This window comes from Passer domesticus, chromosome 22, assembly GCF_036417665.1.
Source record: "Passer domesticus isolate bPasDom1 chromosome 22, bPasDom1.hap1, whole genome shotgun sequence".
NCBI lineage: Eukaryota > Metazoa > Chordata > Aves > Passeriformes > Passeridae > Passer > Passer domesticus.
In genome coordinates this window covers 4,492,856-4,547,221 of record NC_087495.1, presented here as the reverse complement: position 1 = coordinate 4,547,221, position 54,366 = coordinate 4,492,856, and the positions used below count along the sequence as shown (strand labels likewise).

At 54.6% G+C, this 54,366-nt stretch overlaps 1 protein-coding gene and 2 long non-coding RNA genes across 5 annotated transcripts; 2 read left to right on the top strand and 1 right to left on the bottom strand.

Annotated features, from left to right (window-relative positions):
• The first annotated feature begins 7,782 nt into the window (after positions 1-7,782).
• Positions 7,783-46,293, top strand: AJAP1 (adherens junctions associated protein 1). Of its 2 annotated transcripts, none has more exons than XM_064397492.1 (6): positions 7,783-8,100; positions 24,597-25,273; positions 32,762-32,849; positions 35,553-35,795; positions 36,949-37,079; positions 41,645-46,293. In XM_064397492.1, the coding sequence occupies exons 1-5, from the start codon at positions 8,072-8,074 to the stop codon at positions 37,019-37,021; spliced, it is 1,110 nt and encodes a 369-aa protein (XP_064253562.1). In that variant the 5' UTR covers positions 7,783-8,071; the 3' UTR covers positions 37,022-37,079; positions 41,645-46,293. The 2 variants fall into 2 exon arrangements, with proteins under 2 accessions (XP_064253562.1, XP_064253561.1); XM_064397491.1 differs by lacking the exon at positions 7,783-8,100 and adding an exon at positions 23,740-24,357.
• LOC135285308 (uncharacterized) lies at positions 37,656-43,634 on the bottom strand. 2 transcript variants are annotated; one of them, XR_010350236.1, is made up of 3 exons: positions 43,495-43,634; positions 41,458-41,660; positions 37,656-40,364 (listed from the first exon to the last, which is right to left on the bottom strand). It is a non-coding gene; the product is annotated as an uncharacterized LOC135285308 (long non-coding RNA). The 2 variants fall into 2 exon arrangements; XR_010350237.1 differs by having other exon boundaries at positions 37,656-40,169.
• Positions 46,294-48,148: 1,855 nt separating the features above from the next.
• Positions 48,149-49,052, top strand: LOC135285309 (uncharacterized). The gene is made up of 2 exons (XR_010350238.1): positions 48,149-48,524; positions 48,745-49,052. It is a non-coding gene; the product is annotated as an uncharacterized LOC135285309 (long non-coding RNA).
• Positions 49,053-54,366: the final 5,314 nt, after the last annotated feature.

The window sequence follows — 54,366 nt, the reverse complement described above, 5'->3', positions numbered from 1 at the left end:
CCACTGCAAGCTTAGAGCTGGAGAAGAGCTGAGTCCTGTGGCTCTGGGGTGTCCTGCAGTGTCCCACACAGAGGGCAGGACACAAAGCCACTCAGCTGGAGGGGAACACCGTGTTCATTGACACGCTGCTTTTATTTCATCAAACCATTGCTATTTATGAGGGAAGCTCATTGAGCTAAATCACTTCTCCTGCAGTAATATAAAAATGCTGTGGCTCGGGAATGCTGACAGGCAGGAGAGCCAGGCTCACTTTTCTTGCTGAGCAGACGAGGAACAGGAATGATTATTTTGTATCGCTTTACGAAAGAGACCTTCTTGTAATATACCTGCTGTGCATTGATAAATAGCACCAGCAGATAATAAGGGCCTTGGGCAAGGAGCAAGGAAGAAAAAAGGCTTTCCAGCATGTGAACACAAATGCTTTAAATGTGAACTAAATTGGCCTGATCATTCCTCAGATTTGCAGAATTAAACCGTGCCCAATTGTCAACATCAGTGAGATTGATGAGACAAATACAGCCAAAGCAAAGGGAATCTGTAACAGCCCTGCCAGGGATGCTCGCAGGGTTTGAGAGCCACACACTGCTCGTGAAACCCAGTGCTGTAATTTCATCCCCCTCCGAGCCACCTCCCAGCAATGGGGAGCTGGGAAAGTTCATCAAACAGGAATGCAGGATGAGGACACTGCTGCTGGAGCTGGACATAAGCCAAGCTCAGTGTCAGACCTCTGCTCTTACAAAAACCTCTCTGCATGGGAGTGCCAGGGCTCAGCCTGTGAGTACTGTGCACCCCATCGAGGTGAAACCCCAAAATTCAGCGCAGAAAAGGGTCCTAGGAAGCAGAATATGTTTCTTTATTTCACCCTCTGCAGCACACCAGGATGGGATTAGCTTTCCTTCCCCGTGAGGGCTCCTCTCCTTCACAGGGCAAGGAGACCTTTGCTTCAGCTTCACTTCCCCGGGCTGTTAATGCCTCCCAGCTGACAGGCACCGTGAAGGAGAGCACCTCGCTTCAGCCTGCAGCAGCTCAGTGCAAAACCCGGGGAAACCATGGCAATGCTGAGGCCAGTGTCACCCTTCTAATGCTGCCAAGGATTTCTCAGCAGAGCTAACAAAGGCAGGAACCTCTCCTGCTGGTGAAAGCACCGTTCCCAGGCTCCTGCAAGTGCTGTTCCTTAGGCATCTGCTTTTGACCCCAGCCAGTGCTCCTGGTCTCTCCATCCCCTGTCTCATCCTCCTGGGCTCTCCAGACTCTGCTTGGCCCTCCTGAGCTCTCAGCTCCCTGCCTGACAGCCCTGGCTCTGCAGCCATCGAGATGAATCCAGCACTGCCTGTTCTTCTATCAAACCAAAAGGTACCTGAGGACAACACTCAGGGTGGGCAGCTGGATTCCTGCTGCCTGTGCTGAAGGTGATTAAGATGCTCACTCATCTGTCCTCAGGGTCCTGCTTCAGTCAGGGCTTTGCAGCCTGGCCAGGGAAGCCAGTGAGTGACAGATGATTGATTTGAGCTCGTTCCTATCAGCCCTCACTCCTATCAGCCCTCACTCCTCTCATCCATGCTGGAAGAGTGGCAGAGCCAGAGCAGTTTCATCAACACAGTCCTGGACCTGCCTTCAGGACTCTTGTACCTGGGGATATCTCACATGAGGAGCGTGTCCTGGGCCTGCCTTCAGGACTCTTATATCTGGAGATATCTCACACAGGATTCTTGTACCTGGAGTTATCTCACATGAGGAGTGTGTCCCCATCCCACCCCACACGCAGCCATGCTGAGCATCATGCCATCCCACACTACCCTCAGCTCAACCAGGGGCTCATAAATTTCTTAAGCCAGAGCTGGAAATGAGAGGTGTAGGAGAACCTCAGGGCTGCTCCTGAATACCAAGAAGAAGAGGAAGTTCCCTGCTCGGCTCCAAGGACAAAGCAATCCCCAGTTCCATCCCCATCCAATCCTCAGTAACCTGTGGGTGGCTCCTAAGGGACCTGTGGGCACTTAAGGGTGACAACCAGAACCTGGGCAAGCTGTGGGGCTGTCAGGTGTGGAACCCAGGACATTCCTCTGGCTGCCCTGGATGATTTGAGACCCTGGCAAGGGGCTCAGAGACCTTGGCATGGAGTCAAAAACACCTGTGGCTTTGATTTTAACCCATGGAAAAAACTACCAACTTTGTGTGAAGATTTACAAGCCACAAGAATTTGAGTAGAATGGTAGTTAATTTGCCACAGGGTGAAAAAGTAGAATTTGGGGGTTTTGGTATGGGGCTTCAAGAGGCAAGATGGAGGAATTTGGGTGTGTCCTGTCCTTCTTCTTTTTCTTCTTGTTCTCCATCTTCTGCTGTGATGGTGACACTTCTGGATTGGTTTAGAGACGAGACAGACTGTCTAACATAGGTGATAGGTATTGGAAAATTATTGTAAATAAAGTACACGCAGTTTTTAGTGTAAAATGTTAACACCACCCCAAGGACGGGCAGTGTGCCACAGCCTGACCTGCTGGACAGATCTCAGCTGGTCAGGGAAAGAATGTTACAGATAAGGAAAAATAAACAACCTTGAAAAGCAGAACTGACAAATCTCGACTTCTTCTTTGGTTGCAGGGCTGGGAAAAAGAGATTTTCTAACACCTCGGGGTCATCTCAACCCCAGAACCCCAACAGTCAGGGGGTTTTGGGCTCACTCTGGGGCTTTTTTGGCTCACGCTGGGGCAGGAGGAGGGGTATGGAGGGGGCAGCATGTTCCCTGCCTTCATTCAGATCCGAGGCTTTGGCACAATTTTGCTGCCGGGCTGCTAAGTCAGGGCTTCACGCTTTCTAATTTTTTCTTTTGTCTTGCATACACACACGAGACAGATTTTGCTTCCACAAGGGATATTTATAGGACATATGTTGGAGCTTGAAGAAGCTGATTAGCGATGTTTAGCTTGAAAACGGAAGAAACTGCATGAGAGCAGCCTGGCCAGACAAATACTACAGAGGATGTGAGCTTTGGGGAGCAGCTCTGCGAGACTGAGATGTGGAAGGTTAAGGACTCAAACAATGCACCATTCCCAAAGCAGCAGGTGCCAGGTTTGCAGCCCACAGCCAAAGGGAAGAAGGGAAGGTTTTGGCAGCTAAACTGCTGATTTGCATCAGAGCAGCCCAGGGTCAGAGGGGGTGAGCACCCACCACTGGACAGTGACCACACCAAACCAATTTTGTTTGGGAACAAGCTGGGTTTGGAGCTAGATAAAGGAAAAGGCTGTTAAGCAGATGCTATGAGGTGGGATAATGCTTTTTTTTTATCAGGGCAGTGTCCTTCCTTGCACAACCAGCTCAGGTGTAGAACTCTGCCTCCCCAGGGAAGGAATCAGGATATTCACATATAGGCCTGAGGGGTTTCATCCCTGCTGAGGGGGCTTCAGAAGAAGCTCTCATGTCTTTAAAAGGGTAATAAATCATCAAAGACCCCCAAGCTCCCTGCAGAATTATTCCTGGGGCCTTGCACTGGAGGACTGCACAAGATCCAGTGTTGCAACACTCAGTGTAAAGCTTCCATCACGGGAGGCACCTGGGCATTCCCACCTGAACCTGAGCCTTTATTAACACACTGAACTCTGGAATTTGTGGGATTTCCCCAACCCCAACAGATCAAGACTGAGACCATCACTTTGAACAACAGGCATCTAAATTGCAACAATCCGCTCTTGTCACTGGATTCCAGGTGCTGAAATCTACCTGCTATCTCCTTTTATCCCTTCTTTATCTCTCTTTTTTTTCCTCATACATTTTCTTAAGTGATAACTTTACACTTTTATATTGCTATATTTTTATTAATAATAACCAAAACAGCTTCATATCCCCTTCCCATTGCAACAAAATTGTTTTAAAATATACCTCTCGTACATATATACACATAAAACCACGGGTCATTTAGTGTCATTTCACTCTGATTTTCCCCAAGGGACTGTTAACAAGAACCTCAGCTCATTTTCAGCTCCCTCCCTGGGAGTGTCTGAAACCACTGGGCTCCTGGGGCTGGGATGTGAGGTGGGCTCTGCCTCCCCTCCTTGGGGAAGGGCTCTGAGGACAGAGGCAGCACAGCTCCCTGGAAAAGTGAGCAAAGCTGGCTGACCCCTCCAGGCAGGCAGACCCCACGGCTGGGAGGCTCTGGGGCTTTGGATGACTCTTCTGGGCTTGCAGAATGGACCCACAAAATCCCATCCAGCTTTTCCCCATCTCAGCCCTCCCCTCCCACTCTCCTGCCTCGTGATTCTCTTCCTGTGGGTCCAGCCTGGAGCTGTGCCTTGCTAGACAATCTAGTTTAGACCATTAGAGGAGTTTGGGGGATGCTTTCTGAGGGGAATGCAGGTCTCAAGAGAGCTGCTCAGTGTATACAATCCCCGGGGTGCTTTCCAGAATCCTACTCCCTGTCAGCACTGGTCTGAAAAACGAAAGGACGACACTACAAGGAGGCAGAAATTGCATTATACTCCTCTGTGCTTCACAAGCTCCAAGTAACACTTCTGCTTCTCCCGTATGAAAAGGAAAATGGGTAATGACAACCTACTTCTACTGAAGAGACAATTTTCACTCCTCCTTGGCAAGTGTAGCTGGGACAGTGTCTTTCTCTCCACTCAGAGGCAAATTAGCAGATTTTGCCTCAGAACACGGAGGATGAAGTGCAGCTGGCAGCGTTCCCCTGCTGTGGCTCACAGCACCCTTGGGGTGCCCACACCTGGCCCAGCTCACAGTGGGTGAACACACGGGGGCTGTTATGGACAACTTGGGAAGTGCAGACCCGATTGCAGGGGAAAAAAAAAAAACCTCTTTTCTCCCCAAACACAGATCTGCATGAGCCTCTGTGCACCACAGCACAGCAGGCAGCCCCAGCCAGCGCCTGCAGCTTTGCACCAGCATCAGGAACTTTACTCTCTGGGAGCGATGACTCTGAGAACAAGTTAGACAAATGAATTCGCTAATGACTTCCTTCCCTCCTACTTAAACGGGGGGATAATTCATGGTTCCTGCTCCCGGCTCCATCGCCTGCCCGTGGCAGGCTGAGAGGATGAGGGAGACAAAGGGGGCCGAGATTGCCGAGCAGCACCGCCCGCCTTTGCAAACACCACAAAAACGCTGTGCTGGCTGCTTTGGGGAGGCACGGAGGGAGTGCTGCACGTGTGGCTGGGCTGGTGACAGGCAGGGCTCTCCAGAGGGCAGCAAGGATGCACACACACTCTGGCCAGGGACCTCCTTCCCTGGGAGGTTTCTGCTCCGAGCATCCCAAACTAGCCCCGAACCCAAATAACTGCCTGCACAGAAAAGCTCTGCCTGCACACCTGCTTTGGTACTGTCGAAAAACTCAGCTCTCCTTTGATCTCTTTTGTTTCTGGAAGGTTCTGGCTGGTGTTGATGTGATGTGGAATTGAGGCCAGAAGCTTGAGAAGAGGTTCATGGCCAGAGGAAGGCTGATGATGAGGGCATGGGGCCTCTCAGTGCTTGCAGTCACTTGCCTGACCGTGGTGTATATATTAGAACAGATATTTATAGCTAAAAATTCAGAAGCTCAACCCTGGCACTGCCAGCCCCCAGATCCCCAGCAATGTCCTCCCTGCAATTGTCCCTGAGCTCCACACACTTGGCACAAATGGGGAAATAATATTTTTTTAAGTGGGGCTGAGTTAAGAGGATTTATTTGAGATACAAGATAGCTCCCATTAACGTTTGCTTGTTTGGGTTTATTTAAGCTTTAATTGAGTGTCTTTTACTTAACTGCGTTCCAGTATCTCTCTCAGCCTCTTAAGAAACAATCACATGCTCTTCCCTTCTTCTCTCTCAAGATCTTTCATGTTAGTGAGCTGGGTTTAATGGCTGATAAAGTCCATGGGCTTGCAATAAAGCTGAGCTTTCTTTCAAGTCCTTGCACATGCAGCCCTAGGAAGGTGTGCCCAGGTCAGCCCTGGGGTTTTTTACCTCTCTGTGCCTAAGCTGCCTTAATCAGCAGCTGTGAGCATTGTGATCATGGGATTTTTGGTAGTGAACACCCTGGGGCTTGAGGCTCCTTCCCTCCTGGAGGCAGATTTGACAGAGCCACAGCCAGTTTGTCTCACTCCAGGAGGTGAGGAGGGGACAGTGGCACCACCGAGGGTGGGATTGACCGGTGGCTGTGAGGGAACCAAGCCCTAACCACCCCAACAGGTGAGGATTGTGCTTAGTGAAAACCAAGCACAGCCTGGCCATTATTCAGGTACTTTTGTAGCCTTGGTTCTGCCTGGGCTGGGCTGGGATGGGAGATGTCTGTTCCCCAGGCAGCTGCCACCTCCCAGCAGAAGCTGGTCCACAGTTCAGCCCCTGACATTTCATCCTTCCCACACGAGGCTCCTTCTGACCCGGAGCCCAGCTCCCAGGGAGGAACGTGGGGGTTTGGATGCTGAACTACAGCACCTCTACAGCAGCTGGAGCCCCCCCAGCGGGAGCACACTGAGCAGCAGGGGCTGGCAAGGTGTCCAAGGGACAGTGCTGACCTTCCATCCAGCTGCCCTGCTCACAGGAAGATTTTCTCTCTGAGGAATAACTTTCTCTGGAGGCAAAAAAGAAACCCAGTGAGTCAGAAAGACAGCAGAGACTCATCTTTACACAAGCCTTGCTTTCTGCTGTGACTGTTCAGAGCCGAGCAAGCCATGGTCACTGGTGTGCCCCTTCCTTGCAGGTGGCTTGTCCCTGGGAAGGGACACCCCAGCAGTGCTGGCTCTGTGCACCACGCTTCTGCTCCTCGCTCGTAGCCAGGAGCAGCTTTGAAGAATCTATCCCCGAATGCATACAAAAACTTATTTTATTGCAGCAGCTGAACAGAAAAGCAGCTCGGCTTTGGAGAGACACACTTTTCTTACAGTACACCAGGAATAATGTCGCTCCTTACTGGCAGCACCCCCGGAAAGAGAGAAAACGCATCAGGCTCTGATGAAACACCTCCCAAAATAACCAGCGCCTCTCCCCGCACGCTCCCCTTTGTGCTCGGCTGTCTTTGGGCGAGCACAGCACAAAAGGCACTTCCAGCCGAAGGGAATTCGGTGGTGGCTGCGTATTTCTCTGTGCGGGGGCCCGAGGAGGCGGTGGCGGATCCGCGCTCCCGCTGGCCCGGCACTGTACCTGCGGGCCAGCTGTGCAGACCGGGATGGAAACTCTCCCAGGGCTGGCTCGGGATGCCCGCTCCGGGAGCAGGATGCCCGCTCTGCCGGCTGGTGGAGCCCGCTGCAGAAACAGCCGGGCCCGCTCCACCGAGCAGCGGCCCGGGGCTCCCCGGGGCTGCCGAGCTGCGGGGGACCCCTCGCCCTGCCCGCAAAGCACGGACCGAACCCGCACTCCCCTGCTGCCCGCTGGGCGGGGACGGGCCGTACGGGACACCGGGGCTCCGCGCGGCGACACCGCGGTCCCGGGGCGCGCTGGGCCAGTGCCCACCGCCGGAGCGGGGGCTTCGCTCTCCGGACCCCGGCTGCTCGCGGGGTCCGGGGAAAGAAGCTCTCCGGCGGGGGAAACATCTGCCGGAGCCGGCGTCCCGGGCAGGGACGGGCCGCTCCCCGGCGGGGTCCCGGCACTGCCCGGCGATTCCCAGCGGACACGGAGTGGCAAGCGGGTCCGGGCGCGGGTGCCGAGCCGGGTCCACCCCCGCTCGGCCGCGGCGCGGAGGGGCCGCGCTCCGCCCCCGCCTCCGCCCCGCGCAACTTCCCCGCGCCGCGGCCCCCCGCCCCCGCCCCGCGGGTGCGCGCAGAGACGCGCGCGCGCCCAGCCGCGCCGAGCCGAGCCGAGCCGTGCCGAGCCCCGGTGAACCGCACCGAGCCGAGCCGCGCATGGGGCGCGCAGCCTCCGCGGGCGCGCAGCTGCCCCGCCGGCGCTGAGGGGCCGGAGAACCGGAGCACCGGAGCACCGGAGCACAGACCCCCCGTCCTCGCCGCCGCCGCCGCCGGGCATGCCCGCCCCGCCGGCCGCCGCCTGCCCCGCCGCTGAGCGCCGCCGCGGGCGCGGGGCGGCGCGCCCGGATGGAGCGCTGAGGCGCTGAGCCCCGCCGGGCCGGGCCGGGCCGGGCCGAGACGTGACGATGTGGATGCGACGGCTCCCGGGAAGCAGGTAGGACCGGGGAGCGATGGCCCCGCCGGTCGGCGCTTAGGGCATCCCGCCGCCGGGCGCGCTCGGGGAGCGGCGGAGTTAAAGCACGAACTTGGAGCGGGGAGAGGGCTGGGGAGCGGAGTGGGGTGCGGGATGGAGAGCGGTGTGTCAAGCGGAGCGGGAAGCGCACGGTGCAGCCGGCGGCTGCCGGCGCCCGGGGAGGCGGCCGGTCCGCGCTCCGCGCCGTGCCGGGCTCCCCCCACCCGGTTCCCCCGCCCCGCTCGCCCGCCCTGCCCAGGAGATGGATCCGCGGTCAGCGTCCCCTCGCCGGCTGCTCGCTCCCCCCCTGGCCGCCCCGGCGGGGGCCCTCGGGGGAAGGGGCTGGGGGGGCGTCCGGGCTGCGGGGGCAGATGGATGGATAGACGGATGGATGGATAGACGGATGAATGGATGGACGGATAGATGGATGGATGTGTTTGGGAGATTAATCGAGAATTGCAAAGCAGAGGAGACGGAGGCAAAGTGTTACGTAACACATTTTCATTACCGCTGCGAAGTCATCTGAGCCGAAATCTTGTTATTTCCATGGTGCTGTGGCTGGAAAGCCCTGGCCCCGGCCCCTGCCTGTGTGCGGCCCCGGAGCCCCAGCAGTACCTGGCTTTTGGTGATTTGAGCCCATCTCTGTGGCATCGAGTGAAAGCAGCAGCGGGTTAAACAAGTGAGACCTTAAGGAAAAGTGAAATCCACGATCTGTTTTGCTCTCCCCAACCCGGTTTTTTATTTGGAAAGCCCTGGGTTTGAGCGGTTGTGTTGTGCGGGGGTCAAACCCCAAACCTCCCTCCACCGAGCGGGACGGTGGACCCGGCGCATCACCTGCTGCTGGGGAGAGGGGTCCCAAGGCGAGCAGTCCCGAGCGGCCACCCCGCTCCCGCAGCTCGCAGCGGGCCCTGTGGCTGCTCCCTGGCGAGCAGGAGGACTGCGTGGGCAGGGGGGCTGCGGAGTGAGTGGATGGTGGGTGCAGCCCCCACGCAGCACCTCGGGGAGCCCATCAGCCCGCGCCGCCCCCCGCGCCCCTGCGCTCTGGCAGAGCACGGCTGCAGCTTGGGGGCACGGAGGGAGGCAGGCAGGGCCCCCCGAATCCACGGACGGCGAGTGGAGATGCGAGAAGCCTTTGTCTGCCACCCGTGGGAATCGCTGGAGGCTTTGTCCCTCTGTCCGGGCTGTGGATGGAGCCCTGGAGGGTGAAACCTGAACTGAGGTTTTGTCTGTGCTGAGCAGCTGGGGGAGGCCCTTGGCCTCTCTTTTACGCTCCCGTGCCGCGCCGCATATTCCAGGGGCACGTGGCGAGCTGGCTGCCTGTGCCCCCCTTCTTTGTCCCGTGCCCCTGGCTGGTGCACCCCGACAGCCCGGGCACACGAGCACCTTCCCGCTGCCGCTGGAGATGTCTGTCTGTCCGTCCGTCAGCCGAGGATGCGCTGCTGCGTGCGGGAAGGACAGAGGCTGTGGTGATGTAGTGACCTTAGGAATTCCTCCCGGCGAAAGCACCCGAGGGTTTTCTCAGGGTGCCACGCGTTTGGATTTATTTCGTGTCAGGTGAAAGCCCAGAGGAGCTGGAGGGCCGTTTCCCGGGGCTGGCGCGGCAGAAGGCTGTAATCCTGGGAACAGAGGACGCCCTCTGCTTTGTTATTTTTGAGGAGAGTTTAGCAATGGAAACAGGAGCCCTCTGCTTGCTTCCCTCCTCGATTCATTTGCCTTGCGAATTTCTGTGCTGTGCATCCTGGATCCCCAGCACCGGGCTGTCCTTTCTGCCACCTCATCAGCTTCCAGTCCCTCCGTGTTTTATTTTTAATAAGAGATAACTTTACTGCTAACCTTGCCTGCTGCTCTCCCTTCTCTCTTACTCTAATTGCTTCTGGCTTTATTTCTGACATTTCCCATGTCATTTCTCCTCATTTTCTCGAAGACTACTAGAAAAATAGCTTCAGGAGAAGCAGTGGAGCTTTGCAGCGCCCGTTTCACCCCGCGCAGCCTGTGCCTGGAGCGGCTGCCTGCGGCGGGGAGATGGTACCGTGCTGCTCCTTTCAAGTCGGATCCCTCTCGCCCGGGGCGGTGGCAGTGCCTGACCTCGCGGCGAGCTGCGCTCCTCTGCCGGGGAGGGCAGGACCTTTGCAACTGCATCCTCAGAATTATTCGATGAAGGGGAGCTGCCGCTCCCCGGTTCGGAGCGGGGCTGAGCGAGCAGCGCTGCCCTGAAAGCCCCTGCGAGGTCCCAGCGATGCTCCAGCCCCGCTCTGCTCTTGGCAGGTGTGGGTGTTGCGGGGCAAAATCTGTTCTTTTGGGAGGTGGCAGTGGCTCTGTCACTCCCTGAGTGTGCACAGACATACGTGTGCGTGCACACGCCTGCGTCAGTGCCTGCGCCCGTCAGCTTTCTGCAGCGTGCCAGGCTGCCAGCGCTGCCGAGGACTTCCCCTCCATATATTCATAGCATGAATATAATGTTTTAAACAATATGCCACGGTTTTTACAGCGTTGAGCTCTGGAGTGATTTGCAGTAGGAGTAAAACCACCGTTTGCAATTTCTCGGCGATTGTATAAAAGCAACTCATTAAAAGCATACATCCTTGCACATTGGCTCCGTGGAAACTTTATGGGCCTTGTACTTACTGCCAAAGCAAACATTTTCCATGAATTTCACCCATCAGGTTCACACTGTCAAATGTAGATTCAGCCGCTCGTCAAAGATGCAAGCCTTGCAGTCTGGGAAGTAATGAGAGCAGTAAGCAGTGGGAGTTAATGGCCTCCACTGAGGAGTCCTTACTCATCCTGCATCCACACAGGGGCTGAGCTTGCTGCTCCCGGGTGGATTGATTGCCACAGAAATTCATCTGGTGTCACTGGCTATGATACTTAACAGGCACAATAATGCTTGAATAAACTGCACTTTTATGCAGTGGTTTGTACCTCCATGCTGGCAGCAATTTCCCAGATGAGGCGAGAGGGGAGCGGCGTGGGGCTCCGGCAGCCGCTTTCCCAGAGCGTGAATAATTGTTCCAATAACACCGGAGCCACCGCCTCGCCCTTGTGGTGTCTCCAGTGGGGTGGCAGGTGGGAGTTGTGGTGGTGCTGCCACTTGCTTGGGGGCTGCCCCGCGTGGCAGCTGCTGTGCCAGCCTTGGGCAGGCGGGACACGGGACGGGCAAGCTGCCGGCCCAGCTGCTCCCGCGGCCGGAGCACCACGGCTTGGCTCTGCCGTGCAAAATGGTCATCTGCTGGAAAGAAGGAGTTGCTAATGTTCCTTCAGAGCCCAGAGTGAAACAGGGAAGGGCAGCCAGGCGGAGGACAGATCTCCAGCCGTGTTCCCACCTTCCCTCACCCAATCTGATCCTCAGGCTGTCCCAGCATGGCTTATTTACCTCAGTGGCTGTAGGTATGGATGGATACAGGCCCCCAAGGGCACCTCCATAGGGTGGGAATAAGCCATGGAACTTCCAGCAGCTCTGAGGTTTATTATGAAAATGTATGCATGCCTAAGCCTTTAAATATAGCTAATGGGAGAAGGACTGGGAGGAAAGATTACCAAGATTACTGGAACCTCAGTGTGCTGAGCAGGAGGAGCAGGAGCTGCTCTGCTCTGGGTTGTGGTGCCTGTTGTTCTCCTTGAAAGCTGCTGGTGTCCAAGTGGGCAACAGCAGTTCAAGCCCAAGAGAGTTTGGGTTTTATAGCAACACTTGTAGCAGGATAATTCCTGGAGGCTGGGTGTGTTGGGTGGATCAGTGGATGGTGTGACGTTGTTGGTGCTTTCACCCCCTCCTTTAAAACAAAGAGGTTTTACTTCTGTTCTTCCTTCCATCTTTCCTCCCTTCCATCTTCCTTCCCTCCCACGTTGGGTGGTGCTGCTGGGAGGGGGTTCCTGGCACAGACCAGCATCCCAGCAGTCACTGTGGGTTATGCAGGGCTATTCCCAAACCTGCTGCTTGGCCCTTCCTTGCCTTGGCTCACTGTTTTCGTTAGAGTGATATTTTTCACTAAAATAATGTTAAACTCTGGACCTGAAGTGACTCCTTAAAAATGGAATTTGAATTGATATGAATATTTCCTGTGGCTCTTCTTTACTGGGACTTGCACCTACAGACTTTGATAGCTTATATAATTTCCTGTGATGGAGATGTACTTCATCTAATTTCACTTGGAAATGCATTGATTAAATCAGAACTGCTGAGAGATTTAAACTGAGTCTCAGTGGCCTGAACTTAACCGTGGGAGGTTTACCTGCCTTCATCCTTCAACATTAATTTGGTTTTATGAGGATTCCTTGTGAAATGAGGTTTTGTCTGATGCTGAATCTCTTCTGCTTTCTGGGTTTATCAGTTACTTTCTCTGGCCTCGGCGGCTCTGTAAGGCGAAGCTGCACTAAAGCCTCCGTTCAGAGCAGTGCTGAGCTCCTTCACTGGGGACACAGTGGGGACCGATGAGCATTTTGGCTCCATCACCCCCAGTACTCTCAAAACTCTGCCCAAGCTGGAGCAGAGCGCCCACACTGCCTGTGGTGTGGTGGCAGGGCTGGGAGCTGTGCCGTGGGTGCTCACATGGGGCCAGGGGTGCTGGGTGTGATGCTCTAGGAGCAGGGTGGAGACCTGCCCCAAGTGCAGCTGTGTGGGAGTGTCCTCCCATCAGTGCTGAGAGATTTGGCATTTATGGTCCCAAGCAACACCCAGAAAACGAGGAACAGCCCAGCTTGCTTGGAGGTGGATGAGCAGCTCCATGGAGATGAGCAGGGGTGGGGTCAGCAGGCACTGGGTGCCTGGGGCAGGGGGCCAAACACCCACTGGGACTCGCCTGAGGACTTATAGAAATAAATAAAGCCAGTCATTCACAAAGTGCTCATTTCCAACTCCGATCTGCAAAATGTCTCCTTGTGACTTGGAAATGATGCGTAGGCAGGAGATACGCTTTGACATGCGACGATTTTTTGTTGAAGTTTGCTCTGAAGGTCTTTCTCAGCAGCTCTGCTTTCCTAGCAGTGCTGGAGCATCCCAGGGGCACTGTGTCCCCGCTGCCAATGGCTGCTGTGTCCCCACGAGCCAGAGCCATTGGGAGCAGAAGATGTTCCCTGGCAAAGCACCTCTGTGGGTATGGAAAGGACTCTTGAGCTCCTGCTGCAGAAGCTGGCAGGGAGGAGAAGCAGCGCCTTGGCTGCGGAGCTGCTCCGGACCCTGGCTGAAGCATCCATGGAATGAGGCTTAGCTGTGGCGAGGCAGGAGCGGTGAAGCTTTGCTGGCCTGGCTGTGATGCCAGCACTGCCAGCTCCACTGACTTCCAAATAAAGGCTGAGCAGAAGCTGCTTCAAAAACAGCACGTAGCCTGGGAGCGGCGAGGCGCTTCCTCCAAGAGGCAAGTCTGGATGATTGAGGTGGAAAAACTGGAGCTCACCAGAGGGCACGTGCTCTAGCACAAGAGAACTGTGGAGATGGGGACGTGCTGGCAGAGGGGTGACCGTGTGCCACAGGATAATGGCAACACAGCACATGTGGGACTGCGCTGTGCCACACTGGAGGGCGGATTTGTGGCTTTCAGCTACAGCTTGGTGAGAACTGATGGCTCCTGTCCATGACTGTTTTGGCTGTGCCTCTTCTGCAGCATGGTCAGGAGAAATTCCAGCTGTGTTTTGTAGCCCTATAGACGAGGAATGTGGCGGGGTGATGCCAGCTGAGGAGCTGTGTAGAGCTGCTGTGCTCAGCATGGGGAGGCTGGGGACTCGCTGCTCAGCAGCCGCGTTCGAGGCGCCGGTGAGAGCAAATGCCGCTAATTGATGTTGCCACTTGACTGCACGCCATTCAGGTTGAAGATGTGACAAGGTCGGGGGCAGCCCAGGTTGTCCCCCCTGGGAATTGCCTGCCTAGCAAGCACAAGCACACGTGGCTTCCTCAGGGACGCGTTCTGTAATTGCCTGAGTCCCGTGCGTGACCCCAGCCCTGCTCCCGGCGCCTGCGATAGCATCTCTGCTCCCTTTGCAGGACTCGAGTAATGAAGCATCAGTTAATTGACATGGACGAGGACATCCACTTAAGGACCCACCGGAACGTGGGTGATGAATGCCAGGAGATGAAGCCGCGCATCCCGCCGGGAGCGTGGTTGGCTCTGCCTCTTCCCGGCCAGAGCCAAAGCTTGGCTGAGTCCGCGGCGGCGGGGCGTTCGTGTAGGGAAAGTGTGACCGTTCCGGATGCTGGCAAGTGTTATTTTAGAAAGAACTCCCAAAATGAATCAACCTTTTTTTCTACAAGTATCTGTCATTCATGGGTTTTCTTTTAAGAAGTTTTTCATGGAAAGGATAAGGATGAGTTATTCATCTTCTTGTTTCTTGTCTTTGTAAGAGGCTCTACCTCAGCATCATCTGACGTGACACACTCAGGATTTACTCTGGGTTCCTGTCAAAGTGACATATTCTCTGGCAAAATCAATTTTGCTAATTTTGATGGATGAGGATGGAAGTAAGGCTGCTGGCACAGGTGCCTTTGAAGGAAGTTGAGATACTGAGGAATGCAGGAGGTCATCCCCTGCTGCCAACCCATTGGAGATAATGCTGCAAAAGTTTAATCTCTCTCGCAAAGGGGATTATTGGGTTTTTTTAATGAGATGCAGAGCACAGTGATCCCTGACACACTGGCAGTTGGGCTTCAAGGGGCTGTGCCCCCAATGGCACAGTGTTCTTGAGGTGCTGGAGGCAAATCCTCATCGTCACTGATCCATCAGGATTTTGCCGTGGCTGCAGTGGGAGAGCCTGTGAGCTGCCTGGTTGCTGTATGCACAGTGAGATAGCCATGGCAGGAAGAACAGCTCTTCTCCACAGAAAAGAAATTGCTTGGTACTAAAAGGGATTTAGAACTTTCTGTGACAGGATCAAGAGTCTTTGCCCCGGAGTTCATTCCCGCTGCCTTTGCTTTCTATTTTAGCTTGGCTTTTTCATCATCTTTTTGGGCTGTTCTTTCTCCATGCTGTGTGTCACGCTGACCCTTCTCTGGCAGCGGGATGTCCCTGTGGTGGGGCTGGGCTGAACCAGTGCTGTCTCAGGAGCCAGGGGGCCAGGAGCTCCCCAGGCCCACCAGCCAGAGCTTTGGCTGGGCAATGCAGTGCCCTGCACTGAGCTCCCAGCTCCTGGGCCTTGGCTTTCTCCAGGCTTCCCTACTGACGTTTCACACCTTCAAAGAGAGCTCTGCTGCTCCATTTTTTCCTATTGTATTTCTTGCTCCATAAAAGCCATCTGTTCCTCTTTCTGCTTTCAGAGTCTTCACTCCTCTCATCTTCTCCATTTCTGTTAGAGTTTATGGAGCTTTTGAAATTATTGACGTGTTCCCTGTGTTCATTCCTGAGGATGGCTGCTGAGGTTTCCGGGCAGGCTGTGCATCCCTGGGCTGCCAGGGACTTCCCAGGAGAAAGACAGGTTTAGATCTCAGTCACTGCAGGGTGAATTGAGAGCAGCTCCACCTGGAGATCGCGGTGCAGGAGGGAAGACCTGGCTTAGACCTGGACTTCCCTGTGTGGACATCCAGCCTCTGCTATGGGGAAGGGTTGGCTGGGTCCCATGCTGGTCATCCAGATGCTTCCAGGGGGTCAAGGCTTGTCTTTTCTCCTGGGAAAGCGGAGCGCTTTGTGAGGTCATCATTAAAAATCCCATGATGAGGTATTTTCTCCCTGGATGTGTTCCATGGTTGGAGGCGTTTCCCATTGATACGGATACCACAGTGGGCTCTGATGCGCAGCTCCCGCCAAGACACACTGTGGTACAAAGACACCACAGACCTCTTTTAATTGTTTTGCTTTAAAGCTTGTTAAGCTGCTACTTTAGATGTATTGAGCCAACTAATTTTTTTTTAGATCAAAGCGTTTCCTGCTTTCATTGTAATGACATGCTTGAGCACATTCATTTAGAAAATACGATCAGCGCTGGGTTATTTATCTGGAAAGCGCTGAGGTTGAAGGGCAGCATAAGCCATAGATTTGTGCCATGGTTTTCCTCACTGTAGGTCCTTCAGAGCTAAGGGCTGGGTTGACTCAGTTGCTATCTGTTGAAATCACTTTGTGGATATGTATTCAGAGGAACAAAACCCTTCCTAAGGCTCCCTCCGGTCTGGGATCTGGCAAGACTATTGCCATCTCAGTTCTCCCCACTGAGATTTTTTTTCTGCCATGCCATGCCAGGCCATCCCATTCCATCCTGTCCCATCCAACATCACCAGGCTTTGCATCCTGCTTGGTCACACCAGTGCCATCCTTTTATCCGAGGGGGAGGCCTGATCACCCTGCCATTGATTGTGCAGGAGGCAGATGTGTGCCAATGGAAGAAAACTCATGAGCAAAGCAGGGAAAGCAAAATTTATTGGATGGTGGCTCTCGGGAAGCGCACTGTCCTGCCTGTGCCTGTGTCCACAGCAGGGAGCCACTCAGCTCAGCCGCTGGCTTTATTTATTGTGGGCAGCATTAACTAACACCAGGGATGATCTCTAAGCTCTGGTTTTAATGTGCTCCGACGTATGTTGCAGTCCTGTTCCCTCAGCAGACTGATTTTGGTACATGGGGGAGTGATTTCTGCTGCTGTGATGGGGATGGGAGAAGGCAGCACTGTCTTGTGTGCCAGGTCACCAGCAGCATGTAAAGCCGGGCAGAGATTCTGTGTTGTGCATGAGGAGATGGAACACACGAGGAGGCTTAGGTAGAAGCTAAAACTGGGGGGAAAACCCTGATTGCCTTAGGTTTATGGACTGTTTTTAATACCAGCAAGAGCAGAGCTTGAGACTGTGGCTCTTCAACAAGATTTTGGTGGATCTGGAAATCTGAAACTTCCCAGCAAGTTGTGTCTGAGCTGGAGCTCTTGCTGCTGCCTGGTCCCCAGGGCTGCTGCGGAACTCGAGGGGGGGACGAGTGGGGTAAGTTGGCGACAGGTGCCAGTTTGGGCTGGAAAGCCAGTGCTCACAAACCCCCTTTATCCAGGAGGGACAAAAGGCGAGTGTTATCGCTGCTGGGTTGATGAAACACCCCACTGTCCGGCCCTGCCACGCTAAATGCACGCAGTGTTTGCTGGCTGGGGCGGCGGCGGGGGAAGCGACGGCCGTGCTGTGCCCGCTGAGGGGGATGCTCCAGCAGTGCCATCAGTGTGCTGGGAGGGATGCTCTGGTGGTACTCACACTGTGTGTGCTGAGGGGGATGCTCCAGTGGTACTCACACTGTGTGTGCTGAGGGGGATGCTCCAGCAGTGCCATCACTGTGTGCTGGGAGGGATGCTCCAGTGGTACTCACACTGTGTGTGCTGGGAGGGATGCTCTGGTGGTACTCACACTGTGTGTGCTGGGAGGGATGCTCCAGTGGTACTCACACTGTGTGTGTTGAGGGGGATGCTCCAGTGGTACTCATACTGTGTGTGCTGGGAGGGATGCTCTGGTGGTACCCACGCTGTGTGTGCTGAGAGGGATGCTCCAGCAGTGCCATCACTGTGTGCTGGGAGGGATGCTTTGGTGGTACTCACGTTTGCGTGTGCTGGGCGGGATGCTCCAGTGGTACCCACCCCATTTTTGCTAAGAGGGATGCTCCAGTGGTACCCACCCCATTTTTGCTAAGAGGGATGCTCCAGTGGTACCCACCCCATTTTTGCTAAGAGGGATGCTCCAGTGGTACCCATGCTGTGTGTGCTGAAGGGAATGCTCTGGTGGTACTCAGGCTGTGCTCACTGTGGGGGATGTTCTGGTGGTATCCAGGCTGTGCCTATTGCAGGGGATGCTCCAGTGTTATCCAAGCTATGCCCACTGTGGGGGATGCTCTGGTGGTACCCAGGCTGTGCCCACTGCGTGGGGTGCTCCGGTGGTACCCAGGCTGTGCTGCTGGAGGAAGATATTCCAGTGGTACTTGCCCCATGCCCACTGGGAGGGATGCTCCAGGAGCACCCACACTCTGCCTTGCCAGGGGGAATGCTCCAGCAGTACCCTGGCATGCAGGGCCTGAGCTTGCCACTCTGTTGACCTCCTTGGGGAGGACTCAAGGCAGTTTATCCTCTGGCTTGGCTGGGACCTGTCTCGCCACACTGGCAGATGAACCTGCAGCATTCTGAGTCTTCCCAGGGGAGCCAGACTGGGCTCAGAGCTGCTGCTGCCAGAGCGGTGGCAGGCAAATTACAGAGTACTGGTCTTGCACAGAAATTTTTTAAGAGGCATGTTTTTGTCTGAAGATGCACGCAGACTTCTGAGCTTCCCACCCTGGCACTTTATTCAAATCCTGTCTGAAATAACCCCTGAAGACGAGGGAAAACTGTCTCAAGCAGATGTCCTGCCCTCTCTAGAGCGAGCTAAGCTGGGGTGACCATAATGGACAGTGTTGGCCAGCTCAGTGTGTTAGCTCTCACACTCATCCTCAGGCTGGCTGGAGGCACTGGGCCTTTTGTCCTCACAGTGTCTTTTAAAATACTTGAAAATGGGAACTGAACCTGAAACTCAGGGTTAAAGGCTGGCTCAACTTTGGCAGCAGCTGGGCACAGCTCTTGCCTTTGCAGCGATGCCACACGGGCCTGCTCTCTGCCTGCTCCTTTTTGCTCTCCCCCACATTGCTCTGCCACATCCTGCCTCTTCCCATGATGCGGGTGTGGGATGCACCAGAGAAGTCCTGCGCTGGTGGGCTCCAGCACCAGCCCCAGGTGCCAGCACCGGGGCTCTGCCCTTCCTCTGCCTCTGGCGAAGGACGGGCCCGGAGGCGAGAGCAGCCGGGGCCGGCGCTGCGGAGCCGAAGCTGAGCGCTGGCGGCGCTGGCAGGGGCTGCACCTCCCGCATCAGCACATTGGCTGACGGTACCGCTGGGTATTAATTATGCCTTCCGCACTCGCGGCTATTCAAATGGTAAAATTGTTTATTTGCAGCTGGGTGAGCTCAAGGCAGAGGCAGAAGAGCGAGTGGCTCCCACCGCCACGGCCACCCTCCTGCCCCCCTCTCAGAAGCACAGCCAGGGATGGATCCAGCTCTGTCCATCCTGGCATTTCCATCCTGGGGGGCACCGTGGCTTCCCAGCCCCACCCAACCTCTTTCTGCCCCGTTTTCCCAGGGAAGTGGGTGTTTGCTGTCTGCCTGGCCGCAGCAGCGTGGCGGGGAGGATTCAACCTATTTCACCCTCTGCTGATTTCCCTCCATGATAAATCCCATCCCCTCCGCTGCGGGAAGCGGCGTCAGTTTAATTACTTGTGGGGAGAAGGGGGCAGCGGAGGAACTTAGGACTTGTTTTAAATATCACTTTTATTAGTCGGTAATCCTGAAGCTCAGGACTGTAATATAGATAGGTAGTGATGTGGCACATTTAATTTACTTAGGTGCTACTGTGTGTCAGCCTTTGTGCCATAAGTCCCAGTCCTGGCTTTAAAGAGCTTGGCAGACATATTTTCACAAATTTATAATTATCTGGGAAGAAGTTGGGGCTACAGATGGCACAGTGTGTTGTATGTTCCCACTTCCCATAGGATCTGGGATCAGAAAAACTCCTCCCATAACAGAAGATGGCTCAGGAAAGAGGTCTCCATGGTGCTGCTGATGCCTGGGGTGTGGGGTGGACATGGTGGGCACCATGTGGGAGTGGTCCACAAGGTCACCTGCTGATCCTGTGTCACAACTTGCCACATGCCTTTTGGCACTCATCCATGCTGCCCTCACACGGGATGGTGCATCTCCCCTGCTCCCAGCCCTGGGGAGAGTCCCGGCCCAGCCCAGAGTGCAGAGTGGCGATGCTCCATTTCCATGGTGATGGTTGGTAGTGTGACAACAAAGGACAGTCTCTGCACTGCAGGGATCATCACACAGGACAGCGGGACGGAGAGGAGAGCGGCTGCGGCGGCGGCTGCAGTCCCCACCTCGGCGAGGACACACAATCGCGGGCCAAGTATCTGCCACTGAAGTTTTCCCCTCTTCCTCCTGCTCCAGTGTGAAAGTCACCCACTGGGATGCAGCGGCCTCGTTCTATTCCGTGTGGAGCCACTGAGTTTCTGTGTGTTCTCTCATAACCTGCCCTGCTCCCAATGCCTTTGTAGGACACGCAGCCGCGCTGCCAAGGATGCTTTTCCTAGAGCGTGGTGCCTGCTTGCCTGCCTTGTCTTGCCTGGGTCAAGGAAACATCACCCCAGCTCTCTGACCACGGCTCCTGCTCCAGGCATTCACAGGAATATTTCTGTGCCTGCCTCGCTTGGTGTTTGGAGATATGAAATGCTCAGAGTTCGTAAATCACCCCAACAAGGACATAACCTTGATTCCCCGTGCAATACCGATAGATTACCTAACAGGAGGCATGAAATGGAAGAATGGCTCCATTTGTATAATTCTGCATTAAAAATCAGCCTATTCTACAGTTAATGCTCCTGTGAAGTGTCTCCACAGGCATGGGAGAAAGGGGCCGATGCTGGAGAGCAAAAAAGGACCTTATGAAAGGGACTGCACTCAAGTGAGCCTTTGAGGCTTTGGGGAAGTGGGTTAGTGCTGACGGGTGGTGTTTTGATGTTTGTCAGAGCTGTGATCCCAGTTAATTTTCAGACACATTACCAGAGCCGGGGGGTTCTGGGAGCACAGCGGGTGCGCTGGATTAATCCATGTCCTGTCTGCAGTATCAGGGCTGCCTGAGCTGCTGCCACGCCTGAGGGTTCCCAGGCTTGGGGCAGGGGTTGTTCTGTCCCACTCCATGCTGGATGCTCCTGCTTTCCCTCCCTGCACGTGGAGGTTGGTGCACAGTAGTGCCAAGTGCCACAGCAGCCTCTTCCCCACTGCCGAGGACCATGGTGAGCTCACGTCCTCCAGCATCCTCGAAATTAATCTCTTTCACATCAAGTGCCAACTGTCCTCCTCTTCAAAGCACACAGCTGCACCTGGAAAGATTCTGGAAGGGTTTTCATACAGGGGAGGACTCTGAAAGATGCATTGGGTGGGGAGGCTGTGGCGGCTCCAGTGCAATATTCACTGTTCCGTCGCCTTTGAAACTGGGATGGGCTTGGATTGGCTCAGGAAATAGTCCCAGAGTGCCTGGTGTGCCTGGTCCGTGTCATTATCCCAGCAGTTTCCTTGAAATCTGCCCTTGTGCTTGTTGCAGGTAAATATTTGTAGGAGTTTCATTTCCCACCTCACCATCCGTGGAGCCAGGGGAGCGGATTTGTGGCTGGTGGGAGCCAAGGCCTCAGATGAGGAGATCAAGGACAGGATTTCATTATCTCAAATATATCCACTCTGTGTTTCTTTATCTAACCCAGTTTCAGAGTTTTATTGAGTTTTTCCTGGAGTTTGAGCAGTATTTTGGGACAACATTCCCATTCACCTCCAAGACGGGAAAAGAAGTAATGTGAAAATTGCCCACGCTCCTCAAATTTCTTTGCAAAATAGGTTGTGTGCGCTTGTAGGGGGGTGAGGAAAGCCGTGATTCCCGAGTGAGGAGCGTAACCACAGCCCTGCCCAACGCATCCCTCTGGCCCTGCCTCCAGCCAGGGCTGGCTCTGTGCCCCCAAACCCAGGCAGATGGATGGGTGTGGGTCTGGGTGATGTTCCCTTCCCTACCCCAGAGCCCCTCTCTGGGTGCAGTTAGGGAGCTACCCCCTGCCCTGGGAGCAGCTCAGCATGCTCTGCCTCCTCTCTGCCGTCCCCGAGGAGCGGCTCGTGCCGCTGGAGAAGTGTTTGAGCTGTTTGATGTCTCGGCAAAGCAGGAACGCCCTCCCGGCCTCCGAGCAGCGGTGACTTTGTGCCGGCGCTCCCGAGAGGCCGGCGGTGCTCTCTCCTGCCTGCCCGGGACTCCCGGGGCGCTGTGCCGGGCCGGGCCGTGCCGTGCCAGCCGCAGCGGGCTCTCCTGGGACAGCCCGGGTTTTCTGGGGCAAGGACGAGGCGGCAGGAGATCCGGGCGAGATGTGTCCTCGCTCCGTGGGTGTCCTTGGGGACGTGTCGCTCCCGCTGGATCCTTGGCAGGGTGCTGGGGTGGGGGAGCAGGGGAGGGCCGGGTGGTCCTGCCTCTGGCCGCGCCACGCGTTGCCGCATCCATCCCCGCCGCCGCGCCGGGCACATCACGCTGCGTTGCCAGGACAACGGCAACTCCTACACGCTGCTATTTATTCTGAAGGACACTTGCTCTTATCTGTTGTTGCAAAGCCCTCAGAAGATCGCACGCCACGCAAAATTCCTCCGAGGTAACCGGGCTGGCTGCTCCTGCCGCTGAAGCCACCTCCTGGGGACATGCCAGCCGGCGTGGTGGCCAGGAGGACGCTCCTGGGGTGACAGCCCCTAGGGTGGCATCGCTTGACGGGGACACCTTCCCCAAGGTGTCCCCGGGGCAGAGCGGGATCTGCCCCCTCTGGGTGTCCCCTACTGTGTCCATCCTCATGCCAGAGCCTCTGACCTGGGCAGCACTGAGGGACACTGGTGTCCTGGGTGTCACCAGCGCTGCCTGGCCACGCTGGGACACAAATTTCCAGCTTGACCCAGGGCAAGACAAGGGCTGGGTGTTGCCTCTGCCCACACAGCCTCCTGATGCTGCTGTGAATGATGCAGCTGTGTCGGGCAGGTTCTGCAGGAGCAGGCCCCTGCAAGCTCACACTGCCACTGTGCAGCCTGAAATGTCACAGGGAGACAGGAGGAGATGGGAGCAAGGGGAATATCTGTTTTTCCTGTGAGCTGCCAATCCCAAGTACCAAGGACTGGCATTTTGTGTTCAGAAGTTTCCAGGCAGTGGCTGGGGTGCAGCGAGCACCAAGTTTGTGCTGGGCACATCTTCCCTTGCTCTGTTCAGCAGCTGTTCATGAAAGTTCTGAGTGTGGGCAACACAGAGAGCTGGGAAGGGGATGAGGTCTGGGGGTGGGCACAGAGAGTGTGAGAGGTGGCACCTGGAGTGAGTGACGTGTCAGGAGGTGCCCAGCTCCTTTCCTTCCTTGCAAGGAGACATTTCAGGTGATGTTGTGGAGTTGGGCAGAGGCTGAAATCAAGCCTGGCATGCTACAGGAGTGATCCTGAGCACTGCAAAGGTGAGTCTGTGCTTGATGGTCCAGCTGGAGGATGAGCTTGTGGCTCCTCACCAGTGGAAGCACAGAATTTGCTACAGCACGTGGGGGACACTCTTCGTGCTGCCACCACTCTGTCGGCCTCCAAAAAAACCCACCACCACCACGGTTTGGGTGGTTTGTGGTTTTTTTGAAGCCTTGAAATCCTTCCTCCCCCAGCCTGAACTATTTTGGTTTCTGTTGTCTGTTTCTGGCTCTTCCCTTTCTCCTTCTGCGCTCTTTCCTTGCGTTGCCTTCTCCCTCCCCAAAATAAATGTTGTTACGCTTTGAAAAAATACCCAATTAGGAAAAAAGCAGAGATCCTCTGAGCAGAAAAAGCCTGTGCCTGGGAGTATCCAGGTCAGCTCCTTTAGCTTCGCTTGCTCACGCACAGAGGGAGTGTACAAATGCTTCTGTCAACCAGATGCACATTCTGTCGTGCTCCCAAGGACTGTGCGGGCGCTGCTGCAGAGGATTAGCCCGTTTAGCCATGTAAAGCTCTCATTAACTCCTGCTGAGTTCGACAAAAGTCTTGCTCGTGTAAAAGCTAAGTAAAATGGAGTAAAGATTTTTGGGGTTTGGCCTAATGATTTTTTTTTTTTTTTCCTGGGGTGGGGGGGTAGTGGGGGAGAAGGGAACAGAAATTTGCCTATCAGAGATTTTCTTGCTGCTTTACATGGGGCAGCATCGTAGAGGAGGCATGAGGGGAGCAGAGCCTCGGGAAGGGAGAGGGCTGTGACATGTCGTGACGTGACGGTGACATGAAAGCAAAATTCTAGCTGCTGAAGCTGCCAGCAGCTCAGGGGTGTTCCAGCTGCTCTGTGGCAGAAAGGGCAGCAAAAGGGGCTGCTCCTCCTGCCCTGCCTGTGCTGCAGGGTCATGTTCAGCTTGGGTGCTCCACGCCGTGGGAGGGGATGTGCCGAGGGAGGATGTTCCTGCTGTGGCGTGGGTGACTGCCACAGTGGGAGATGGGCTACACGTGCAAACACGAGAGCCCACAGACTCTGCTCCAGCCCTTTGAGGCATTCATCATGCTGCCTGTGGGCTTGGGAAGCAAGGGATGGGCTCTCTGCATCTCAGTGTCCCTGCAGTGAAGGCTGGTGCTGATGGAGCTCCACTGACCCGTCTGCTTTGGATCATTCATCCAAAAGGGCTGAGTTTGGGCAAAGCAAGGACTGGCCGCTCCTTCAGGGTGTTTCCTGGTAGAACCCATCCTCAGGTCATTCCCATCATTCCCAGACCAACTGAAAAGTCACAGTTGTGAGTGGGGATCCTCAGCCTGCCGTGTTGGTGATGACAGTTTTCAGGGGGAGGGGGTGCAGCATGCCCTGTGATGCCATTCTGGGGGACTGTGGCTGGAGAACCAGGGAGGACAACGACAACCGTGGAGCTGGGGGATGTTTTGGGTGGCTGGGCTCAGAGATTTAGGGCGTGCCATACCGAGATGGAGAGCGGGGTTGTCCCACTGCCCTTCTAACACCATCCCCATCTGTCCACAGGTCAGGTTGCCCGCTCGGAAGCCATGCTTGGATTTTAATAGCCATGTTCCACCTAGCCATGGACCTCGCCAGCTGCCAGCCCCCCGCCACCACCGGCACCGCGGGGAAGCTCTCACCACGGCCGGCGCTCCGGCACAGACTGTCCCGTGGCTCGCTGTGGGGCGTGGGGGAAGAGCTCCAACGCCCCGGCCCCCCCTGGACCTGCGGCCCCGCGCCCCCTCTGCAGAGACCCCGCTCCCGCCGGCCGCCCCCCGCCGCCCCCCTGCCCGCCGGCCGCCCCCCGCGCCGGCCGCGCTCCCGGAGGGGCCGGCGGCACCTGCGCGGCCGCGGCTTCGCCCCCCGGGACGGGAGACCCACGGCGCTGCCCGAGGTCATCGTCTGGGGCCCCACGGGCGAGGAGGACTCGCTGGAGAGCAGCACGCTGCCCGGCGCCTTCGCCACCACCACCACCGCCACCGCCACCGCCGCCGCCACCACCCCCGCCACCACTGCCGCCGCTGCCACTTCTGCCACGGCCGCCACGCCGCCCCGGGTGCCCGCCAGCACCGCGGCCCCCGTGCCAGGCGGGGACGGGCCCCGCGGCAGCCCCGGGCGCGGCAGCACCGCCGAGCCGGCCGCCGGACACAGCAGCGGGGGCAAGGATGCTCGGCCGCCGCGCGGGCTGGGGGACAGCACAGGTAGGGTCTGCCGGGGGACAGCGGGCTGGCGGGGACGTCAGGAGGGCTGGCGGGTTCACCGAGTGTCCCGCGTGTTTCGTCTTTTCCAGCAGCGTCCCGCTGGGAGCTGCTCCAAGGCTGCCGGGCTGGCTGCTGCCAGGGTGGGCGTCACTCCTGACCTGCCACACGTGGCCACGAGCTGCCACCACCCTCCTCAGCCCCGTGGGGACATGCTCCCATTGTCACCACCCTCTGGGAACTCATAGTGCGGGGCCAGAAGCCTTTCTCCAGGCCTCACCTTCAGGAGATGGGGTGCCACTGGGAGCTGGGCAGCCTCCCATGTGGCATTTCCCCCGTGAATTCCCCTGGGAGATGAAACCCAGAGGTGGAGCAGCCAAGGAGTGAGCTGGAATTGGCTGCTGCCCACCCTGCCAGCCCGGGGCCCACCAGTGAATCCTTCCCCAGGAGCAGTGGCTGCCCCAGTGCTGCCCCAGGCACCCCCAGCTGCAGCTGAGCCGTGGCCCTGGCACCAGCTCCGAGTGTCCCGGTGGCAGCGCTGCCTGGGACAGGAGTTAGTGTGACATTAAACAGGCGCTCGGAGGAGAACGGCAGCGCTGATTATCGCTTTTATCCCAGGCGTTTTGCAGCCACTTGCTGTGTTTTCCCATTACGGTCTCCATCCACAGCCCATCTCCCGTAATCGCGCTGAGCATCACGCTCGGCACAGCAATGCCTTCCCCCAGCGCTGGCTGCTGCGTGGACATGGATGGGAAAGCTGCTTCCCATTTATTGCAAATTATATTTGTTATTGCTGATATTAAACCGTGGGATACCGGTGGATAGTTTACAGAATTTACTCACTGTGCATCGACTGCTTTGAGCCCACTGCGATTTTCTAGTCGAAATGAAAAGGAATTTTACGGCCTAATCTTAATCCCAATTAATTTATCCAGCCTGCCCTGCTTGGCAAAAAGAGACGATGCAACCAGGATGTTGTTCCTGACTTAAAGGGGTTATTTATAGCCGAAAAATAACTCCCAGCCTTTTACACACCTTTTACAAAACCCTGAAATGGGCTGGATAGATCAGCGAGGGAGTATTGATATGGGCTGAGGCTTTTGCTGCTTCACTGTATGATGAGACCATCAGCCTGTTCCCCCCAGAACTTTTGTGGTCAGCACCTCTGGCCTCAGTGGCATCCTCCAGGAGGGTTGGGTCCAGTGGACTTGTTGCCATCAGCCAGCTGCAGGAGCCCTTCTGCCTGCACCAGCTGTGGGAGGATGGCTCCTGGCATGTGCTGGGGCTCTGGGACTTTCTGGAGTGGGCTGCCTTGTTTAGGCGAAGTTGAGCTGGCAGTGATGCCACCCACCTGCCAGTGCCACCACTGCTGTCCTGCCCTGCGTGGCCCCAGAACAACGGGAGCTGCAGCCCTGGCAGCTCCCAGGGGGCCAGCTGCTTTAATCTGCAGGCTTTAGCTCTCATTAGGGGCTTTCTCCATGATCAGAGTTTTTGCTAATTAACTTCTCTTCAAGCAGAGAATGCGATAAACTTCTTCCCGGGTCTAAAGGCCCTGTTTGATCCCAGCTCATCCACCCTCAGCTGAAAACCTCCTGAGGTCCAGATCCGCTTTTCCTTCCAGTGCTGGGGCTGAGCACCCACGAGAGCTCCCAGTGGGAGCTCCGTGCCCCTGCCGAGCCTCGGGACAGCGTTTTGGGAGCGAGCAGCCGGCGCTGTCTCAAAGCAGGGTCCGTGCCAGTTTTGCTGGTGCGGCGCCTGTGCGAAGCCGTGCAGCTTCCCAGCCCTGCTCCACTCTGTTATATAAGCTGTAGCGGCTGGAAGTGTTTGTTCTCTGCTGGGAAAAACATATGGCTACAAATGAGGATGAGGTAACTCGCCTGTACGGTTTATTTGCCTCAGTGAGCATTGCCAGTCCCCGTCCGGTGAGGCGCCTTGACGGGAGCCCGCGGTGGGCACGGTGCTGCTCTCGCTGCCTCTGGTCCCTCAGCTGTCCCCAGCACATGCCTGGGGGGGTCAGGGTGGAACCACCTGTGTGTGGCACCCACAGGAGCTGGCAGAGCTGTCCCAGGGCTCTGGAGCCACGCAGATCCCCCGCACTGGATTCCAGCAGGGCAGGTGGCTGCTGATGGGCTGCTGCCCCCATATCCCTCCTGTGCCGTGTTTTGTATCCCTCTGTGCTTTGCCTCTGGGTCCCTGGTGATTGTGTGGGACCGTGGGATCCTTGGGGTGCATGCAGGGTGGTAAAAAGGCCCACTTCACTTCAGCAGAGGCAGCAGTGCTCACTGAGATGAGCAATGGGAGCAGCTCTGCTCTGTCAGATCATCCTCTCGCCCCCCTTCCTCCTCGCTGAGGAGCGAGAGAAAAAAGCCAGAAACAATGCCTCCGTGAGTCGCTGACAGCAAAAACAAGCTTAAAAAATTCCCCTGGAATAGGAATCACTCGTCTCAGAGGCAGGAGAGGCAGCAGAGGAGTGATGGCAGGTAATGCTTGGGATGAGAGCTGAGCCGAGCGTGCGCTGTCCCAGTGGGTGCAGCTGTGGGGGTTCAGGTGACCTGTGGCTCAGGTGTTCCTGTCCCCATGCCACCCTTGCCATGCAGCACAGTACTGCTGGCATCAGCTGGGCATGCAAGATGTTCACCCAGGCGTAGTTTATGCTTGTGCTTTTCAAAAATGTGCTTCCTTCTTCAGGGCTGTCATAATCGTTTTACTCTGGAGCAGGGAAAGAGAGGAATAATTAAAATTCCAGCATGCTGCAAGTGGGAAGGGCTGTGAGGAGCTTTCACCGGGCACTCTCCACGTGGGCTGGGCTCCTCCAGCAAGGCAGAGCATCCCCGGGTCCCGCAGCCTCAGCCAAAGCAGAGAAGAGTGGAATGAATCAGAGCTGTCAGGGCAAGGCAGGAATTGCACTCGCTGGTTTGTCTGAGCCTCCTTTCAGGAGCTTTAGGATAAAGCCGTCTTTAATTAAACCTTTAAGTGCTTTATAAGGCAGAAAACTCCATGTGCTGTCTGCTGCTCTTAGTGGTGTTTGATGACCGGTCGCGGCGCATTTGGCACCGCAGTCTGTGAGCTTGTGGCAGAGCTGGTGCTCAGGGACACCCCTTCCCCAGGGCTGGGGTTCTCCTGGGGCCATGTGGGTGTTGGCAGCTGGATCTGAGCTGGTGATGGCCCCAGGTAACCTCTCCCCACCTCCAGCTGGCAGTGTGTCAGGAATAAATAATAACAGAGGCGTTGCTTCCCGCTGGTGATGACCCTGCCTCCAGAAAGAGGGTCCAGTAGGGGGTGGCTGGAGGCGAGGAGATAGTAGATGCAAAAAGCTTCAAAGGAATTAATTAAAGATAAAATGTGTTTAAAAGAAAACCCTGGGCAGTGAGGATGGAGCTGCCTCTTTGATCCACGGTGCCAAGGCGTGGGGTGGTGCCACAGCTCGGGGACGGAGAGGAGGTGAAGGAGCTGGGGTGTCTCCTGGGCTGGCACCACGGTTACCCTTCCTGGGAGCTGCCCGAAGGATCCCTTGGAGGGCCGTGCATCAGCTGCAGTTCTCCTGAAGGGTGGAGGATGACTGTGGAAGCCAGAGTAGCTGTCAGCTGAGCTCTCCCTACGAGGGATTCGGGACACTCCCCGGGATGCGCGGATGGCGAACGTGCCTGTGCACATCCTCCCACGTGCCTCTCGGTGAGCCAGAAACTCTGCTCTGCTGCTCTCCAAGTATTTATTGCTCGTTGATATTTGCTGTAACACCTGAGAAGATAAGTCCCAGTGTATTTAGCATAAACCTCCAGGATTTTCCTTCTTGGCAAAAACATTTTGCAGCAGCAGCAGCGGGAAGATATTTTATTTCTTTCATCAGTCCAGCTCAAAATACCAGGAAGTTGCCAGGAACCATGGTGGGTTTTTTTGCTGAAAAGCTGCATTTTCACCTCAGGATGACTAGCACTCCCTGGGCTGGGTTTCAGAGAGATCACTGATTTACCAGGTGAAAAACCAAGCAGCTTTGCTGACCTCAGCTTTGCCAGCAAGAAGGTGTTGGGAAGAGCAGAGCCGAGGTGGTTGGATTGGGCAGCAGAAGAACTGCCCGTGTACTGTAACAAGGCTTTTCAAGATTTTTGCAGTGTCTCTTCCCCTGTATCAGACCCTTGTGGCTTTTGTAAATTATTTTCCTTACAAGCTATTAACCAGCAGTAGGTTCATGTTACGGCCAAATCTGGCTGATCCCCCCTGGGAAAGGCCGGCGGTGGCAGCAGGGAGGCCACACCACGCTCCTGATTGAATTGTTCTGTCCGCAAGCAGCTTTGCCAGGGGATGAGGTTTTTGGGGCTCAGATGTGATTTCTGATGGCTGGGGAAGCTGTAAAGCCTCTTGAGTCCAGCAGCTTTGCCCCAGTATCTCCACAATGCTCAGGAGGAGGCATTGGCATCCTGGTGCTCAGGGCTTGTGAGAACAGAGGAAAGGGACTCATGGCAGGACTGAGGAGGGGGAGATCCACACAGCATAAGTGTGGGAGGAGAGTGGGGATAGCTGTTATCTGGCCTGTAAGAGTAACTCCAGTCTTCTCCCTTTCAAATGAAATAGAGTTGTTTTCTCCTTTTTCTAATTTTATGCAGCTTCAAGGCCTTGACGAGGGTCTTCAAAGAGTTGCAGCTCATAGCTGTTTTTATTGGGAAAATGAAAAATACAGGCTCCCTAACCAGAGCTGTTGAAATAAAGGCCTTGGGGGATAGAGGTTCTCTTTGTTTTTAATTAAGAGCTTATATCTCCTGTTCGCTGCCACGGCGCGCTCCTGCAGTAGCAAGACATTAGTCTCGAATGGATTTTCTCATGGAATTAATTCCATTGATGCAGAGCTGTCCGGGAGCCGTTTCAAAAGGTGGCCAGAAAGGCCAAACCTCAGCACTTTCATCTCAGCAGCAAATATATGGTCTTTAAAATAACAGATAGGGGAAAAAAAAGCCCTGGCATTGGCTTGCTCCGAAAAGATTGGGGTTTTGCCCAGGATGTGGGGAATCGGGAGCTGGGTTGTGCTGCCTGCTGGGATTCCGTGGCCCCTCTCCCCCCACCGGGGGGATTTAGAGGCCCCAGCGAGAGCAGAGTGCACACGGATGGCACGAGAGTGGAAAAACCCAGAGATATTTCAGCATTTCCGCGGGTTCAGAGAGCGCCTTTGAAGAGCTTTCCCTCCTGGCAGGCGGCATGCGGAATTCTGCTGCACTAGCAGAAGCGCAGAGGCTTGGACACACTTTCGGCTCCATTAAATACTTCTCCTGTAATTACCCTCCAGTTAAATGGTCACTGCGTCAAATTGCCTGGTAAAAGCCTTGGCAGGGGGAGCCCTCGCAGGGCTGAGGCGTTGGCAGGTGAGAGGGGGTCCCTCCCCGCGCTCCCGCCGCTGCCCTCCCTGCAGCTCCCTGCTTCCACGGTTAATAACGTGTAATTACACGGCCACCGGGTTCTGTGACCCGCTGGGATCGGAGCTTTTGCCGGGGAGATGAGCAAACAAAACCCAGGCGCTGTAATCCCTGCTCCTGGGGTCTCTCTCTGGGGGCACAGGCTCTCATGGGGAGTTATGGCTGTGCCAGGCAGCTTCCTACACTGGAGGAGGAGGATTTTGCTCTCTGAGCTATTGATTTTATCTTCCAAGTCCCCTTCCTCCATCCAGTTGGGCTTTGAGGGCTTTGTATAAAATACTGCTTTGCCCTTGGCATCATCTCTGTCCATCTCACCTCAACCACCAGGGTGCTTTATGTCCCTTACAAGGCATTCCCCTCTCAAAGGGTGCCCCACACATTAACCCCACCTCTCACAGACTGGATATTTGCTTGATCTTGCTTCCTATGGCCCTACTTTCTTTGAGGGCCTAATAGAAAGTATTTGATACATTTGTAAATTGAGAATAAAGACCTGGTAGTGCTTATTGCAGCAGGTATTGCTATAGGGCTTCCCAGGGAACCATCACAGGCCACTTGTTGGGTCCCTTCCCTCTGTCCATTACCAGCATTGAAACAAAGATTTCCTGTCCCCTTGAAATCCCCCTGGCTTCTGCAGAATTTGTACATGATGCAAAGGAACTTTGCTGTGCCGGTACATATGGCAACTTATGTGTGTGATAGAGTCTAAAATTATCCAGCCTTTCTTAAAATCCATGTGTCCTGCTCCAAGGAGCTGCCATCCTTCCCAGTGCTCAGCCACCTGCAATCTGTTCTGTGCCTTTCCCATTACGTAAATGCAAGGATTAATTGCATCGTTAGGTTCTCCTGTGGCCCTGCCACCACTGCCTCAGCTCCCAGTGTTGCAGAAGGTCTCGTCCCCGACTCCGCTTCTGTTTTCAAAGGAATCGGGCACTGGGCTGGTTTGATTTTATTTTTAGAGTCTTTCCTTTTATCTTTTCCAGCAGCGTCCCACTGGGAGCTGCTCCAAGGCTGCCGTGCAGGATGCGGCCGGGCTGGCTGCTGCCAGGGTGGGCGTCACTCCTGACCTGCCACACGTGGGCACAAGCTGCCACCACCCTCCTCAGCCCCGTGGGGACATGCTCCTATTGTCACCACCCTCTGGGAACTCATAGTGCGGGGCCAGAAGCCTTTCTCCAGGCCTCACCTTCAGGAGATGGGGTGCCACTGGGAGGTGGGGAGCCTCCCATGTGGCATTTTCCCTGTGAATTCCCCTGGGAGATGAAACCCAGAGGTGGAGCAGCCAAGGAGTGAGCTGGAATTGGCTGCTGCCCACCCTGCCAGCCCGGGGCCCACCAGTGAATCCTTCCCCAGGAGCAGTGGCTGCCCCAGTGCTGCCCCCAGGCACCCCCAGCTGCAGCTGAGCCGTGGTCCTGGCACTGATGCCGTCCTTGCCACAGACACATACAGATATATATATAAAACTGCTTATTTTCCTGTCATTCTGAGACTTATTTATTTATTAAAACTACCATCCATCAGGAGCTGCAACATCTGTTTGTGAAAAATAGCACATCCTTGGGCTGCAGCCAGGAAAAATCATTTCATTATGAAATTGCAACTGTAAGGCAGCACAAAATCACAAACATAGTGTACAGCGAGCTGCTTTTGTTTCCAAACTGCTCATTAGGAATGATCCACGAGCCAAAATGATACCCCGTGGAAGGTGAAGAGGGGGAAATGAGCCCACCCGACCTGCAAAGCGAGCAGCCATCAGTGCTGTAATTATTCTCCCTGGTGAATCCCGCACCCGGTGCAAGGCTGTGCTCGTCTCCCTTTCCGTCCCAGAGGGGAGACGTCTTCACTTCTCTTCCGTTCTTCGTGCCTAATTCGGGCTGACAAGGAACATACTTGAGAGGATAGGAAATGAGGAGCCTGGCTTACAGATTATTTTGTGTAAGGCAGGAGAGAGGATTGCGGCACCGCTGCCGGGGGCTGTGTGTGGCCTGGCACTGGGAAGGGCTGGGAGGGGGTGGTGGGGGGCTGTGTGGGGAGGGGGACTCTGCCAGGGTCCCCTCAGTTCTCAGTTTCTCTTTTCTTCTGTCTGCAGGTCTGGCTGTTCATCAGATAATCACTATTACAGTGTCCCTCATCATGGTCATAGCTGCGCTGATAACAACTCTTGTCTTAAAAAATTGGTAAGGTCCCTCCTGCTCTGCTTGGCTTGGGGGGTGGCATGGGATGGGGACAGGGTGGGGATGGAGGTGCCCATCCCGCTGCAGGTGCCAAAGCCTGTGGCATCTGCCAGGATCATTTTGAAAAGGCATTGCAGGAGAAAATGTGGGGTTTACAGCAAAACCTCCAAAGGAGGTTGGTGCATTGGGGTTCAGCTGTACCCCTGCAGCTTCCCCACCTCACACCACCTGGCCCGTGGCTTTGGGGACCAGCATGTGCCCAGTCTGGGTGAAGAAGCCTCAAGGGACACATGCCTCAGCACAATGCTTCCCAGAAAGGTCAGAGCCATGTGTTGGGCCACAGCAGGTGTTCCCTGGATCTGTCCAGTGCCAGCAGCTCCTCCACCACCTTCCCTAAGGAGGTTTGATACTGCTCCTAAAATCCCCAGCCTGGCTTGACAAGAAGCAGCTGCACCTCCTGCCCTTCCCTGTGACCCCAGGGACACAAGGGCACCTTCGAAGCCCCTCAGGTGCCATGGTTTGAAGCATGCCCCAACCCCCAGGACGCTGCTGTGCTCCTCCAGCTTCATTTGCTCCGGTTTGTTCTCTCAGTGTGGCTGGGCGTATGGCAAAATAGGTTAGCTTTCGCTCCAGGCACTCCTCACTTTACCTATTTTCCCAGGGAAACTGGCCTACTTTGAGGTCAGCGTTGCTGGCGTAGCGGCACGGCTGCAGCAGGGGCTGGGGGAGCGTGGCTGGTGGCTCTCCCCTCCGGCCTGGCCGAGCTCTGCGTGGGTGCTGCAGCAAATCCATTTCTGCAGCCAGGTGGCAATTACAACACCGGGTTGATGAGGAGCCTGCTGGCTAGCTGGGATGAGAGGAGAAGCCCTTTGCAGGGCCATGGAGGCATCTTCATCTTGGCAAAGCTGTGATGCTGAGCAGCAGCTGACTGAAAGCACCGAGGTGCTGTCCCCCCAGCTGAACTTGCTTTGGGGAGCAGCCAGTGGCGCTCTCTCCTGTATCTCGAGTGGGATTTAATTCACTGAACTTCCCTGGTTGCTGCAGTGTTTCAGTGAAGGAGCAGGGAGAATAGTTTATAAAACACTTGTGGGATTTGTCTCCAGTCGTAGCAGTGAGCGGTACGAGTCATTGATCCGGCTGACCACAGCTTGGCAGAACAGCTCAGGAACTGCTGCTGAAGCCAAAAAGGGGGAAAATAAATCCAGTGATCAGTGTAGAATAGAAATGCTTTACAGTAAGTGAAATTGAGAAATCACCAGAGAAAATTCTCAGCAGGAGAGTGCGGGCAGCACCCAGGTGTGTCCAAGGCGAAGAAACTGTACCTGGGAGTTTGCTCAGCTCTACCCAAACTGCCTCTGTTCATTGGGTGACCCCAGGTGCTCCATGGCAGGGCTGACCCACATCACACACGCTGGCCCTGTCCCCAGCAGGGACACAGTCGCTGTCCCCGTCCTTTGGCTGGCATTTGTCCCCCTCGAGCAGAATGGGTGAGCGATGGCTGCGTGCCAAGCCAGCGTCCTCCTTGTCACTGCTCCTCCTGCACACGTGCTGTGGGGAGACAGCAGTTGGTTCAGGGCTGTCTCTTTCAGTTGCATCAAGCAGAGCAGAGGCAGCAGCCAGATGCTGTCACCCTGGCCAGCGCTGCTCCCAGCAGAGCCCCACGCTCCTGTCCCCAGGGGTGCCCCTCCACAAGCAGAGCTGGCATCCCCAGCTCCCGCCGCCCTCGGAGCTGCCACCTCCCAAAACTCCAGCATTCTGCAAGGCGCTGTCAATCCCATCTGGAAAAAGTGGCATCTTAATTAAATCAGTGTCTAGACCCTGAAATAGGACCAGGCTGATTGAGGGCGGCTCCTGCGAGCTGGGGTTCTCCTCGTCTCTGACGTACTGAGGCACAAGTGTTGTGCAGCCACGAGATCCTTATGAAGCCTCCAGAGCTGGAGGAGCCCCCGGAGAGCAGGGCTGCCCTGCCAGCCATCCCTCTGCTGTGTCACACCAGGTCCTGAGCTCATTTATCCTGAGAAGCTCCAACCTGTTGGTGTCTCCCAAATGGAAAGGGTTTCGCTTCATTGTTCTCACCTACATATTTTCACTTAAGAAAAAGCTTTTGCTTTCAGCAGGTACAAAAGTGTGACTCATTAAGTCATTCCTCTGATGGGAAAAAGCTTGTGTCTAAAATGTAAATTTGGTACTTGTAAAAAAGCACCGAGCCAAATGACTGCTTGTGGCTGATCTTTCCAATTCTGAATTGGAATTTCTGAATTCTGATCTAGTATGGAACAATCTGTAATGACTGGTCAGTCAGGTCAGTTCCCTTGCCAAGTTTCAGGGATACAGTGCTTCCCGTCCCTTCTGCTTTGGCTTTTCAGGCCATAAAAGACTTATAAAAATGATGGAGGGCAACTTTTTACACAGACAAACAGTGGGATGGCACAAGAGGAATGGTTTACAACTAAAGGGAAGACTTAGATTAGATCTTAGGGGAAATTTCCCTGTGAGTGTGGTGAGGCTCTAACACAGGCTGCCCAGAGAAGCTGTGGCTGCCCCATCCCTGGAAGAGTCCAAGGCCAGGTTGAACAGGGCTCGGAACAACCCGATCTAGTGGAAGGCATCTCTGCCCATGGCAGGGGGATGGAACTGGGGGGGTTTTACGTCCCTTCCAACCCAGACCATGCCATGATTTTCTGATTCTCTCTCCCCCTGGCCCAGCTGTGCGCAGAGCGGGCGCCCCCGGCGCAACAGCCACCAACGCAAGCTGGACCAGCAGGAGGAGAGCTGCCAGAACCTGACTGACTTCGCCCCCGCCCGCGTGCCCAGCGCCCTCGACATCTTCACCGCCTACAACGAGACGCTGCAGTGCTCCCACGAGTGCGTGCGGACCCCCGTGCCCGTCTACGCCGAGGACACGTTGCACTCGCCCGGGGATTACAAAACCACCTTCAATGGAAACAGGTGAGGTGGGCGCCGCGGCTCCCCAGTGGGTGGGGAGCACCACCCCGCCGTGGTGATGGGGCCCTGGTGCTCAGGGGTGATGTTCTGGAAGCGTTTGGCAGAGCCTCCTTCCTCTTGGGTGCTCACACACTCCTAGTTCAGTGTGGGATTGGCCCCCAGTTCTGGCTGGGTGGGTGCCTCAGCAGCCCCTGGCCCTGCAGGGCTGGGCGAGCTCAGCACCGCACGGTGTTCAGCTCCCAGCCGCTGCTGCTCCTGCCAGCACACAAAATGCCACTGGATCCATCTTTCCAGCGCCCGTGCTGTCTCCTCGGTGGCATCGGCAAAGCTGCCGGGCTGCAAACAAGCAGGTGATTAATGGAGGAGCAGGCAGCGAGAGCCAAATGAAGCGTTTGGCTGCTGCAAAACAACGGCACAGCGCTAACAAGGAGCGTCACTGGCAGCCAAGGGATGTGGCCGTGCTCTGCCAGCCCCTTGCCTGGGGGGGATCAGGAGCAGTGGGGCTGGGAGCGATGTTTCCCACACCACAGGCTGTCCCCAGAGTGCTTTCACGGAGTGCTGGTGTGGTTTCACCACATGGTAAATGCGTGTCCCCGTCAAAGGTAGAGAGGAAGCCAGGCAGAGAGTTTTGAGGGAGAAAATGAGCAGCTGATGCTCCAGACAGCCTTGAGGAACCACGACATGTGTGGCAGCCACAGCCCAGATCTGCCTGCCCCAAGGACAGGCCTGGAGCCAACGATTTAATGCCTTTCAGTCAGCATTGATGCCTTTTCAATCAGCATCTCTTGCAAGTGTGCAGGGTTCTGCTCATCTGCATTTCCCAGGGTTTTTTCACATCTCAGAAGGTGGAGAACTGGCAGGCATTGTCACACTACGTTGTTGGGTGCCCACAAACCTTGGTTTGATATGAACTCCAGCCAGGTGACAGAGAGTGCCTGTGTTCTGGCCAGCAGACATCATGGCTTTTCCACCATCCAGGGATGCTTTCTGGGACCCTCTATCCCAGAGCACTTCCAGGCAGCCTGGTGAGCCCAGGCCCACTCAAAGCATTTCTCTAGAGAGATGTAAAACAGCTGACTGTGCAGCAGGCCGCTCCGGCTTGCACCGTGTGTGTTACGTACCAGCGCGTACAAGCCCCTCTTTCTGCTCACTGCAGACCCTCTTCTTCTGACCGGCATCTTATTCCCGTGGCCTTTGTGTCTGAGAAATGGTTTGAAATCTCCTGCTGACTGGCCGAAGCCTGTTTGACTTCTGGGGGCAGGGCAGACGCCAGCGGGCTGTTTCCTGGTACGTACCGCGCTCCCTGCGTCCATCCCACACCCCTCCCGTGCCCACCGTACCCTGCCTGGTGCCATCCTCCCTCCTGCACTTCCTTCAGCCTGACTGGACCTGTTTCATGCCGTGGATGGGGCGTTGGGAGCCAAATGGCTTTTCCAGGGAGGTTAATTGCAGACAGGCCAGCACTAACAGGGAGGGACTGGGATGGACAAGGACTCAAAAGCAAAGGGGCCCTGGGGCAGCCTTGAAGTTCAGCCTGATCCCATGGTTCCAGCCCACCTCTGAAACCTCAGCAAGCCACAGTAATTTCCGTGCTGGGAAATGGCCTGATCTGTAATTAACCTCTGGTGGCATGATGGACAGCCCGCCTCGTCAGAGCGCCACGCGTCCATGCACGCTCCACCAGTATCTGAAAGCTCATTTGGTGATGTTGGCTGTCATGAACACTTCCATGCTCACTGCAGGGGTGCTGGGGTCCTCCTCCTCCTCCTCCTCCTCCTCCTCCTCCTCCTCCTCCTCCTCCTCCTCCTCCTTCTCCTCCTCCTCCTCCTCCTCTTCCTCCTCCTCCTCCTCCTTCTCCTGCTGCTCTGCAAGGCCAACCCTTCAAGCACAGTCCCCAGCAGCCGGTCATGCCTGGGGTGTTGCTGTGACTGAAGGAGTACAGTGATATTCTGGTTGCAACAGTACAATCTTTGGGGATTTTCTTCTCTTTTGTTGAGTTGGCCTGAGCCGTTTTCACCTCCTTGTGTCACTTTTGAAGGTGGCACAGGTGACAGCAGTGGCAGGAAAAGTCTGTGTGTGCCAGCTTGCCCTGGGCAGCAGTGCCCGCTTGAGCCACGTGCTCAGGTGAATTAATTGCTCTGTCCTAAGTCCCTGCTGTAATGAATCATATATTCAGTGTAAATGAAATTTCCAGCCTTCCCTGGCTGCAGCTCACTTGGAATAGCCTGTTTAACATTATGCACAGCTATTGAACACAGAAATATAATTAGATTAGAATGGAAGGGAATAAAAAGTTAATGATCTTGGCCATGCTGGGGCTGTGGTGTCTAGACAGGGCAGGTGAGGTGTGTGCCAGCACAATGGGGCAGAGAGAAGGGATTCACCTGGCATGGCCCCACTGTCCTCCCAGAGCCTCTTCTGGCTGCAGATGCTTCACTGATGAAGGTGAAAGGGTCTCACTCCCCATCCACTGCTATGCTCATGTTTTTTCTCTGACTGTTGTTGTGGCCATTGTCTCAGGGGACAGAGGGCAAAGGAGCCCAGGCAGGAGCTTGTGCCAGGAGTGAGGGCAGCAGGACAATGAGCATGGAGGATCTGCAGGGAACACCCACCTCAGCAATAACCCACTGGGCCTTTTCCACCCTCAGTTTTGTAGTTTGGGAAGTCTTTCCATTGGCTTAAAGTGAATTAAAAAGAAATAACACATAAAGCAAGCCAGCTACACTCTATACCATCTACAGCTTTCCATGCCTCAGGTAGAGGGAAGGAAGGAGCAGCTTGAAGCACTGTAGGAATCCCGTGTGGATCCCACTGCTCCTGCCCCAGGTCCTGTGAAACCCTGGGCCAAAGACTGTGCCCTGGTCACCTCCATAGATTTCTTTAAATAGCCTGAAGCCATTCCATTACGCCTTATTAAATCCTTGAAATTCTCATTGATCCGTGTTCATGGAATCCATAAAACGCACATTGACGCGCTCTGGAAAAATCTATCGGGCTCGTACCTGGAGCATTAGCTCTGTAATGGCACTTCAATTGCAGATGCAATTCTGGAAGCTGCTGTTTGGTTTCATTAAGGATAACAAAATGAGACTGATCTCAAACCTGCTCTACCTGTTCTCTGCATGCTTACTCTGCACAGGTGTGTTTCCACCAGGGTGTTTTTAGGACACATTGCATAAGTGCTGGTGGGAAATCCCTCAGGTGAAATGAGCATTCCAAGTCTCATGTGTCACTGTGTAAGGTGCAGATGGCATGGAGATGAGCTCCCTGCTAGGCTGTCCCTGCCACCGTGGTTGCCTTGTGCTGTCACCAGCTGCCAAGTGCCAGAGGAGCAGTGGGATGGAGGGAAGCAGAGGAGTGGAGGCACGGAGGGTGCCTCTCCAGCTCTTGTTTCTAAGGGAGAGGCTGGTGGAAAAGGAGATGCAGCTGCTTGGGCTGCACCGCTTCCGGGGGAATGAGTATTTCCTGGCTGGCATCCACAGCTGCAGCAAGGTCACCTGAAGGGGACAGTTGCTGTTGACCCACTGCACCACAGCAGAGGAGAAGGATGCTCTGGAGCATGTGCAGCTTTCTGGCTGGAGGGGCTACATGCAGCTTTCTCCTCACAGCCCCTTTCTCCTAGTGTTGCACACATTTTAACTGACAGCACTTCACAGCTCTGAGCTGTCTTGTTGGCACATTAGTGTTCCTCATGGTATGGGGCCAGAGCTGGAGGCACAAGGCAGGTGACATGTCCCAGGACAGGGGTGGCAGGACAGAGGTGCTGCAGATGTTTTGTGGAGATGACCACTGGGACCCAAGTTGGAATTTAATATGAACTTCACATCTGACAGTCTGTCACCCTGGTGTGAGGACTGCCCAGCTGGCAACTTGGCCTTGGGTGATGCTGACAGCATCATCAGGCTGGGCTGAGCAGTTGAGGCAGCAGATATAAGATGCTGAGCATCTCCAGCCCAGAAAGCTGCAGGCAGCGCCACGGTTGTGTCAGGAAACCTGGTGAAACTCATCCAGGTACACAGGGAGCAGATGTTTAGGCTGTTTCCTGGGGTCAGATTCCTCCTGCGCCAGCAGGAGCCACGGGGAGGGTTCCTGTGCTGCAGGCGTGGTCCCTGCCAGGGCACCGTCCCTCCCCACAGCAGGTGATGCTGCCCGTGGCAAGCAGCTGGTGGAGCTTTCCAGCAGATTGCCTGTGCTGGCTCCTGGGCCCCACTGGAGCACCAGCTCCTTGGTAGATGTCACACCTCAGCAGCAGTTGCCGGCAGCTGCTCCTGCAGGCAGACAAGTCAGTCTGTCTGCAGCCTGGTGTGGCTGCCTCAGTGCAGCCCTGGGCTGGGTAGATGAGGAGTGGAGCAGTCAGTGGAAGCTCTCAGGAGTTACCTGAAGGGAGAGATGAAAAGGAAAACTTCTCTTGCCTGGTGGCAGTGGTGCTGGAGGAGCACCCAGACAGAGGCAGGAGCACCACAGCACTGCAGACCAGCACAGGACACGTGCCAAAGACTTGAGTGGCTTTGTCCAGGCACCACAGCACAGGATGGCTGGTTTGGCTTGATTTCATCCTGGCTTTGGGGCTTTCTGAAATGAAGTTTGAGATTCCGTATTATTCTTGTCCTTAATCCCACTCTCTTTGACTGAAAAACCCCATGGAATGAGATTATACAAAAATCTGTAAGGTTGATCAAGCGCTGACCTACTTTGCACAAAGAGGCTATTTGGGATACAATACCAATTGTACATCCTGCTGTCCTGCATTAACCAGTGCCCACCAGGCACGCTGGGCACCGCTGGCAGGGAGGGGACATTCTGGGGCCCAGCAGCTGTGCTGGTTTGGTGACACCAGCCTGACCCTGCCCTGGCACAGTGCTGCGTGGTAAAGCCACGCTCGAGCACGGCAGCAGCTGCTGCTGGCCCCGTTCTGCCTAACAACAGCAAATGGTTTGTGTTAACATTAACAGATAATGAGTCATCATAAAAGATCCCAGCTTGTCTTTGGAGGAGTAGCAGCAGTCCCAGCACAGCCCCGGCGCAGGAGATTAAGGACTCTGGAAAATCTGTTTTACTAATTAAGACTTCAGGGTTGTTCTTGGAGATGGTGTACTGGGCATCTTGCATAAAAAATAGCATTTTTTTAGAGAAAGAGCCCTGGAACAAAAAGCACACCACATTCTGGATGCTGATCCCAGCCAGGCAGAGGGCACAGATTAGGGATGTGTGGATTAGGAATGTGTATCCTGAGCCTACAGGATACCTGCAGGGTGTAGGTACCTGCTGGGAGCTGTCTTTGGCACACCCAGCTGTGCTACGGCTCATTAAATGTCACAGACATGTAGAGCAAGTGGCCACACGCCAGCGATGGGGGGTGATTGTCTTCACATTGAGGGTCCAAGATTGCATAGGAAGACATCTTCCAGTAGATGGTAAATAAATAGCTTAAGGACTTTTATAGGATCTCTGGTTCGGTGCTTAACCAATTCCCTATTGATTCTTTAGATTTAACTTTAGAAAATCTTGTTAGTGCTTGTCATCAACTGCTCGTCTGCCAGAGCACTCGCACTGCTCAAGGCCTGAGTGTGAGAAGATGCAGAACGCAGGGATGATTGGGAGTAAATCCCACTCTGGAAAAGGCCTTGAGGAGAGAGAAGTAGTGGTCCCAATCCCCAGCACAGACCAGAAGCTGCAGAGAAGGAGGAGGAGGTCACTGATACCCCGCTCCCCCAGGAATCCACAGCTCCACAGCCAAGGGGGAAGGAGGAGGAAACCTCTAGGCTGTGAGAGATCATCCAAGCAGTGAAGCAAGACATGGTGCAAATTCCCTGTCATGACTTAATCTTTCTTTTTCTTCTCGTCCTCAACAGGATTCCATTGGTGAACCTGTAAAAAATATAAAAAAATAATGGGTTACCTGTACCTACCATTTCTGTTTACCAGTAGGAGACTCAAAGAGCAGCGTTCTATGGGCCAAATATATTTTTATAAAAATGAACACGCCTATAGGTAACTGCGTTGTCAAGGAGCACGTTTTTGGGAGGAGAGAAAGGAAAGTGTGCGAGTAAAGAATCCCGTGGAGGAGGAGGAGGAGGAGGAGGAACCAGCAAGGGATGGAAAGGGAAGGATGAGCGCCTGGAGCCCGGCCATGGACGGTGACTCTGAACCTGTGCCAATAATACCATTATGTGCCATGAACCGATGCAAAGACTTTGCAAAGAGCTGAGACAATAACGCCTGGAAATGTTGTGGAGGACAAGTGGGGCATCTCTTCTGGTGGGGTCATCCATTCCGGTCCATACGCGTACATACATACGGTATATGTAGAGAGAAAATATATATATATATATATACACACACAAACACTTTTTGTACTGTAGCAATTTTTGAAGATCTTAAATACTCATTTTTAAAGAAGATGTCATGGGCTAAAAGTCTCATTTCTTTAACACGCATCATGCAAACTGGGTGATCTGATGTTTTCTACTTTGGCAGCTTGCCTGTCAACCTATATGTGTATATATAGGTAGACATATATACATATATATACGTGTGTGTGTGTATGTATAGACATATATATGTATGTATACATATATATATATAATTTTGGTTCTTTTCGGAAATGCTTTTCCAGCGACGTGACCGTGGTGGGAGACAGCTGGGGCTGTGCTGCCGGCAGGAAGCAGAGGAAAAGCTTCCCAAAACCATCCAGAGCACAGCTCAAGGCAGTGCTGAAGGTATTTCCAGGCTTCTGTACCCCGATACATCATCAAAGTCAATGGGAAGAAGCTGGAAAGCCTGGGCCTGCCCCTTGTCCACACTGCTGTGATTTCTGCCGTGCTAGGCATGACACCTTGAGGCTGGACAGGGCAGATTTTAGGGGTGGAATTCCAAAAGATGGGCCTCTCTTGGCACAGAAGAAAAATTTTAGGAGTGGGGTGTGGGAAGGTTTTTGGAAAATGGCTTCTAAATTGGCCACAGCACCAAAGCTTACCCAGCCCTGTGTGAGAAACCAGAGGAAGGAGCTCGTGTCCTCCTCCCCCAGCCTGGGGCTGTGGGATTGAGAGAGCCTCTTCCTTTGTTCTCCCAGTATTGGCTGGCTCTGCTGCAGCAGGAGAAGACTCAGCCGGCTGTCCACAATCCTAGAGATCTCTTAATAGTGTTTAAAGGGAATTTTTGCCAGGGAAGCACAATTCTGCAGGCTCTGGCTTGGTGTGTTGCTCTAGAAACACGTCCACGCCCGTCCAGCTCCTGCTGGGGTGGGTGGTGTTCGTGGGTGCTGACCCTAAACCCTCTGTCCAAGTCTTTCCAAGGAGCTGGGTGCTGCCATGCACATCAGACACTGGGATGGGTCTCTCTTGGGTCCCTTCAATGTCAAAAGGGTGGAAACGACAGCAGAGATCAGACCAAAGTCCTCCAGTTCTTTTTGTAAACTGCCCTTGGTAAATACTAGTGGTTTTTTAGAATTGTCCAGATCCACGTTTCTACTCCCCCACTGATTACTCAGCTCCTTTTCTTTATGATAATGAACGTGCAGTTTAAAAACAACAAAAAAAAAAAAGTAGAACCCTGTGGTGTTGCGCATAGCCACGCGTGCGGTCTCTTGTTCCCGTGTCCTTTTCTGTCCTTTTCCCATGGAATTGCACAGTCTGGATTATTTGTCCTGAATTTTTGGACGCTGCCTCAGACAGAAGTCTTCCTTGCCAGCCCTGACAATTACCTGCGGACTCGAGCCAACCATTCCCTGGGCAGAGCAGTGTCTCCTGGGTGGCTCATGTCTGGCTCTCCAGAGCACTGGATGCCTCCAGGGAGAAGAGGAGACAGTGTCTTGCTAGAGCAGTGGCCTCCAAAGCTTTAGCTGTCCCTGGGAAACATGGGGAGTTTGTCCTTGGGAAGCATGGGGTCTGAGCAACTGCTCCAGGCTCGTCTCAGTGTCCTGGGGCTTTCCTGTGATGCTGGTGTCAGTGGTGCAGCCCTTGCCCACAGGCTCTCCTCCCTTTGTGACTTCATGGGAATCCATCCACGCCAGCTTTGAGCCGTGTTCCTCGAGCTTCTCCCCTTAATCTTCCTATTTATTTCATTCCCACAGGTATTCCAGTGTAATCGCGGTAGCGGTATGACAAGAAATATATCTCAGCTCCTTCATTGCGGGGCATCTGAAGCAGCTTTCTGTGTTTCTGCATGGATGGAACCTGCTGCCCGCAGGGAAGTTGTCAGGCAGAGCTAGGAGATGCCAGGGCAGCATGGGCAGCACTGGTGCAAGCGGTGGTGATGATGGCAGTGGTGATGGACAGGCACGTGGCTCATTGGAAATTCCCCGTGGAGCTGGGGAAGAGGAAGGGAAAACGTGTGTGTGTCTGTGTGTATGTGTGTGTGAGAGAGAGAGAGAGAGAGAAGGAAGGTGAATCACTGTGACCCTGAGGAAGGGCACAGGTTTCAGAGGGCAGGACTTGCATGAGCTTCTCCCCCAGTCTGCAGCAGGACATGTCCTGGTCTCCCCAGAGCTGAGCAGTGAACCAGGGAACAAAAGTAGATGCACAATCTTCCCTTATTTATAAGGACCAACAGCACTTGCACTTTATCAGAGGAAGCCTCCCCCCATCCATGCTGGGCCACTGCGGTGGAGGGAGAGGAGGAGGAGGAAGGGCTGGGATGGAGCTGCTGATGCAGTGATGTACGAGGCAGGATCCAGGCGTCCCAAGGTCTTGCACAGTGAAGAGAAATTAACTGTGTTGATTTCATTCCCTCCTATTGATGAAAGCCAAAAAAACAAGAAAGAAATGAGAACAGAAAGTCGCATTTCCATGGCATAGTCTATTGAGTAGATCTTCCCACTGTGGAAAAGCAGGGAAGCATGGTGTTCTCAGACACGCTCCTGTGGGAGCTTTGTCATGTTTTGGGCACATCGTCTCACCCCAAGGTCCTGGAAGCTTGAAAAAAGAAAAGTTTTGCTCCTTGCTTTGCTGTAAGCCCTCAGCCCACTGCTGCTTATTTGTTTTCTGTTCATTTTCCAGATTCCTTAGCCCCTGAACAGTCCCTGAGAAACACACCATGGCAGCCAAGAAGCTGCCACATTCCCCAGACACGTCATGGAGTGTCTGTGTGTCACTTGTGGCTCTGTCTTAGGGGAGAAAGTGGTGTGGCACAAGCCACCCATGGCAAGGAGAGGTTGGCTCTCCTTGGGCTCTGCAGCAAGCCCAGGCTTCCCAGGGCCATCCATCCCTCCACATCCCTCACAAACCCTGAGCAGGAGTCACAGGATGTGCTCCCACTGGGCCAGGGGTCGGTGCCACTGCTGCCACCGGCACCTGTGGGCTTTGTCCTGCACCAAACTGAGCAGGTTTGGGGCTCCAGGCCGAGCTAACACATCATGGCACCAACAGGTAGGGCAGGCAGGGTTTGGTCCTCAATCCCCTGACCTCTGGGTCCCCCGAGGGCGGCTTCACCCCCCAGCACCCCGGGCAGAGCCGGTCCTGGGCAGCCGCCTGTCTCTCCAGATCCGATCGTTTACCTTCACTCTGTCTTCCCAGCTGGAGAAAGGGCGGCCGGTGGTGGTGGCAGGAGCCGTGCTCCAGAGAACACCAGTGCTCCATGGGGCACCAGTGCTCCGTGGGGTGACAGGCACCGTGCCTGCCAGGAGGTCACCGTAGCGATGGCAGAGCTGGCGCGGGGACGGATTTCAGGTTACCTCTTCTCCACTGGCAGCTTGTTGCGAAGGAAGGTAGTTCAGCTGAAACGGTAGTTAAATAGTAGATATTCTACACATAATATATATTTTGTAAAAAAAAAAATTAAAAAAATAAAATAGAACAAAAACATATCTATCCTATCTCAGCCCACCCATTTCAGGATGAATGTGGTTGGAATTTTTGTTCAACCGGATATTAAATCTGTACGCGATTTTTTCAAAACCAGCAAGAAATCCCTTGCCATTTCCAAGTCTGTGGGTTTGGTCTCCCTAGCTCATCTAACGCTTCTCACACATTTTTAAGAATTACTCTCAGCATTTGTAGGTACATTTTTAATAGTGTCACGAGTGGAAATAATATTTACTTTGAAAAAAGTATATGTTGCACAAAAATGTACACTAAGGGCACAGATTTCTGACCCAGATTCTTCTATTTTAGGTTCCAAGGGGTTTATTTTTTTGTTTGATAGGACATGTACAGTGAAGTTTACACTTTATTTTTATTTTGCCAAAACCCGTTTTCTAACATGAGACAGTTTTACTTTGTAACCGGTTTTACATCACTGAGTACTTCTTTCTTTTCCTGGGAAAATCCTGCACCAGGAGGCATCCGGTGGAAGCGCCGTCACCTTTTGGCATTGCGGCTGCCCCACCCGCCTGCAGCGCGGGCTGGGGCAGCGCCAAAAGGACCTTTTCTTCCTGAGCGGTTTTTAATTTGTCTCTGTCCGTGGAAGCCGTGTATTTGGAAGCACTGTAAATGCCACCCTGTCCCCTTGCCCTCTGTATATTTAGTACTCTGATGTTGCTATTAAAACTGATATGAGAACCGCGCAGCCGCTGCTGACTGGGTTCCTCCGCGCGCGGCCGCGGTCCCTGGGGAGGGGACGGGGTTGGTTTGGTGTCCAGGGGGATCCATGTCTCAACAAGGAATCCAGAGGCTTCCCTGGGAAATCCTGCTGTTCCCAGCTGTGCACACCTCGGGTAAACAGCAGGGAAATAGCGCTGCCTTCATCCTGGGAAGAGGGTCTTGTGAGTCCCCTTGGAGTCCCCGCCACAGCAGTGCCACCTCCGCACTCTGTGGCACAGGCAGGAGGGTGTCAGGTCCCCAGGCTCGCCCAAATGTCCCCCAGGGCTTTGAGGGGAACCCGTGTGCCTTGGGACAGCTGCTTGGAAGAGGGAATCCATGGAAGAGGATTGTTGGGGAGCTAATTAAACATCACTAATGATGCCTTAAACAAACAGCTCTGCTATGAAATCTCTTCATCCAGCTACATCTTTTACCCAAGGAGGAGTCCTGGCCATGAGCAGCTCTGTGGTAAGTGGTGGCTCTGGTTTGCACTTCGGGTGTGGAGCAGGTGATGATGGGTCACGCTCAGGCCGGCCCTGCTGTGCTGCTCCGGACAGACGGACGGACAGATGTGGGGACAGGGCAGCACAAGGAGGGCTCTTGCCAGGCAGCAGGGACAGCTCCCATAGCCCCCCTTTGCTCCCACAGCATCTCCCTTCCCCAGGGCACTGTGGGACAGCACGGCTGTCATCCTCACAAAGCCATCTGACCTGGAAAGGAGGAAAAGCCTTCACTGGTGCCCATGCTGGCTTTGAAGGGGGATGGCCTGGGAAGACAGAGACCAGCACAGCCACCTGCCACTTGCATTCCCAGGCTGTGGCAGCAGCCTTCCCGCAGTGCCAGCACCCTCCACAACTCCCCGTGCCAGACCAGAGAGGATGCCCAGCCCCAGCCCAGCCAAACCTCCAAAAGCTCCATTCTGCAGGAAAATATATAGAAAAACGGGGAGGGGCAAAGTGAGCTGCTCTTCATTTTAGGGCCAAATTGCCAGCTTAAATCACCGAGACAATGTGTACAAGCGAACAGGATGCGAATGGCCTCAGAGCTGCATATATCAGCCGGAGAACTCTGTTCATTTCCAGATGCAAGTGGGATTTCAGGGCATGAAATACAGTGTTAGGTTCTCATTCCTTTCCCTGCTATTTATCACAGCCAGAAACGTACTCACCAGCCTGAGCTGTTCCAAGTGACGCTGCTGGGAGCGTGGAAGAGAAATAATGTGCTGAGCTGTGGGAGAGGGATTGGGGTGGGACGAGGCAAGCAGCCAAAGGGAAGAACCAGCATCCCTACTCCCTCCAGCACCCATTGCCCCAGCATGGAGCCAGGAGCATCCCCTCCCGCTGCTTGTCCCACTGTGCAGAGAGGGCCAGGGCACGGCCACTACACACCATGCCCTGAGTTAAATGGTGCCACGAGTGGTCCCCAGGGCTGGAGGGGCCGTGACAGGGTCACCGTCCCCTTGTCAGCACTGGAGACTGCCAGATCATGTCCCTTCCAGCACTGCTCGGCGGGGCGAGGCAGGAAAATGAGGCTGGAAACAAAACACCACACACTGGTGCCGCAGCACACAGTTCTGATAAAAAGTAGGACTAAGCATTATCCAAGTTTAATTATTATAATTATACCGGGGCGAAGTAATTGCTGGGGATATTTTAAGCTTCAATCAACACGCTATTTTGAAAACCGAAGCCTTGATTTACCCAGGGCGAGGTGGTAACCATCAACAGGCACCCGTGCTGCTGGCAGCCAGAGGAGCCCACCGGGAGGGTTTGTGAGCTGCTCGGAGCTTCTTGTCTTAAAATAGGGATTTGGGAGGGTGGGGGGGGTGAGACAAGCAGTGGGAAGGTGGAAAGGGGTCCCCCATGTCCCACAAATTGACTAGAAACCTGGATGCAGCAACAGGATGGGCTGCAGGAGCAGCATCAGCTTCAGGAAGAGGAGCCGTGCAGGATAGGCAACCCCAGCTCGGCAGTGGCTCTGAGGAAGATTGGCTGGGGCTGGATGATGTAGTGATGCTGAAATCATTTAAGCTTGTTATGGTGGTTTCTATGGCTCTCTGGCTGGATGTAACAAATTGTCTGCATCATTTTCCAGATGGATCATTCTTAAATCATCCAGGACAGGCTTCAGGGCTCCGCACTGAAGCAGCGGAAGGCACTTTGGTTCAATAAATGCTGGAACGGTTCTGTATCAAGTGCTATTTCCTATTAAAAGTGTAAGTACATCATCCCAGCTGATGGGTCTCACAGCCAAGATCTCCATGCTCTGCACCCCTCTGAGTGCCCTCGGTCCCCAAGGGGATGGGGACAGGAATGGGGGGCCACGTGTGGGTGCTTGTGGTGGCAGGCAGAGTGGCTCAGCGGCAGAGCAGAGGGAACACCGATGGATAAAGTTGTCCAGCAGCTCATCCCCACTCCCTGCTTCCCCCTCCCCAGGCAGGTACCAGCCCCCAGCACGTGTCCAGCTCCTGGTGGATGGCGCAGCCCAAGCAAGCCTGAAGAAAACCTCTTATTAAAATTGGAATTAGCTGACCCCTTATTATTACTAGCTGACCCCTTATTTCGATTAGCTGACCCCTCTCTGTGAGGAGAGCTGCAGCCACAATCCCTCAGTAAGTTCTGCTGCAGAACAGAGGGTTTCTCACTGCTGCCCTCGCTGAAGCAGCCCATGGGTCATGCCATGACGGGGTTCTGGGGTTGAGATGACCCCGAGGTAATAAAAAGTCTTTTTGCTCCCAGCCTGAGATTGGTTCTGCTTTTCAATGTTGTTTATTTTTCCTTATCTATAACATTCTTTCACTGACCAGCTGAGATCTGTCCAGCAGGTCAGGCTGTGGCACACTGCCCATCCTTGGGGTGGCGTTAACATTTTATACTAAAAACTATCTGTACTTTATTTACAATAATTTTCCAATACCTATCACCTATGTTAGACAGTCTGTCTCTACTCTAAACCAATCCAGAAGTGTCACCATTACAGCAGAAGATGGAGGCCAAGAAGAAGAAGGACACACCCAAATTCCTCCATCTTGCCTCTTGAACCCCCATTCTAAACCCCCAAAATTCTACTTTTTCACCCTGTGACACATTAACTATCATCCTACTCAAACTCTTGTGGCTTGTAAATCTTCACACAAAGTTGGTAGTTTTTTCCATGGGCTAAAATCAAAGGCACAGGTGTTTTTGAGTGCCAAAGCCTCTGAGCCCCTTGCCAGGGTCTCAAATCATCCAGGGCAGCCAGAGGAATGTCCTGGGTTCTGACAGTGCCAAGCCCATGGTGCCCCGTGGCACAGTGAGCTGCTGACATGCCCGGCTCTGTCACCACTCTTGGCTGCAGCCACACATGCCCAGTGAATGACAAGAGCTGAGAGAGCAGTTTGTTACTGCCAGGCAATTTGGGCTAATGAGCACTTGGGCTAATGAGAGATGAGTTATGGCAGGAGGGCTTGGAGAGGAAGAGCCCTGAGGGTGCCCCAGTGGAGGAGCCTGCATGGCACATGTTGGCACAGCCTGTGGTGGGCTCAGTCTGTGGTGGGGCTTGTCCATGGGGGGCTCAGTCCAGAGTGGGCTCAGCCCAAAATCTCCCCCAGCCCACCTGGGATGGGCAGGGAGGCGGCTGCTCCTGACTTGTGCTGTGGACTGGCTTCCCACTGGGACTTCTCCTAAGGACTCGGGATGCAGTTCCCAGATTTCAAATGCCAGGCTTATATTGGATCTAATCTTGGGTATTTCTGATGCTGGCAGGGACTGAGCCCCAGGGCTGTGGGACCTGCTTGGCTCAGCCAGCAGTGACATGTCTCTATGTGTTTAATAAACGTAGCAGAATGAAATCCCCGTTGTTCCTGCTCATCTTCCGAGCATGATTTTAACTGAAAACTGACATTTATCTTCGTTCCTTGTCAGGCCAAAACGGGGACAGACTTTCTTGGGGGGTTTATTATCTTTCCTTTGCAAATTTTCAAGCGTGAATAAGTGCTGTGCCTGGTGCAGAAGACAGAGGTGGGAGCTGGTGGTGGGTGTCCTGGGAGCTGGTGGTGGGTGTCCTGGGAGCCAGCTCCTCGCCTCTGGCTCAGTAGGATGAGAGCAGGAGGGGCAGGAGCCCTGGTGGCACCTGGGGGCAAGGTGACATCGCAGTGTGAAGTCCATGTGACACCCAGGTCAGCAGCAGCGGAGCACAGCAGGGCATCATCATGCCAGGGGAAACACATCCAGCCCCGCAGGCGAGCGTGTCCTCCCAGGTGTATTTATTGACCTGCCAGAGGGCTCCGAGGTGGCTGACCGCACTTTCCCCCTGCAGCAATTGATTCCAGCCGGCTTAGCTCAGGGAACAGTTGATTTCTCTGCCTGATATTCACTCTGGCCTTCAATAACACAGTGTTTAGGAATAGATCCCAGGATTCACGGGCAGGAGCGCATCGCTTGATGTGTGTGATGGACAGAACTAACAGGTATGGCCACATGCGGCCTTGAGGGTTTGGTTTCTCACAAAAAGCCACAGTTAAGCAACACCAGCTCAGCCCCTGGCTGCCAGTGAGTGTTTCCAAGCTCTCTGCTAACCCAGAAGACTGCTCTGCTTGTGATGAGGGACACAGCCTTTGGTCACAGCCAGGCTCAGTGTGGGCACTCAGAATGCAGCATCCCAGCCCAGGGCTGGCTGGCCAGGGGTCCTCAGTGCAGGTACAGCAGCCACTCTGCCACCCTCCCCCCAGCACCTTTCCAATTACCAGCCCATCCTTCTCTTCTTAAAAGCCCAGCCACTACTCTGCCCTTGCACTACAGAAAGCAGAGCTTGACATTTGTTTTTCCCTATCTATTTCTCATCCGTGTTTTCCTTCTCGTCACTTCAGCCTCCACGACAATGTCCCAACCAGCAGCTCGGCACAGAGCAGTGGATTGCAGCCAGGACCATTTGTGAAATGGGTCTGTGAAGCCATGGGAAGAGCCATATCCATGTAACAGTCCATAAAGCTGTCCATTGGAGCAGTTAGCCATGCTCAGCCCCTGGGAGACAAAAAGCCCCACAATCACCAATTTGCTTTCAATCAACCCTAAGATCCTCTTGGCCAAAACCACTGTGCATCCATGGATGCTGTTAATGTTTGGACTGGTGTATTTGCCCTGGCATTGTCCCAAGGGTTAAGGAGATAGGAACCCTCAAAACCTGGTTTTGAGGCAGACACTGGCATGCTGAAGCTTTGCTGTGGCTGCATGTCCCACATTGCCTGGGTAGAAGCTGGCTCAGTGTCCCTTGTCCCAGAACCTGGCTCAATGTCCCTTGTCCCAGAACCTGGCTCAATGTCCAGCATTTTTCCAAGTCCGGTAGAGAGCATGGCTGAAAACCAGGTGCCAGGACTAATAGTTTCAATGCCAATAAAACCCTTTCCCTGAGTGTTGGCAGGTGTTAGAATTGTCTGGATTTGAATAATTGCCTCCCAAAGGCACTGAGGTCACCTCTCCTTGAGCAGAGGGGAGGGCAGAGCAGGGCTGTGCACACATCCTAGAGCTGAGGAAAGACTCTGAGGCAGGATGGGCAAAGAAGCAGCCCAAGAAAACTCCCTCCAGAGCCCACAGCACTGCTTAGTGCCAGGGAGACTGGGAGTGGCTGAGAAGCCCCTCTCCCAGCAGGGAGACAGCCTGCTGGCCAGGACAAAGGCAGTGACAGCTGAGTGACACCGAGCAGCAGCTGCCAAAGCCCGAGCATCCTATCCCCAGGGGGCTGGGAAGAGACTGGACAGTGCAGCCTCACTGGTGGCAAGCAGCCAAAAGCCCTGGGCACATGGACAGAGCAGACAAAGCAGGGGGACGAGAGCCCCCCAAGCCACTGGAGACCACCAAGGGTTGCTGGGCCCCACTGAATGGATTTGGAGCTGCTTGGTGGCCAAGAACCACCCTCAGTCCTGCCAGAGAGGCATGAAGTGTCAGCTCATGGAGTGCCAGCCTGGCTTGCAAAGAGATGAAAGAAAAGGGGAAGTGAAGGTTCCCAAGCTCTGTGAAATTCCTTCCCAGGGTCCAGCTGCAGCCCCATGTGAGGGAGCCAGGAGGGGGAATGCAGCAACCCCTGCAGGGGCAGGGCCAGTGCCACAATTCCCAGGGAAGTGAGGACATTGAGGCTGTGTTTTCAAGGTGAAAAGGATGAGAAAAGAGAAAGGGGTAGGAGAAAGAAAGAAGATGAGGCATTGGTAGGATGCAGCAGGAATGGTACCAAATGGGCACTTCTCAACTTGAGGAAAGCTTGGGAGAGCCATTAAAGCCAGAGATCAGTGAAGAGGGAAATTGAAATGTTAGGGGCTGGAACGGAAAATTAGGCTCAGATAATGGCCCTGGGGTTTAAACTGAAAAAGCACCCTCCAATAATCTGTGGTGAGGAGCTGTTAAACACTCCCACTGGAGATGTTAAACACTCCCACTGGAGATGTCTTTGTATCCAGCTGCCCTGGAAAGCAAAATCCCCAGAGCTTGTCACTATAGGCATGGGGTCACAAGGTCCTGCCAGCTCCCTGGCACTGCTGATCAGTGCTATAGATAGCAGGGTAAGTCCCAGAGATGAATGAGAGGCTGGAAATGTTCGGGCAAAGCAGCAGCAGTGAGACCCAAAGGACAGGATTTCCACAGCCCTTTGCAAAAATGCCACAGAACCTGTCAGGACTGCTCTGCACTTGTCCCCTCTTGCCACGGCACTGCCAAGGAGATGGGACTTGTGACACACACTCAGAGCTGGGGCAGCAGCAGGATTAGGGTGCCTGGGAAGTCCTGCAGTTGGACAGGGGAGGAGGGATGGCTCTTTGCAATTAGGCAGAGTGAAATGCCTTTGATGTAAAACGGATTTGGACTGGAGTAGGATGTGCTTGTCCACCCGTGTGTTGGCTGCCAGGAGCACTTAGCATGGCTGGCCTCCCTCTCCCAGCTGCACTTCCAGCCAGCCTGGGCTGGGGCTGCTCCAGCAGCACCCTTGGAGCAAAAGGAGCCGTGGAACAGCCTGGTTTAGTGGGAGGTGTCCCTGCCCATGGCAAGGAGCTGGAACAAGGTGAACTTCAAGGTCCCTCCCAGCCCAAACCAGTCTGTGATTCTGAATCCTTCCTGCAGCTGAACGGGGCTGACATCTGCTGTCAGCACTCCCAAACACAAGTGCCCAACACTCCACATCAAACACAAGTGCACATTCAGCATGGACACAAGCACAGAAGGCTTCTGCAGACCCTCTCCCTGCTCACGTGGACTGTGGGAAGCCGAGGGAACCCTGAACATGGCACACACGGATGTGCCAGAGGCTACAGCTGGGCACAGCTGAGCCAAAGCAGAGCAAGTCAGCTCCTCTCACAGGCAGGAAGGCAACTGCTATGGGGCAGGAGCTTTCCAGGCTTGATTAGGCCAGGGCAGAGGTTATTTAAGAGCCAAGCAAGGAGTCAGTGCTGCCTGGGGCTCAGCCCCTGCTTGTCCTTTCTGAGGGCCCAGTGCAGCTCATCCCCTGGTTGAGGGGTATGTGGCAATCAGGAATTGCTCCTGTTCCCAGCTGGCATTCCCTTCCAGCCCTTCCCCTGGTGGGGATAAGCCTGGCTTAGGGAGAAGTGCTAATCTGGCAGTTGCTATGAGACCCACTTGATGTCTTTGATGCAGTGTGGAGGCAGGTGAATCATTAGGAGGAAAATCAGGTTTTCTGGCACAGCTCAAGGAGGTGCAGAAGTTTCCTGATGCTCAGTAAGATGCAAACACTGAGGGCCCAGCAGCTGGGACAGGCATAGCCTGGAGAAGCTGGGAGCATCAGCTTCTCCCTGCCACAGCCTCTCCTCCTTGTGGCTTTCCAAGCTGTCAGTCTCCAGCTGCTGCTGGGTGCTCACAGCACAATGTTTCCCAGAGTGGATTCTGAGGATGTGCTTTGCTCTGGCACCCTCTCTGCCAGCTGAGCCTGCTCCTGGGCTGCAGCCTGGGGCTCCCAGTGCTTGTGGCTCTCCAAAGTACAGACAGAGAGAGCAGGGAATGGCAGCTGGGAGAGTTCAGAATACTGCCAGGAGAGATACTGCAGTGGGGGCAAGGGCAGGGTGCAGCTCGTTCCTCCTGGTG

What these genes read in the sequence shown, in the direction of transcription:
- AJAP1 (XM_064397491.1), top strand. Translation starts at nt 24,158, where the DNA reads ATGGGCTCTCTGCATCTCAGTGTCCCTGCAGTGAAGGCTGGTGCTGAT. An exon ending in CCAACTGAAAAGTCACAGTT is followed by an intron (nt 24,358 to 24,596) that starts GTGAGTGGGGAT and finishes ATCTGTCCACAG; the next exon opens with GTCAGGTTGCCCGCTCGGAA. An exon ending in ACCACCTTCAATGGAAACAG is followed by an intron (nt 35,796 to 36,948) that starts GTGAGGTGGGCG and finishes TGCTCACTGCAG; the next exon opens with ACCCTCTTCTTCTGACCGGC.